This window comes from Gossypium arboreum, chromosome 8, assembly GCF_025698485.1.
Source record: "Gossypium arboreum isolate Shixiya-1 chromosome 8, ASM2569848v2, whole genome shotgun sequence".
Lineage (NCBI taxonomy): Eukaryota > Viridiplantae > Streptophyta > Magnoliopsida > Malvales > Malvaceae > Gossypium > Gossypium arboreum.
The window spans coordinates 119,446,857-119,518,945 of record NC_069077.1 but is presented as its reverse complement, the minus strand read 5'-3'; the positions used below and the strand labels follow the sequence as shown (position 1 = coordinate 119,518,945).

The 72,089-nt window shown below is 37.4% G+C and overlaps 1 non-coding gene across 1 annotated transcript; it reads left to right on the top strand.

Moving 5' to 3' along the window:
- Positions 1-50,717: 50,717 nt before the first annotated feature.
- Positions 50,718-50,824, top strand: LOC128279570 (small nucleolar RNA R71). Its single transcript, XR_008269772.1, has one exon. It is a non-coding gene; the product is annotated as a small nucleolar RNA R71 (small nucleolar RNA).
- Positions 50,825-72,089: the final 21,265 nt, after the last annotated feature.

The window sequence follows — 72,089 nt, the reverse complement described above, 5'->3', positions numbered from 1 at the left end:
CCGTAAACATGTGAAAAAAAAGGGGTGTGAAACATACCTTGCGTATGTGCTTGATAGCAAAGAGACAGAAAGGAAACTTGAATCGGTACCAGTGGTCTGTGAGTATTCAGATGTTTTTCCTGAGGAGTTACCGGGATTGTCACCAATTCGAGAAGTGGAATTCGGCATCGAAGTTGTACCGGGTACGACGCCGATCTCAATAGCCCCGTATCGTATGGCATTAACGGAGTTAAAGGAATTGAAGGTTCAATTGCAAGAATTGACGGATAGAGGTTTCGCTCGACCGAGTTTTTCTCCATGGGGCGCACCAGTATTGTTTGTGTAAAAGAAGGACGGAACCATGAGGTTGTGCATCGACTATCGTCAACTCAATAAAGTGACAATAAAGAATAAATATCTGTTGCCACGAATTGACGATTTGTTTGATCAATTAAAGGGAGCCTCAGTGTTTTCAAAGATAGATTTGAGATCGGGGTACTATCAGTTGAGGGTCCGAGAATCGGACATACCCAAAACCGCTTTTAGAACGAGGTACGGTCACTACGAATTCTTGGTGATGCCGTTTGGGCTCACTAATGCCCCTGCGGTGTTTATGGATTTAATGAATAGAATTTTCAGGCCATACTTGGATCGGTTCGTAGTTGTATTTATCGATGACATTTTGGTCTATTCGAGAGATGAAACCGAACATGCTGAACACCTGAGGCTAGTGTTGCAAATCTTACGAGATAAGCAGTTATACGCAAAGTTCAGTAAATGTGAATTTTGGTTGAAAGAGGTTAGCTTTTTGGGGCACGTGGTGTCCGCATCGGGTGTCAGGGTGGACCCGAACAAAATTTCGACCATAGTCGATTGGAAACCACCAAGGAATGTTACCGAAGTTAGGAGCTTTTTGGGGCTTGCCGAATATTATCGACGATTTGTGAAAGGTTTTTCGGTGATAGCTGCACCGATGACAAAACTACTTCAAAAAGATGTTAAGTTCGAGTGGTCGGAACGCTGTCAAGAAAGTTTCGATCAACTAAAGACCTGTTTAACCGAGGCCCCGGTACTAGTACAGCCGGAGTTCGGTAAAGAGTTTGTCATATACAGTGACGCATCCTTGCTTGGGTTAGGTTGTGTGTTGATGCAAGAAGGTCGAGTTGTGGCTTACGCGTCGAGACAACTAAAGCCGCATGAGAGAAACTATCCGACCCATGACCTTGAACTAGCAGCCATAGTGTTCGCCTTGAAGATATGGCGGCATTACTTGTTTGGGGAAAGGTGTCACATTTATTCGCACCACAAGAGTCTAAAATATTTGATGACTCGAGAGATTTAAACCTGCGACAAAGACGTTGGCTTGAGTTGTTGAAAGACTATGAACTCATCATTGATTATCACCCGGGAAAGGCCAACGTGGTGGCCGATGCCTTAAGTCGCAAGGCACTGTTTGCTTTGAGAGTGATGGATGCTCATCTATCCGTTTCACCCGATGAGGTGCTAGTAGTCGAATTAGAGACCAAACCGTTATTGATTCATCAAGTACTCGAATCTCAGAAGGTCGACGCCGAATTGGTCGCTAAGCGAGCCGAATGTGTTTCGAATGAGGAATTGAAATTTCAGATTGATGACAATGATTGCTTGACATTCAAGGGTCGATTATGTATTCCAAGGAATTCGGAACTTGTTTCGATGATTTTGAACGAGGCTCACAGTAGTCGAATGTCAGTCCACCCGGGGTAGTACTAAAATGTACAATGACCTGAAACGTCAATTTTGGTGGCCCGGTATGAAACGGGACATTTCAGAATTTGTTTCAAAGTGTTTGATATGTCAACAAGTGAAAGCGGAACATCAAGTGCCATCGGGATTACTTCAGCCAATCATGATACCCGAATGGAAATGGGATCGAGTAACAATGGACTTTTGTCCAGGTTACCATTGACTCGAAATAAGAAAGACTCGGTTTGGGTCATTGTTGATAAATTGACCAAGTCTGCTCATTTTATCCCTGTCCGCCCGGATTTTTCGCTCGATAAATTGGCAGAATTATACATCTCCCAAATTGTTCGATTGCATGGGGTACCTATTTCTATCGTGTCGGATAGAGACCCAAGATTTACATCGCGGTTTTGTATGAAATTACAAGAGGCTTTGGGTACCAAGCTGTATTTTTACACTGCTTTTCATCCCCAAACCGATGGTCAATCCGAACGGATAATTCAAATACTCGAGGATATGTTGAGATGTTGCATCCTTGAGTTTAGTGGTTCATGGGAACGGTAATTACCTTTGATTGAATTCGCTTACAACAATAGTTTTCAATCAAGTATTAAGATGGCGCCTTACGAGGCTTTATACGGTCGTAAATGCCGTACCCCATTATTCTGGACTGAACTTAGTGAAAGTAAAGTCTTCGGGGTTGATTTGATTAAGGATGCCAAGCAGAAAGTTCGAGTAATTCGTAAAGGTTTGAAAGCTGCTTCGGATCGCCAAAAGTCGTATGCGGATTTGAAAAGAAAAGACATGGAATATCAGGTTGGAGACAAGGTATTTCTCAAAGTCTCACCCTAGAAGAAGGTGCTTAAATTTTGCCGTAAGGGCAAATTGAGTTCGAGATTCATCGGTCCGTATGAAGTATCCGAACGAGTTGGGCCAGTAGCGTACCGATTAATTTTACCCCCTGAGCTCAAAAAGATTTACAACGTTTTCCAAGTCTCGATGCTTCGACGATATAGATCCGACCCGTCGCACGTAATCACTCCATCTGAGATTGAGATTCAGCCTAATTTGAGTTATGAAGAAGAGCCGGTTCGCATTTTGATGTGTGAAGTAAAAGAGTTGCGAAATAAGAAAATTCCATTAGTGAAGGTGTTGTGGCATAAACACAGAATTGAAGAAGCCACTTGGGAACCCGAGAACTCTATGAAAGAGCGATACCCAAACCTATTTACCGGTAAGATTTTCGGGGACGAAAATTTCTTAAGTGGGAGAGAGTTGTGACATCCCTAAAGTGACCCTAGTCGGAAAGCGGTTTGGGACCGCTAAACCGAATCACTAAATCATTTGAGTATGATAGTTACTTGTCTAAATATGTGAAAATGCATGTGAATTTTTAATTCTTTGATTTAGTTAATTTGAATGTGAATTGAAAGAAAAAGGGCTCATGTGAAAGGATTCAATTATATGTGGCTAATTTTAAGAGGTTAATAAAGGAATGAAGTAAAATAAATGGAGTTGCATGTCAAATAATCCATTTGACAAGGATAGTGGCCGCCATGACAAAATTATGGGCAAGGAAACATGTTTCCAACATGTTATGTTAGTGGGGTATGTAGGAAACAATAGAATAAAAACTAGCATTAAAGAAATGAACAAAAAAAATGAGCATGGATGCCCCCATTGTGTCGTAGCTAGAGAGAAAGAAGAAGAAAAGGTTTTGTTCACCCTTTTACCTTGCCATTGCCATGAGTGAGGGAGAGAAAGGGAAGGAATGCTCATCTTTCTTCTTCTTCATTGCCAAATTGAGAAAGGAAAGATTTAAAAAGAAACCAAGGCATTCGCCATAGCTATTTCAATGGAAAGGTATGCATTGTGATTTTTGTTTACTAATTGATATTGAGATTAAGTTGATAAGTGTATAGTCTAGCTAACCCATAACAAAACTCATGGATTCATGGTTGGGAGACAAGAATGATAGTTGCCGTATGTATGGGCATATATGCACTTTGGAAAGGACATTTTGGTGTCATTTGAGTTCCTTTATGAATGTATGTGCATGAGTATTCGGTCATGTTATTGTTTCATGTTGAAAATGTTTAATGCTTAAGGTGTTGTATAATTTTACTTGTGAATGAACTTGAGAACATCTAAATTATTAGTTGGAGGTGCCGAATGTGGTCTTGGATGAATTTTAAAGAACAAAGAAATTTTGGGTGACTAGAGGTCAAGGACATTCGCCAAAGGCTTGTGTGCTAGCAAAGTCGGCCTAGATGTGGTAAATGTTAAGTGTTAAATGCAATGGGAATGCTAGATTAATGTTGCACATTCGGCTATAGTTAGGCATGTTGATGATCTCATTTAGACAATTAGACATAAAAGGGTGGTAATGAGGTTGAAAATTTGTTGAATGGCTGGTTGGGAAATGAATGAAACATTCGCCATATGGGGTATAAATGGGCATAGGTGTTAAATACCTTGTATTGGAAATTTGGATGAATAAGTAGCAATAAATTAAGATGAGATTGAGTAAATTTTAGCTTAGTTGTGTTAAGTATTCGGCAATAATCATAATGATGTATATGAATGCCGTATGTTTGTGTTTGATGGAGAGGTAAATTGTTTGATTTAGCTCAAGAGCAAAGGGGAACTAAATCGGACAAAGGAAAGGAGAAAGCAAACGAGTAGCCGATTTGGAACCGTTCTACCCAAAACTAGGTAAGTCATTAAGCATATATTTGGTGTTGATGTAAATTGACCATAATATATACGCAATTGTGTTTAAATGAGTTGATGTGTAAATGAAAATGTATGTGTATGGAATGATGCCATTGTTGAATGTATAAAGGCAGCAACATGCATAAGGTATTGGTCTCGGCACTAAGTGTGCGGGTATAAATGGACACGGTGACAAGATTAGCACTAAGTGTGCGGGTTTAAAATTGTACAGCACTAAGTGTGCGAATGAAAATATATAGCACTAAGTGTGCGAGCTGAAAATATATAGCACTAAGTGTGCGAGCTGAAAATTATATAGCACTAAGTGTGCGAGCTGAAAATATATAGCACTAAGTGTGCGGATTCACTATATGCTCTTGCGTTACAATTGGCACTGAGTGTGCGACATTATCGAGTTAATCCGGACAGCGGATCGGGTAAGTACCTTGAGCTCATGGCGAATAGGCACTATGGTCATGCTCGGGTTGAGCTTGGTAAGCTTTAAATCTATGTGATGATTACAATTGTATGATTGTGGTGAAAATGAGTTGGTGTATAAAAATGACTCAAATATCTTATTGAATAGAATATGAAATGTGAATGTATGACTTGGTACGAGATTGAACCGAAAGGTCTAAGGAACTATGGTATAGTTCGATATGGATGGAACAATTAGCCTTGTTTCATTGTTTCACTTTGTGATGAATTTAGCTAATGGATAATTGTAAAGTACTTATGACTTACTGAGTTATAAACTCACTCGGTGTTTTCTTGTCACCCTTTTAGGTCTCTTGGACTCGTATTGTTTGCGTGCGCTCGAACCGTCGTTGAAGTTATCACACCGGCTGGAAACCTTTTGGTATTGTCTTCGTAGTTGAACTAGGAGAACAATTGGCATGTATAGGCTATTATGTTTTGTTGAATAGTGGGTTGTAAACTTTAAGCCATGTGAAAATGGCCTATGTGGTCGTCGAGTGGGATGCTAGAACCTATAGCCACGAGTCTTAGAAACTTTAATTTTGATAAGGTGGCCATAAATTGTGTCATGTATGATGGATGATTAGTAAGGCCAAGGAAAGATTCAGTGAGATGAGATTGAAAAATCACTAAAAATAGTAGAAGTAGAATTAAATAGTGAATAAATTATGAAATTTAACCTTGATGAATCTATTTTTATATGGATGAAACGAAACGACCATATGAGCAGTATACTGAGAGATATTAGAGTTCTCGTGAGACAGGGCCAGAACGGTTTCTGGGTCCCCTGTCGCGACTTTGAAAATTTACTATAAATTATCCAGAAATAATTAGAAGTCATGCCTTATATGTGAAGATTCCATTTTGAGTCTAGTTTCTTTAGAAATAAACGGCACCAGTATTAAAGCCCTGTACAGAGAGATATTCAAGTTGTAACGCGCGAAGGTCAGTGTAGTCGACCCCTGTAACATGGGTGACTTTAACTAATAAACTGTACCAATTTGCCCTACCAAAAATTCTAGAAATAAATCCAGGGATGGATATATGAGTCCAGTTTCAGGGAAAATTTACAGAACTGATTTTCGAGTTCTGGAACTCGAGATATGATTTTTTTAAGGTAACAGTGACGCAGTTAGCCAGCCTGCCTGGAACAGAAATTAATTATTTCCAAGAGAGAAATAAGGGAAGTAAGCCCGGTAACACCTTGTGGTCAAATCCGGTGACGGTCACGGGTTTGGGGTGTTACACGTACTCCCCGGGTGAATTGACATTCGGCTACAATGAGCTTCGTTCAGAATCATCAAAATAAGTTCTGAATTTCTTGGAACACACAAACGACTTCTGAACCTCAAACAATCGTCATCATCAATTTGGAACTCTGATTCCATATTCGAAACGCATTCAGCCCGTTTTGCAACCAATTCATCATCGGCTTTCTAAGCTTCACGAATTTAGTGAATCAACAATGGTTTGGCCTTTAATTCTGCTACTAACACATTGTCGGATAGAATAGACAGGTGTACATTCATCGCTCGTAAAGCAAACAGTGATTTATGACTTAAAGCATCCGCAACCACATTAGCCTTTCCCGGGTGATAGTCAATGACAAGCTCATCATATTTTAACAACTCGAGCCAATGTCTTTGTCGCAGATTCAAGTCTCTTTGAGTCATCAAATATTTGAGACTTTTGTGATCCGAATATACATGACACTTCTCACCAAATAAGTAATGTCGCCATATTTTCAAAGCGAATACGATGGCAGCTAGTTCGAGATCATTGGTTGGATAATTTTTCTCATGTGGCTTCAATTGTCTCGACGCATAAGCTACAACTCGACCTTCTTGCATCAATACACAATCCAACCCAAGTAAGGATGCGTCACTATAAATGACAAACTCTTTGCCTGATTCAGGCTGCACTAGCACTAGAGCTTCAGTCAAGTAAGTTTTTAGTTGATCGAAACTTTTCTGACATTTTTCTGACCATTCGAACTTAACATCTTTCTCAAGTAGCCGTCATTGGTGTGGCTATCATCGAGAAACCCTTTACAAACCGTCTGTAGTAACCGCAAGTCCCAAAAGCTCCGAACCTCGTAATATTTCTGGGGCTTCCAGTTAAGTATGGCTAAAATTTTGCTCGGATTAACTCGAATATCCGATGCAGATACCACATGTCCCAAAAAGCTAACTTTTCTCAACCGAACTCACATTTATTGAACTTAGCATATAACCGCTTATCCCGTAAAACTCCGCAACACTAACCCTGGTGTTCAAAGATGATCGGTTTCGTTTCTCAAATAGACCAAAATATCATCAATAAACATAACTACAAACCGATCCAAAAACGATCCGAAGATCCGATTCATCAAATCCATAAATACCGCTAGGCCATTAGTGAGCCCAAACGGCATCACTAAGAACTCGTAGTGACCGTATCTCGCTCGAAAGCGCTTTGGGTATATCCGAATCCCAAATTCAAGAATCGATAATAACCCGATCTCAAATCTATCTTTGAAAACACCGAGGCTCCTTTTAGTTGATCAAACAAATCATCAATACGCGTAACGGATATTTATTCTTTATTGTCACTTTATTCACCGACGATAGTCGATGCACAACCTCATGGTTCCGTCCTTCTTTTCACAAACAATACTAGTGCACCCAAGGTGAAAAACTCGGTCGAGCAAAACCTCTATCCGTCAACTCTTGCAACTGAGTTTTCAGTTCTTTTAATTCCGTTGGTGCCATACGATACGGAGCTATCGAAATCGGTGTAGTCCCAGGTACAAGTTCGATACCAAACTCTACCTCTCGAACAGGTGGTAACCCCAGTAATTCTTGGGGAAAAACATCCGGATATTCACAAACCACTAGTACCGATTCAAGTTTCTTTCTTGATTTTTCATTATCAAGCACGTATGCAAGATACGCTTCACACCCCTTTCTCACATATTTTTGAGCTAACGTCAAGGATATTATTGTTGGCAATCCATTCAAGACAGTAGACTCAACTCGGATTATCTCATTATTTGCACACCTCAAATCAATAGTCTTGCTTTTGCAATTCACAACCGCATCATGCACGGTCAACCAATCCAAACCGAGAATAACATCAAATTCATCGCATCAAGTCCGTCGAAAAACGGGAACCTCGAATTACTAAGGGACATTTCTTACACACCTTATCAACAAGCACACAATGACCCAAGGGATTCGACACTCTGATAACGAACTCAGTAGACTCAACAGGTAAAGTCTTACTGGATGCTAAAGTCTCACATATATAAGAATGAGTAGAACCAGGGTCAATCAATGCAATCACATTAGTATCAAAGAGAGTGAATGTACCGGTAATAACATTAGGCGAAGAAGCATCCTCGCGTGCACGTATAACATAAGCCCTGGCAGGAGCACGAGCCTCAGATCTGGTGGTAAAATCTCTAGATCCTCTCTGACCGCCACTAGCATTCCCCGCATTTTTAGATGGTCTACCTTGAGCAGTAGTAGCACGCGGTTTCCCACTCTGATTTACATTCTGTTCAGACAATCTCGGGCAATCTTTAATAAAGTGGTCAACTGATCCTCACTTGTAACAGGAGCGGTCATGGAATCTACAACTCCCCAAATGCCATTTACCACAATACTGGCACTCTGTTCTACCTCGACGATCATTTCCAACACTGGCGACCAAAGTAACTCGTGTACTCACAGGGGGTCAATCACGGTCTCGTCTAGAAAAGCCCGACGTGTCTCTAGATCGGCCTAAATCATCTCTAAATTTCTTCGATGACTGTTGAAAGGGCTTTCCCGAAGCTCTCTTACGAAACTCCTTTGCTCCCATATCAGCTTTTCTTTTCTCCTTACTGAGCTCTTCGGCTTTGCAAGCTCGCTCGACAAGTACCACAAATTCTCTGATTTCTAAAATGCGAACATTCAGCTTTATATCATCGTTCAGTCCATCTTCGAAATGTTTACACATCACAGCTTCTGAAGAAATGCATTCTCGCGCGTACCGGCTAAGCCTTACAAACTTTTGTTCATAATCAGTAACCGACATGGAACCTTGTTTAAGTTCAAGAAATTCTTTTCGTTTTTGATCAATGAATCTCTGGCTGATATACTTTTTTCGAAACTCGGTTTGGAAAAACTCCCAAGTTACTTGCTCTCTGGGCACAACAGAAATCAACGTATTCCACCAATAGTATGCAGAATCACGTAGCAAGGAGATCGTACACTTTAGGCATTCATCGGGTGTGCAAGATAGTTCATCAAGTACCGAATAGTGTTGTCCAACCAAAATTCAGCTTGCTCAAGATCGTCATTGTCTGTAGCTTTAAATTCAGTAGCCCCGTGTTTTTGGATTCTACCAACTGGGGCTTATTTAACCTTATCTGTCGGTTACGAGGTATCGCAGTGCAGGGTTGTATTAGTCGAAATGGGGTTGTGGAACAGTAGTATTAGTTCGAATGTATTGGTTGAACCAATCATTCATTACGCTATAAAAGCCTGTCTAGCTTCGTCATTCGATTACTAGCAATAGGTTGAGAGTCCACCGGCGCTGTCCTTGTCGGGAGCAGGCGCTACACTCTCAAGATCATCAGCTACCGCTCGGTTGGGATCGGGATCCATTACTATAAACAAACACATTTTTAACTGTCAGAAATCACCACACTATCAAATAGACACACAATGGCATGTATAGCTAGACCAGAACGTATTACGGTAGTCCTAGAATAGACTAAATCATAGCTCTAATACCAATGAAATTGTAACGCCCTGCACCCGAGACCGTTGCCGGAGTCGAACACGAGGTGTTAACGAACTTAATTCATTTATTTACACATTTTAAAATTTCCAGACAAGCTGGGTAACTGCATCACTGTCACCTTAAAAATCATATCTCAAGTTCCAAAACTCAAAATCTGATTCCGTAAATTTTTCCTGAAACTAGATTCATATATCCATCTACAGATTGTTTTCTAGAATTTTTGGTTTGGCCAATTAGTACAGTTTATTAGTTAAAGTCTCCCCTGTTTCAGGGTTCGACTACTCTGACCTTCATGCATTACGACTTAGATATCTCCCTGTACCGGGCTTCAATACATATGACGTTTGTTTCTAATGAAGCTGGACTCAAAAAGGAATCTGTACATATAAAGTATGACTTATAATTATTTCTGGCTAATTTATGGTAAATTTCCAAAGTCAGAACAGGGGATCCAGTAACCGTTCTGGCCCTGTTTCACGAAAACTTAAACATCTCATAAAATACGGCTCATATGGTCGTTTTGCTTCTTCCATAAGAAAGTAGACTCATCAAGGTTCGATTACATAATTTATTCATTATTTAATTACATTCCTAATATTTTTAGTGAATTTTCAAACTCACATCACTGCTGCTGTCAGCATCTATTTTAAGGTAAATTTCACCTATTTCATAGTTTCCATGATTCAACTAGCCATTTGACATACATAGCACCAAATATGATCGTGATTAACCATTCCAATGGCTAATCATTGCCAAGCATTTCCACACCTCTCAATAACCATATATATACAAAATGATTTTAATACTATGCTCAAAATATTTAAGCCATTTTCGCATGGCTATCTGAATATAAACACATTACCAAAGGTACTTGATTAACAACAAAGGTTAGTCCTATACATGCCATTATCAACGTTTAACTAAAAGAGTACCAAAAGGGTTTAGATAGTGTGGACGACTTGACTTCGACAATCCCGAGTCCGATAGTGACGAACAAAATCTATAAAACAGAGAATTAAAGAAATGAATAAGCATTTAATGCTTAGTAAGTTTTGAGTAACGAAATTATTTACTGGCTAAAGTATAGCGTTCATATGACTAAATGAATAATTTCATATATGCACATTCTCAAAATCATAATTTCTTCACGCTTCAACCAATATATTCATACACAGGGTATCAAACCTAACTAGAGGCCGGAAGCTCGTTAATCAATTGAGCGAGTACTATTTGAAAGGAATCAACCTTTCCGATGCATATACGAAACATACCTTATCGTTTGTACTTTATGAGCGTATTAATTGAAATTATTACAGCAAGATCGCTCGCTTCCAAACCCAAGTATCTTCGGGATTTAGCCGGATATAGCAACTCGCACAAATGCCTTCAGGTCTTACCCCGGATATAGTCACTAGCATGAATGCCTTCGAGACTTAGCCCGAATATAGTCACTAGCACAAATGCCTTAGGGACTTAGCCCGGGTATAGCAACTACTCGCACAAATGCCTTCGGGACTTAGCCCGGGTATAGCAACTACTCGCACAAATGCCTTCGGGACTTAGCCCGGATATCATCCGAATAATCAAGCACATATACCAATAAATCATGACACATCCATATTTCATTATCATAACTAGAATTCAAACACAAGACGCTTATCAACCATTACCATTTTCGGCTCAATAGCCACATACAAAGAGCATGATTTTGATTTGCTTTATAACATGATCTCTATACACATTCGGCTACCCGTCATAGGTATAAACTAATCACCTCAATATACAATTCAAGTAGAATCATTATATCACCATTTATTTGTTATGCTTATATGTCATGACTTAATCAAATCATAAACTAAGTTTCATTACTCGAAAACTTACCTCGGATATTGTCAAACGATTTCAACGGCTATTCGATCACTTTTTCCTTTCCCTTATCCAACTTTGATCCTCTAAGCTCTTGAGCTAAATCAAACAATTTACTTCCCAATCAAACACAATCACATGGCATCCATATACATTTTAGAACCATTCTTAACATATTTACTACTCATTTACAAACAAAATACTCATATCACATTTATAAAACTACAAGCCAAATATACCTATGTGTGACCATCCCAATTTAATCGGTTTCTTGTTTTATGCACTACCACATATTCACACACATATATATATATTATGCCATTTACTCATAAACCCCATTATGCCGAATATTCATCAACCAATAGTCACACACACTACTTATGAACAAAAATTTATCCACCTTAGCCTATAGTTCATTCGGCCATTCATCACTCAACCAAACAAAATTTCATAGCAAACTCCTATGACCAAGTACACACATATACTTACATCCCAATACTCATAACATTCAAAATCACATTTTAAGTAAATTACCTTAAACAATGCCGAATCCTTAAGTGATTAAACATCAAATTTTTACTCAATTCCCAAACATATAAACAACATTTATTCATGACATCAAGCATCTTCATTTCGGCTATTACACATATATACACTAGCAATCAAATACTAACATTTGCACTTCACCTTAATAGCTAGCTTAGCAAACCTTAATTTAACATATAATTGTTCATAACATAGTTAAAGCATCCTCTCCATTCCATCAATTCAAAACACATACATTGCCCAATAATATCCAAAATCATATTCGGCCTTAGTACTCAACTTGCTAGCCGATTTTTCTCCATCTAGCAACTAATGCACATATGTGCTCATTTGTTAGACTCTACTTCACCTAACTACCAATTTTTTCTTTTCATCCAAATAACATGAACAACAACCATTTCTTGAACATTTTCTCTTAACCGATTACTCATGTTACCAACAAGATTCAAAATTTGGACATGGGCTAAGCAAGGAGCTTAATGACTAACTCAATAAAAATGCTAGAAATCCAAGAATCATCCTTGAACTTACCTTGATTTAGCTAACCACCATAGCTGAATTTTTCCAAGCTTGTTCTCTCCTAGTCACGGCAATGAGGAGCAAAGATGAAAACTTTGGTTTCTCCTCCCATTTACCACATGTTTTATTATTCTTAATTCCTTATTTTATTTTGTAAACTAATAATGCTAATAGAAAATACATATTATCATCAATGACCCATACCATGGCCGGCCACTACTTATTATAAATGGAAATTTGACATGCAAACCCATCATTTTTATAACATGCATTAATAGGTCCTTATAGATTAACCTATCACCTTTTAAAAGTGTCACACATAAGTCCTATTAATTAAATTCACATGCAATCGACTAAATCGAAGCTTAAAACTTTCACACATTCATATTCACATATTTTACACAATAAATATCATATTCAAATACTTCGGTGACTCGGTTTAGTGGTCCCGAAACCACTTTCCGACTAGGGTCAATTTAGGGCTGTCACATACGGGGTGTTACTAAACTTAATTCATTAATTAAACAGCTCAAATAATTTATTTTTAATATTTCCAGACAAGCTGGCCAACTGCGTCATAGTCGCTTAAAAATTCATATCTCGAGTTCTGAAACTCAAAATTAAGATCTGTAAATTTTCCTTGAAACTAGAGTCATATATCTATCTACTGAATGTTTTCTAGAATTTGTTTTCAGGTCAATTAGTACAGTTTATTAGTTAAAGTCTCCCCTGTTTCAGGGTTCGACTACTCTGACCACTGTGTGTTACGAATCAGATATCTCCATGTACAGAATTTAGATGATTATTCTGTTTGTTTCTCATAAAACTAGACTCAATAAGGAATATGTAAATATAAATTAAACTTCTAATTATTTGTTTATAATTTTTGGTGAATTTTTAAATTCAAAATAGGGGATTTAGAGACCATTATGACCCTATTCCACAAAAAACTTAAATATCTCATAAAATATAACTCATTTACCTGTTTTGTTCCATTCATATAAAAATAGACTCATCAAGCTTCAATTTCATAACTTATTCATCATTTAATTACATTTCTAATATTTTTAGTGATTTTTCAAATTGACATCACTGCTGCTATATGACTCTATTTTATGGCCAATTTTACCATTCCAAAGATTTTTATGGTTTAGTTAAGACATAAAGCATACATGTTATCATATATAAACTTGATTAACCATTACAATAGATAATCATTTACAAACCCTTTTCTTACCAAACCATAACCATATCATATGATCATTTATACAAAGTGTGTATATTGCTATACATGCCTCACTCATAACATACAAGCCATTTTACCAATTTAGGTCTTCGGATAGTGTGAGCGAGCCTTCGACCTATCCCGATTCTCAAGATGGCTTGTCAAAACTACAATGAAGGAAAAAGAGGGAGTAACCATAAATGCTTAGTAAGTTCACATGCAAATAACAAGTAACATAATCATGCCATTCAACATAAACATTGTTTGCATAAACAACAACAAGACATTCATGTTACATTTGTATTAAATTAAACCTCATCCTATTTTCTTATGTTTTATGACATGCTGATCATTTTTCCCTTCTATGGAAACATCAAATTCACACTCTAACATGTACTTATGACTATTAGGTATTTTTACCGATTAAGCCCTTTTACTCGTTTTCACTTAAAACCGAGTAGCACAAGTTGTCTAACATAATTTAAAACCTCATATTCTATCATAAAACACCAAAATACACAAATTTGACCTATGGGTATTTTTCCAAATATGAATCCTAGGTTGACTTATTGTTAGCATAAGATAAATCGAACTACTGGGATTCCAAAAATGTAAAGAACATTAAAAACGGGGCTTGGAATCACTTTCTATGGAGCTTGGAAGCTTGAAACAAACCCTAGCTATAGAGAACCCTTTAAATTTTGGCCTAATGAAGAAGATGGACAAAAAGTGGCTTTTAATTTTGTTTTTAATTCATTTTAATAACTAAATGACCAAAATTCCCTTAATTAAAAACTATGGTGTTTTATCTTCCTTTAGGTATTTTACAACTTTTGCAATTTAGTCCTAAATATCAAATTGGACCCTCTATCGATAAAATTTCTAAACGAAATTTTCACACAATTATGCAATCATGCCACAGACCTTAAAATGATAATAAAATAAATTTTTCTATCTCGGATTTGTGGTCACAAAACCACTATTCTGATTAGGCCCTAATTTGGGATATTACAGAATGTATGCATATAATTGGGAAATAAACATAATTGAATGAAATAGTAGATTAAATCAAATATATTCTTCAACCATTAACAAAAATAAAAGTTTGATAATGTAATCTCAACCTTATGAGACTTAGCTCATGGGTTGGCAAATAGAATTCAAGTTCAAAATAACACCCAACATTATTTTGATCAAATTAATTCACAGGAGAACAAATTAAGAAATAATGGAAGAACTTAGAAAGATGGTTGTCACCAAGTCAATCCACAATCCAACAACACAGTGTCTTATTGTGCGTGAAAGGGACTGCCTTTAATTTCCTCCTTTTGTCTCAACTCAGCCGCTACCCTCTATTATTCCCTTCGAATCTCCACACCCTTTAGGGTTTCCTTATTTGGCTTTTTATAAGCTTTTCTTCCTAAGGTAACTCTAGTAGCCCACGATATCTTCTCCTCTTTTTAGGTAGATTTTTCTGGTACAAGTATCGTTGGCCTGAAACTGGTATGTGTTGAGTGTTGACTAAATCATCTTCCTAAAATTACCATGGCATTCGTGTTGGCAAACTGTCCAACCTTTTGCCCCAGCAAACCTTCACTCATTTATTTCTTTCTCCACATCTTGCACCTGCCAAACCACCAAACACAACCCTTTCACATGCAGTTAAAAGTACCTAACATTTAAACACAGTCCAAGCTCCTAATGCAATGATAAAAGTTCCAATGAAATGTCCAAAAATGCAACTAAATGTACCAAGTACAAGCAATTAGCTAGGTCTAAAGGCATGAAATATAACTATTTTCAAGATTTATCACACCTCCAAACCCGAGTTATTGCTTGTCCTCAAGCAAAATATGCATGAGTGCTTGAATGCAAAAATATTGCCAGCGCATATACCTATATTGTACTGTCAATATATTCAAAGATCAATATATACATTAGTTCTCAGCAATCTTTTTAAAAAACTTGTTCGAGTTCCAAAGGTTCAGTTTAACAAAGGTAATGCAAAAAATTGCTCCCTAAAACCAAAATTTCCTAAGTACCATGTATTTCCTGGCTGTAGGAAATATTTTCTAATTTACTTAGTTCATTTGTTACCTAAACTCAAGTTACTCATGCTCTAAGCATACTTGAAATGTATAAACCATTATATTTGTGTTTTTTCTTTCTTCTCTTTTTTATCATTAGAAAATTAGTATATTAGAGGATTTAGCATGTCACAAAATTCTTTGACTTGATAATCACAATGGAGCATATACTAAATTACCTAGTACTAAATCATGTCACAATTTAAATAGAAATCACTCTTGAAGCTAAGGCTTTTGACTTAGAAGATGGATGGAGCAAACAACTACCTCTTTAGCTACTCATCCTGTTACTACAACGGGGTGCCCCTAATTTATTTACTTCCTATTACACACTCTTACTTAAAGTCACCTTTCTAGTCAACAACACAATGGAGCAAACAAAGTGGTGCTAACTTGCTCATCAATTCTAAGCATTGGAGTGCCTATTGTCTTTTATTTAATAATGTTGAGACAATATGATTGAATTTATATTTAAAATCCCCTAAGTTCATTAGAAGATACTCACTATAATCAGGAAAAAAATTGAGTATAGGACATCTCATTTTTAGAAATTGATTTTCATCCTAAGCTAAATTCACCTAATCCTCTATCACATGTTCTAGGTGTATTGAAGAATCTAAGCTCATCATCAAACATTGTAAGTACAAATTGTACTCTTCATAGGCAAACAGTACTTAATAGTTACATTGTAATGGCACAATAGATTTAACTATACTAAAATGACTATACTAAAATGATCATACATAATAAATATAAAATGCAACCTAAATGTACAACACACCCCCAAACCTAAAGGATGCATTGTCCTTAATGTATGTCCATATATATAAGAGAACAATCAAAAGGGAAATTTGTACAACAAATGCCATAGCAAAAGAAATGAAATGTAAGATGCATGAAAGAAATAGAAAACTTAGCTGGCTTGGACTAGCATGTAGATACTTCAGTCTAACGAGTGGATTTTTAGGCACTGACTTTATACAACCATTTCCCCTTCTTGGGGTTCATTTTTTCCCCCTCCTTATCGATTTTTGTGAGCTTATCGACTGAACAATAAATGTCACGATCCTATGCAGTTACAAAAGCTGGTGGCGAAAGTGGAATAGGGTCCTTACCTTTGGTGGTGGCACTAATGGCAGTGTCATCATTTTCTTCTTCTTCATCCTTCTCAATATTTAGGGATTGCATCTTTTTGGGCTTTTCAGTAGTAAGTTGAGTAGGCTCCTTTGCAGCAGTTTAAATGGGCTTGTAACACCCTAAAAATTTTGGTTATGTTCTGTTTAAATATGATACAACCGTGTATCTACTTTAATGGTTAAGTGTTTTGGGTGTGTGTGAAAGGTCCAAAGTTCAAGCCATGCCTTTGGCAAAATTTTGGAATTTTTATGAATAACCACACCCTTGTTCAGTAAGCTTTTAGTTGATTGTTTGTAAAAATATATCAGAATAGGCCTGCTGGCCTGGTGGTTAAGTGGAGTGTGGATATGTTGGAGGTCTTGTGTTCGAGTCTTAGCGTAAGTAAGGGTTTCTCTTTGCGGCCTGCATCAGTTAGGAGTTTAAAGTGGACAGGATTCTGAGTGGTTAAGTGTAGTAGGGATATGGGGAGAAAAATAAGGGACTGAGGAGTTGTTGAGATACCCTAGGTTGCAAATTTCGGCTCTTCCCTCCCACTCTCCCAATTTTTTTGACATTTTCCCCTTCTATTCTTTTGTGTTCCCTACTAAATATCTCTCTCATTCTTTTTTTGCTACCGAACCTTCGCTAAATTTTAGTCTTTCTACCTTGTTTTCCTCCCAATCCACCTTCTCCTATAATCCAGTTATTTTTTCAAACTCCGCACACTTTTTTCTGTAATAGTAAGTGATTTTAGCATTCTGTTAATTTGACTTTTAAGGTATTGATTGGAGTCTTGTGAAAACTCTTTTGGGCAGCTGTGAATCAAGAAGAAAGGGGTTCTATTCGTACAAAACCGTAATCAGAATCGTTGGGGCTGTAGAGTAAGTTTTATTTTAGTTGTGAGTTCCGTAGGTTCGTGCTTCACTATGTATTAAAATAGTTTCATAGTGTTAATTTGACGATTTTTAGGTTCTAGAGTGTTCGTGGTTACTTTAACATCGAATCGAAACCAAGTGTGTACCTGAATCATTGAAAACAAGTCTCGACAAAAAGCCAAAAAAAGCCTACCATCGGTGCCACACGGTGTATGATAGCCCGTGTGGTAGGCCATATGACTGAACTTAGGCATGTAAATGACGAGCCAGGCCATGCACGCATGACACAGCCGTGTGATCATCGACGAGGCTGTGTACGAGACACAGGCTCTACCAATTGGGTCGTGTGGGCCACATAAGTGTGTGGCCCTATACGGGTAAACCACACAGGCGTGTGGGATATTTGGGCCAGGCCGTGTGATCTATACGGCCAAGGCCATTTTGGCCTATGTGGGCCCACATGAGTAAGCCACATAGGTGTGTGAGCCTATTTTCCTGAAATAGTTCTGTAAGGTTGCATGGGTCGCCCAAGTCGATTGTGGCATACTAAAGGGTCAGTAAGTATTATCTGGACCCCTAACGTGTTATCTATTGTATGATATCTATACTAAGTCTGATAATACTGAATTGATTGTGTGAATTATTATTGCATATTAACATGCCATTCATTGTATGTTACATTGCATTAGGGTGGGTTAATGATTAATTGGAGGAAGTGTCTAAAAAGGCTCTTAAGCTTGTTATCTGGCAGCTCAGCTGCAAATATCAGTTTATGTGCCGTGTTTCAGTACAGCATGGTGTGTAGGGATGAGTGAGTCAATTTTATCCCCACATGGTGTGTAGGGTTGGATGGAGATGGAGTGTAGAGGCTGGTGGGTAGGATCCTAATATTCCGTAGAGCATCTATATCTAATTGGGCTAAACCCCTAATTTATAGCTGATTTTATATTTAGATGGGCTGAGGCCAAACTGATTCTGTAAAGGGCTCTGGCCCCAAACTTTTTATTTCTGACTTCTGATGATTATTCTGTATGTTTTCTATGGGATTACACATTGAGTTTGTGAAATCTCACCATTTTCTGTTTAATCCTTGCAGGTAATCCCTAATCTTGTCTCGATGGTGACCACACGTAAAATTTTTAGTCTGGCTTTCCATTTTCTTCTAGTTTTATTACTTATTTGGGGGGTTTTTGATGTAATTTTAGACTTGGACTGTTTGGTTTTAATTCAAATATTTTTATGGTTTTTATGATTATTTAAACTACAACTCATCAAAACTCGGTTTTTTTAATAACTAAGGTTTTCGTAAATAAAAATGGTTTTCTCTAAAATAGAATGTTTCTGAAGCTTCCACGTAAAAGAGATACGATTTAATCACAAAAAAGACCATGTATTTCTACTGGTGGTAAAACAAAGATTAAGTAACTGGAACGATTTTAACTCGTCAAATTCGATTTCAAACTCCATATCATGTGACATCGCCAGATTCTGCCATAAAGTCTAGGCCAATTTTGGGGTGTTACATTTAGTGGTATCAGAGCTAGGTTCAAGACTCGAGAGCCAGGTTCAAGACTCGACTGTGAATTTTGGATTCCAAAATTGGTTTTTAAAGAAATTATTTCCAAATATTTTCAAATATTCTAGTTGGGTGTGTGGTTCACAGAGTCTCCGGCGCCGATCTTGTGAGTTTTTTAAAATTTATACTGTTTATTTCACAATACTGTAGGTAGTATATTCTGAAACTACTATAGATAGTAAACCATACTAAAAACACTCTAGTCAGTGTATACTGAAAATTGTAGTAAGATTGCGATTTACGAAAAATCACTTTGAATTATTGAAACTTTTCATAAAACATCTGTTAATATATACTAAAATTGTAACTGATTCAAAAAATTCGTAATACAGATAAATCCAACTAGATATAAGTGCATGAGGTATCTGTAGAAGGGGTACTAGAGGCTGATGTAGAGGCCATATAGGGGCTCGAGTTGAGTCCTCGTCGTTTGGCAGCATGCTGAATCTAGATACGAGTGAGATGCCGATTTCACCTGTTACAAAGACTAGGTCTCATGATTGCATAGCTGGGGAAGACGCATTGTCTCAGGCTATGCTGAGGATTTTGGAGAGGGTCACTAGACCCCATACTAGATCTGAGGGCTGTGGGTCAGTTACGGAACGATTCAGGTCTAATGGGGTTGAGCTATTTAGGGGTGTCACTGGAGTCTTCCCTAACGTGGCCGAGTACTAGATGGAGGCCACCAAAACAATCATGGATGACTTGGATTTTACCCCTGAGCAGAAGCTGAAGGGCGTTGTTTCCTTACTTCGCGATGAAGCATACCAATGGTGGTTAACTATAAAGGAGGGCACTCAACGTGAACGACTGACATGGGATTTCTATAAGTCTGCTTTTTGAGATAAGTATGTGGGTGCTAGTTACATTGGTGCTAAGAGACGTGAGTTTCAATTTCTGAATCTCACGTAATGGGACCGTTCAGTGGCCGAGTATGAGGCCGAGTTTCTGAGATTGAGCGCTACGTGCGAGGCATGGTGGCGACTGAATATGAACGCTGTGTCCATTTCAAGGATGAACTCAGAGACAGCTTGCGAGCTCTAATAGCTCCGCAGAGGGAGTGTGAATTTACTATTTTGGTCAAAAAGGTTAAGATTGCTGAGGATGTTAAGCCTACCGAGTGCCAGAACAGGGATCCTAAGAGGGGTAAGAACAAGAAGGATTCAGAGCCCTCGAGTTCGGTGATGAGGCCTAAAAAAAAGGCCAGACCTGATGGGCCAGTCAGAGTTGGGGGCCCCTGTTGCACCTACTAGGTTTTTCCTTGTCGGTATTATGGTAGACGCCATCCGGGCGAATGTTGGATGACTACTGGGGAGTGTTTGAAATGTGGGTCTACTGAGCATCATGTTAGAGAGTGTGCTCATGACTTCTAATTATTTCGGTTAATTTATGGTAAATTTCCAAAGTCGAGCAGGGATCCAATGCTGTTCGCCCCTGTTTCACTAAAACTTAAACATCTCATAAAATACGGCTCATATGGTCGTTTCGCTTCTTCCATATGAAAATAGACTCATCAAGGTTCGATTACATAATTTATTCATTATTTAATTACATTCCTACTATTTTTAGTGAATTTTCAAACTCACATCACTTCTTCTTTGTCAAGATCTATTTTAAGGAAATTTCACCTATTCCATAGTTTCCATGATTCAACTAGCCATTGGACATAGATAGCACCAAATATGATCGTGATTAACCATTCCAATGGCTAATCATTGCCAAGCATTTCCACACCTCTCAATAACCATATATATACAAAATGATTTTAATACTATGCTCAAAATATTTAAGCCATTTTCGCATGATCCGAATATATACACATCACCAAAGGTACTTGATTAACAACAAAGGTTAGTCCTATACATGCCATTATCAACGTTTAACTAAAAGAGTACCAAAAGGGCTTAGATAGTGTGGACGGCTTCGACTTCGGCAATCCCGAGTCCGACAGCTGACGAACAAAATCTATAAAACAGAGAATTAAAGAAATGGAATAAGCATTTAATGCTTAGTAAGTTTTGAGTAATGAAATTAGTTACGACTAAAGTATAACGTTCATATGGCTAAATGAATAATTTCATATATGCATATTCTCAAAATCATACTTACTCCACGCTTCAATCAATATATTCATACACAAGGTATCAAACCTAACTAAAGGCTGAAAGTTCGTTAATCAATTGAGCGAATACTATTTAATTGGAATCGACTTTTCTGAAGCATATATGAAACATACCTTATCGTTTGGATTTTATGAGCGTATTAATTGAAATTATTACAGCAAGGTCGCTCACTTCCAAACCCAAGTACCTTCGGGATTTAGCCAGATATAGCAACTCGCACAAATGCCTTCAGGTCTTAGCCCGGATATAGTCACTAGCACAAATGCCTTCGGGACTTAGCCCGGATATAGTCACTAGCACAAATTCCTTCGGGACTTAGCCCAGATATCATTCGAATAATCATGCACAAATATCAATAAATCATGACACATCCATATTTCATTTTCATTACTAAAGCTTAAACACAAGACACTTATCAAACCTTACCAATTTCGGCTCAATAGCCACATACAAAGAGCATGATTTTGATTGGCTTTATAACATGATCTCTATACACATTCGGCTACCCGTCATAGGTATAAACTAATCACCTCAATATATAATTCAAGTAGAATCATTATATCACTGTTTATTTGTTATGCTTATATGTCATGACTTAATCAAATCATAAACTAAGTTTCATTACTCGAAGACTTACCTCGGATGTTGTTGAATGATTTAACGGCTATTCGATCACTTTTTCCTTTCCTTATCCAACTTTGATCCTCTAGGATCTTGAGCTAAATCAAACAATTTACTTCCCAAATTAAACATAGTCATACGACATCCATATACATTTTATACTAGCGAAATGTACCATCACGATATACTTTACTCAAATAATTTACCTTGGCGAACATGTATAATGTTTTGTAGCTTAATAAATTTAACATACACTATGTATTTATAATATTTGTGCAGCCAATTATCCATGGTCATACACACACACAATCAAAATAAATACCAAAATTTTCATATCCTTTATGCCCTAAGCCGAATACACTTGTCATGTTCACCTACATTTTCAAGTACAACATTCTCATATTCGGCATTAGTATCAAGCATAATAGCCAATTCTTCCCACCTTGAATCTATGCATCTATTTAATCATAGTTTGTTCAAGCACTCATACAACAAGATACATCCAATTTAACAAGAAACAAAACCTTATTTCTCCATAGCTACTATGGCCGAAAGTTCTAGGCATCTCAATACTGAAATTTTTAACATGGGTTGCCTAAAGAACTTGGTGATGAGTTCAAATTAATCTAACATTTCAAGCAACTTAACAGATCCATATAACTAAAAATTCTAAGTTTAAACACAATACAACATTTTAGCACCATGGCCGAATACTTCATGAAGTTGTCAAGACCCATCCTTTTCAAATTCTCACACACACTCACATCCAATCCTTTTTATTAAGCACTCAAACTCAATCATCTTCATGCCTCATCACCACAACATCAAACACCAACCAAAAAGACAACACCCATGGCCGAGTATCATCTCCATCAAATAGCAAAAAGAATTTAAACCATGGGTTAGGTAGAATTCAAACTAACATCTAAAAATATGCATGAACTTCATGGAATAACATCAAACATACCTCTTCCTAAACATCAACCAGCTGAACATGAAGCAAGAGAATCCTCTTCTTTTTCCTTCCTCAAGTCACGGCAATGGGGGAGCATGGATGTGACAACTTTGTTTTCATCACCCCTCCCTTTTCATTACTTTATTACTAACCTTTTATTTTATTATTTCTAACATAAAACATTAACACAAAATGTTTATAATATGCTTTAACCCATAGCATGGCCGGCCACCATCTTGATTTTTTGGTTAATTTGACATGCAAACCCATCATTTTTATAACATGCATTAATAGTTCCTTATAGATTAACCTATCACATTTCAAAAGTGTCACACATAAGTCCTATTAACTAAATTCACATGCAATCGACTAAATCGAAGCTTAAAACTTTCACATATTCATATTCACATATTTTAGACAATAAATATCATATTCAAATACTTCGCTAACTCGGTTTAGTGGTCCCGAAACCACTTTTCGAATATGGTCAATTTAGGGCTGTCACAACAGGTACGTTTTAAATTTTTGATGTACCTTACTTCGCACTGATAAACATAGGTTCTACACACTCTTACATTGCTAGCATTGTGTCAAAAACTTTGGGGATTTCGGTTGAGAATACACCTAGTTAGGTGACTGTTGTGAGTCCTTTGGGGCAAACTATCTGAGTTAGTAGGCTGTATAGAGATGTCCCATTAGAGGTTCAAGGGACAATAATTTTGGCTGATTTGATGGAGCTTCCGTTTAGGGAGTTTGACTTGATTCTGGGGATGGATTGGTTGGTCAAGCACCGAGTGAGTCTGGACTATGCGTCTAAGAGGGTTGTTTTGAGAACTGAGGGGGATGATGACGTAGTTGTGATTGGGAAATGTCAAAATTTTCTAAGTAATGTGATTTATGTGTTGATGGGAAAAAAGTTGGTTCAGAAAGGGTATGAGGCATATCTAACTTATGTGAGTGTTTCTGATTCTGGGGATTCTTCGGTGAAAGACATCAGAACTGTTAGGGATTTTATGGATGTCTTCCGTAAAGAACTATCGGGTTTGCCTGTGAACCGAGAAGTGGAATTTGTGATTGAGCTCATGTCAGGTACATCTTCGGTGTCCATCGCCCCCTACCAAATGGCACCGAAGGATCTTACGGAGCTTAAGGCTTAGATTCAGGAATTGTTGGATCATGGGTTCATACGTCCTAATGAATCTCCATGGGGAGTACCTATTTTGTTTGTTAAAAAGAAATATGGGACTATGAGGATGTGCATTGATTATCGACAGTTGAACAAGCTAACGATCAAGAATAAGTACCCACTTCCGAGGATAGATGATTTGTTTGACCAATTTCGAGGAGCTTTAATATTCTCTATGATTGATCTCCGATTAGGGTATCACCAATTGAAAGTTAAGGAGGTTGATGTGCATAAGATGGTGTTTTGGACTCGTTATGGTCATTACGAGTTCCTAGTAATGCCATTTAGTAATGCCATTTGGACTGACTAATGCACCGGTAGCTTTTATGGATCTGATGAATCGAGTGTTCCAGCCCTATCTAGATTGGTTCGTGGTGGTATTTATTGACGACATACTGGTGTATTCGAAGACCGAGGATGAGCACGATGAACATCTCAGGGTGGTTCTATAGATTCTGCGTGAGAAACAACTATACACTAAGTTTAGTAAATGTGAGTTCTGGTTAGGTGAAGCAACGTTTTTTGGCCATGTGGTTTCTGCAGAGGGGATTAGATTTGATCCTAAAAGATTGAGCCTGTTTTGGATTGGAAGCAGCCTAAGACAATATCTGAGATCCATAGTTTTCTGGGATTGGTAGGGTATTATCGGTGCTTTGTAGAAGGGTTCTCCTTGATCACAGTTCTGTTGACTAAGCTTCTACGGAAGGGAGTTTCTTCTGTGTGACTGATTCACAGCAAGAGAGCTTTGAGAAGCTCAAGACTGTATTGACTTAGGCTCCTATTCTAATACAACCTGAGCTCGGTAAAGACTTCGTGGTATATAGTGATGTGTCGCATGTGGGTCTAGGTTGCATTCTGATGCAAGACGGTAAGGTGGTTGCTTATGCATCTCGTCAACTGAAGATGCATGAGGCAAACTATCCTACACATGATTTGGAATTAGCTGCGGTAGTCTTCGCTTTAAAAATCTGGAGGCACTACCTATACGGTGAGAAGTGTACTATCTACACTGATCATAAGAGGCTCAAGTATCTCCTCACCTAGAAGGAGTTGAATCTTAGGTAGCATAGATGGGTGGAGCTGCTTAAAGATTATGATTGTACCATTGAGTACCATCTAAGCAAGGCCAATGTGGTGGCCGACGCATTAAGCCGTAGGGCTTTGACTGATCTGAGAGCGATGTTCGCTCGACTTAGCCGATTCGATGATGGGAGTCTGTTGACTGAACTTCAGGTTAAACCAACATGGATTGAGTAGATTCGAGGTAAAAAGTTGGGGGATAAGTCTCTTAAGCTGCGTTTTTGTCAAGTTGAAAATGGTGATACTATGGATTTTGAGATAAACAGTGATGGGGTACTTTGTTTCCTTGGTCGGATCTGTGTACCAAATGATGATGATTTGAGATTGTCAATTCTAAGAGAGGCACATAATAGTCCCTATGCTATGCATCCCGGCAGGAATAAGATGTACTGAGATCTTCGAGAGTTATACTAGTGGTCAGGGTTGAAGTGCGAGCTTACTGACTTCGTTGCTCGCTGTTTGACTTGTCAGCAGGTTAAGGCTAAGCATTGGTTACCTTCAGGGTTGCTGCAACTAGTTAAGATTCCGTTATGGAAATGAGAGCGAGTAACGATGGACTTTGTTAGTGGGTTACCTCTAACACCCACTAAGAAGGATTTTGTCTGGTCATCGTAGATTGATTGACCAAATCTGCTCACTTCATCTCAGTTAGGATAGACTTTTATTTGCAAAAGTTAGCTAAACTCTACATTTCCGAAATAGTGAGACTTCATGGGGTACTAGTCTCGGTCATCTCTAATAGGGATCCTTGTTTCACGTCTCGGTGCTGGAAGAAACTGCATGAGGCTCTGGGTTCAAGAATAAACTTCAGTATTACTTTCCTTCCTCAGACAGATGGTCAGTCAGAGAGGGTGATTCAGATGCTGGAGGATATGTTGAAGAGCTGTGTGATTGACTTTTGAGGCAGTTGGGAGGATTATCTGTCATTAGTCAAGTTTGCCTATAATAATAGCTTCCATCTAGCATCCAGATGGCACCTTATGAGGCGCTGTATGGTCGTGTCACTCTCCCTTATGTCGTACTGAGTTGGGTTAGCAACATGTTCTGAGTCCTGAATTGGTTTTTGAGACAGAGGAAAAGGTTAGATTGATTCAAGATCATTTGAAAGCGGCTTTTGATAGGCAGAAGTCCTATGCAGATCTGAAGAGGAAGGATATAGAGTATTCTGTGGGGGATTTCATATTTCTCAAAGTCTCGCCATGGAAGAAGGTTCTGAGGTTTGGCCGTAAGGGCAAGTTGAGCCCTAGATTTATTGTGCCTTACTGAATTCTGAGACATGTGGGACCTGCCACTTATCAGTTGGAGCTATCTCCAGAATTAGATCGCATTCATGATGTATTCCATGTCTCTATGTTGAGACGCTACCACTCTGATCCTATTCATGTTGTTCCTGTTGAGGAAATTAAGGTTAAGCCAGACTTGACCTTCGAGGAGGAGCCAGTCCAGATTCTGGATCGTGACGTTAAGGTTCTATGGAGAAAATCTATTCCACTGGTTAAGGTTCTATGGCGTAATCATAACACTGAAGAGGCTATGTGGGAGCCTGAGGATGCGATGCGTCAACAGTAACCTCATTTGTTTTGATCGGGTAAAAATTTGAGACCGAAATTTTCTTTTAGGGGTAGAGTTGTCACACCCTAAAAATTTTGGTTATGTTCTATTTAAATATGATACAACTGTGTATCTACTTTAGTGGTTAAGTGTTTTGGGTGTGTTCAAGCCATGCCTTTGGCAAAATTTAGAATTTTCCTGAATAAAGCCACACTTTTGATCAGTAGGCTTTTAGTTGATTGTTTGTAAAAATATATTAGAATGGGCCTGCTAAGTGGAGTGTAGATATGTTAGAGGTCTTGTGTTCGAGTCTCCGCGTAAGCAAGGGTTTCTTTTCACTGCGTGCATCGGTTAGGAGTTTAAAGTGGATAGGATTCTGAGTGGTTGAGTGTAGTGGGGATATGGGGAGAAAAATAAGGGATTGGGGAGTTGTTGAAATACCCTAGGTTGCAAATTTTGGCTCTTCCCTCCCACTGTCTTAATTTTTTCTAACATTTTCCTCTTCTGTTCTTCTATGTTCCCTGCTAAATATCTCTCTCTTTCTCTTTTTACTGCTGAACCTTCACTGTATTTCAGTCTTTCTGTCTTATTTTCCTCTCAATCCACCTTCTCTTTTAATCCCGCAACTTTTCCGGAGTCTGTACATTTTTCTTCGATAATAGTAAGTGATTTTAGCATTCTGTTAATTTGATTTTTAAGGTATTGATTGGAGTCTTGTGAAAACTATTTTGGCAACCGTGAATCAGAAAGAAATTGGTTCTCTTCGCACGGAACCGTAATCAGAATCGTTGGGGCTGTAGAGTAAGTGTTATTTTAGTTGTGGGTTCGTAGGTTCGTGCTTAACTGTGTATTGAAACAATTTCTAAGCGTTAATTTGATGATTTTTAAGTTTTAGAGTGTTCGTGGTTGCTTTAACATCGAATCAAAACCAAGTGTGTGCCAGAAACACTAAAAATGAGTCTTGGCGAAAAGTCAAAAAAGCCTAATGTTGGCGCCACACGGGCGTGTGGTAGCCCATGTGGCAGGCCATGTGACTGAAAACAGGAGTGTGAATGATGAGCCCGGTTGTGCTTGCATGACACAGCCATGTGCGAGACACAGACTCGACCAATTGGGCTATATGGGCCACACGGGCGTGTGAGATTTTTGGGCCAGGCCATGTGATCCACATGAGCAAGGCCATTTTGGGTAGTGTGGGCTACTCAGGCGTGTGGACCCATACGGGTAAGCCATATGGGCGTGTGAGCCCATTTTTTCGAAACGGTTCTGTAATGTTGCACATGTCACCCAAGTTGACTGTGACCTACTGTAGGGTTGGTAATCATTATCTGGACCCGTAAACGTGTGATTTGTTGTGTGATATCAATACTAAGTCTGATAATACTAAACCAATTGTGTGAATGATTATTGCATATTAGCATGCCATTCATTGTATGTTACATTGCATTGGGGTGGGTTAATGATTTATTGTAGGAAGTGTCTGAAAGACTCTTAAGCCTGTTATCTAGAAGCTCAGTTGCAAATATCCGTTTATGTACTGTGTTTCAGTACAACATGGTGTGTAGGGATGGGTAGCCCAATTTTACCCACATGGTGTGTAGTGTTGGATGAAGATAGTGTATAGAGACTGGCAGGTAGGATTCTGATATTTTGTTCTGCATCTGTATCTGATTGGGCTAAAGTCCTAATTTATATCTGATTCTGTATCTGGATGGGCTAAGGCCCAAACTGATTCTGTAAGGGGCTCTTGCCCCAGACTGTTTATTTCTGACTTCTGATGATTATTCTGTATATTTTCTATGGGGATTACACACTGAGTTTGCGAAAACTCACCCTTTTCTGTTTAATCCGTGTAGGTAATCCCCAGTCTTGACGAACCAGTGTAGCAGAGGACTCGATGATGACCACACGTAAAATTTTAGATTGACTTTCCATTTACTTCCAATTTTATTACTTATTTGGGGTTTTTTTATGTAATTTTAGTGTAACAGCCCAATTTTGGGCCTTGTCAGAACAGTGGTTTCGGAACCATTAACCCAAGGTCAGAGAAATTATTTTTAATATTATTTTATGTGTTATAACATGTTTATATGAATGCATGAAAATTTTGGTGAAATGATTTTAGCGATTGCATGCTCAATTGCGAAAGATGACTAAATTGCATAAAGGGAAAAAGTTTTATTTTTCTAGCAAATGGTGTTAAATAACTAGAGAATCATAATTAGGGTTCTTAAAAGGGAAAATAGAACCATTTTAATAAGGGTGGCCAGCCATAGAGACAAATAGGAGTAGAAAAGTCAAAATTAGGTGAAGTTAGTAACATAATTTTGACTAGAAATAAAACAAAAAGAAAGGGGTGTCATGTTTTTCATCTCTTGTCTATACCACCGAAAATATCAGCCATTTTAGGGGTTTTGGAGCTTCAAAATTTCAGACACTCTTTACCCTTATAAGTAAGTTATTTTGATGGCCTTTCTTAATAATTTTTGTACTTTTGAGACCCTTGTAGTATAATCTAACTAATGAGGGCACTATTTTGCAAAATGGTTGAAAGTCTAGGGTTTTTCCATGAGAGAGTTCATGTTGTTTGCCAAATTTTTATGGAAGAAAATGAATCATGGTTGTTAAACAAACAACTTTTGTGAAGTAGTTATCATGAAAACCCTAAGGACCATTTTTGCATAAGTTATAAATTATGTGGTAAATGTGTGAAATGATGGAAATTGTGGGTTGCTTCTAGTATATAAAGAATTCAACTAGGCTTGTTTAGTGAGAAAATTTGATAAAAATCGATTTACGAGCCTAGGGATAAAATTGTAATTTTGTAAAAGTCTAGGGGCAAAATGGTTATTTTACCAAAATATGATTTATGAAATGCATTGATTAATATGATGATTAAATTAGTGATTTTTTATCATTTTAGATCAAGAAATACAAAATCTAGGCTGATATTTTCGGTATGATGACTAAATTCAACTAGTCGCCCATTTTTTATATATTGAGGTAAGTTGTACGTAAGTAAGGAAACTTTATCATTATTATGTGTTGAATGATTAATTTTGTGTAATATGGTTGAAATTGCTTATGAATAATGCATGATGAAATTCAGTGTAGTAAAGTCCCGATTGAACCTAGGAATAGAATGGATATACATGCTATGACATTTGGGTGATATGTGTGCCAGTGTAAAACCATGTCTGGGACATGGCGTCGGCCACGATGTGAGAGCCAGTGTAAGACTATGTTTGGAACATGGCATCGGCGATGTTGTGAGAGCTAGTGTAAGACCATGTGTGGGACATGGCATCAGCATTGATATGTGCGACAGTGTAAGACGATGTCTAGGACATGGCATCGGCCACAACATGAGAGCCAATGTAAGACCATGTTGGAATATGGCATCGGCATTGAGACGAGAGCTAGTGTAAGACCATGTCTGGGACATGGCATCGGCCTCGACATGTAAGCTAGTGTAAGACCATGTTTGGAACATGGCATCAGTAATTCACCCTCTTGTGTAAAGCTTTTCAGATATCCTTTAGTATTCCAAATGGTTTCACAAGTTTTTTTTTTAAAAGCTTATGACAATGATATGGAATGATATAATCATATTGTGAGTGGTACAGGTCCTTATTCAAAACTCATGAGATATAAGTCTAGTTATGTTCCCTTGATGGCAAGAATAATGTGAGTAAGTCCCAGCTATGAAAATGATCTTGGTACGATATGGAAATCTTTACTTTATACTTGTGACATATATCCAAGCATGTAGTGATATTTACCCATGTTCACTCAAGAATGTTGTGTTGATTTATAATATGCATGGTTGATGTTGTTACTTATTTATATACAACTTACTAAGCTTTATGTTTACTCCCTCTCATTTCCATCTTATAGTGCCGCCAAGCTAGTATCAGGGATCCAGGGACGTTGGAGGCATCGATCACACTATCACCTGAAGCTTTTGGTATAGCTAGTTTAAATGTTCTTATTGTGGCATGTATAGGGACTTGAATCTTTTGTTTAGTGTCTTGTTAGTTTAGCCACAAGTGTTGGCTCTTATGATGGATGTGAGATTTATTTTGTATAGGCCATTAATGTTGGCTAGTATTGATTATTATTAAATGCATTTGATCATTATTTCTCATGGTTGTGATTGATTTGGTTATATGTGTTATACTTGGATTGGTTTTGTTGATATTTTGTAGCTCAGTGCAAAAAAAGGTGGCAAAAAGGCTTGATAAATAGTCTTATTTTTGTCCACACGGGCAGACACACAGACGTGTGTCTAGGTAATGTATGACACACGGTCTGCCCCATGGGCGTGTAGTCCAGCCATGTGTTCCCTGCACCTAAATTTCACAAGTCAGTATGCATGGTAGTAAACACATGGGTAAACGCATAGCCGTGTGTATCAGCCGTGTAGAGGACACAGCCTAACACATGAGCGTGTGCCTTGGTTGTGTGCCCTTAAGGGGTTGCTAACGTCAGAAATAGAATGTCAAGGTTTTTTCAAACGGGTGTGTCATGGCCGTGTGGGAGACACGGGACATAGACATGGGCGTGTGCCAAGTTGTGTGAAAACCCTTGTAGGTTCGGATCAAAAAATAAATTCGCACGGGATAGGGACACGGGCATGTCCCTATATGCTCAGGCCGTGTGAGCCACACGGGCCTTCAAAATGCCCATGTTAAGATAGCACACGGGCGTGTGCCCTTGTCTGCTTGAAATTTTACAAAGTTTTCTAGAGTGCACAGGTTAGTCTCCAAAGTGTTCTCGAGGCCTCGCAGGCCCGTAGTAGGGACATTAAAGTATTGTGAAAAGTTTTAAATTGGGATGAAACTTCATAACTAGGAAATGTATGATTGTATGTGTTTAAGTCTAATAACACCTCGTATTCCTGTTCCGGCGTCAAACTCGGGTAAGGGGTGTTACATTTGGACTTGGATTGTTTGGTTTTAATTCAGAATTTTTTTATGGTTTTTATGATTATTTAAACTACAACTCATCAAAACTCAGTTTTTCTAAAAACTAAGGTTTTCATAAATAAAAATGATTTTTCCTAAAATAGAATGTTTTTGAAGGTTTCGCATAAAAGAGATACGTTTTAATCACAGCAAAGACCATGTATTTATACTCCATGGAAAAACAAAGATTAAGTAACTGGAATGGTTTTAACTCGTCAAATCTGATTTCAAACTCTATATCATGTGACATCGCCAGATTTGGCCATAACGTCTAGGCCGGGTTTGGGGTGTTGCAGGACTCCTCGACAACATCAGAAAATGGGGGAAAGTGACAGGAAAGTCAATAAAGTCTGACATTGGCTTTGTATAATTCTTTTGTAGGGATCTCCTGAGAGTCAAATCCCTACTCCTCACATAGGCTCAATATTGAGCTTGCTGCTACTAGACCTGGACCATCTCTTTAGCCAAGTGAAATCGTTGAATTTAAAAAAAGGGACATCTTCTGCTCTAACTGCTTTAAGGAGTGCAATATTTGTTGTTAGAAGGAGCTACGAGAAATTGGAAGTTTTGCTGTGGGAGAATGCACAGCAGTGGAAGTGGTGGTCTGACTATGCTTAGTTGCCTTGGCAGTATCAGTGCCTTAAATCTTGGCAAAGATGGTCCTGGACAGTCCACCCTTGTTAGGGCTGATATCCTCATCTTTATTGAGAGGGACTCGGACTGTTCGATATAGAGTAGTAATAAGTGAGGGAAAGTTTAAGCTACCAGCATTCTTCTCAGCACACCGATGTACTTTCTGAAAAAGAAGCCTACCGTCATTAATTCTTATCCCTTTTATGATGGAATGCAGTAAAAGCATTCTCTCTTTTGAAACAATTGTATTGTGTGGAGACGACATAAGACGACTCCATAGCAAATGATACCATATTTTCCCAATAGGCTTCAACAAAGCCCTTTGAACAGTATAACACTCTTGATTGGAAATACTCCATTGTTTTCCTTCGATACATAAATTATCCAATACTTGGGCTAAACCCTCAGCAGTGTTACTGTTAGCCAAATGGTGTGTTCATCTCAAACACATGCAAGACCAAACTATGCATTAATATGATCTTCATCCATAGGAACGAAAGTGGCCCTTACGTAGATAAAAGAGGAATCTGGAGAATTGACATGGGCATAAAATTCTCAAAGAATTTTCCATAAAACATCTTTAGGGTGCAAACGTACAACATTCCACCCATGCTTTTCTACAATGGAGGACTTATATTCATCGTATCCCATGTATGGTTCATCTTTAAACAAGAACCCTTGCTCAAAACAGAAAGGGTACTTCGCGAAGTTGTTATTGCATCTCGTTGTTGTGACACTGTTAAAGAATGTCTTTGGCTGAGCAGCACTAGCCCTTGATGGTGTAGTAGTTTGGAGATAGTTTTGATACGAGCCATTGGAGAAGACTAGAAGAAATCCTAGAGAATGTAGTGGAATAAAAGACAAGGTAGATTGAAGAGAAAGAGTAATAAAAATGAAAACTTTAGGAGAAACTTAAGAGACGTGAGCAGTTGAGAAGAGGAAAATAAAGGAGGTAGTGATGACAGTTCATCAGAAGTGAAACATGCTATGGGAGCTGCATGACGTGGAGGAGAAAAGAAAGGAATAAGGAAGATTTTGGGGGGGGATCTGAAATGCCCTAATCCTTAAACAAAAAATTTAACTTCTCTTCCATGGGCTTGCCAAGTAACAAAATTGTCCTAGCTAAATAAAAAAAAAACAAATCTCTCCCCTTGGACTTATCTACCCGGTTATCCTCACATTATCCATTTACCCAGTTTGTCGCAATGCTATGGTAAACTCCTTTTAATATCACAACTTCTTAGTTCACATTCTTTATTCTATCTCTAGAAATCACAAGAAACTATTCAAACATAATAAATAAAAAATGTAAACAGTATTAAACAAGTATTAAAAATAAAATTAAAGTAAAACAAGTAAGAAAAAGAGAGATAAAAGAATTGTTATCTCAAACATCTCGAAGGTCAATGGAGTGCTTATCTCAATTTGCATGGGCACCCTAGTAGTGCTTTAAGCATTAGCCATTAACCTTAAATGTAACCCCCGTTCTTAAGTCTTCGATATTAACACCTCCATGATGATACACTTGAGCTAATTTAAAAGGACCTGACCAATGAGATTTTAATTTATCAGGGAACAATTTGAGCCTAGAGTTGAATAACAATACTTGTTATCCTGCTTCAAATTGCTGCAGCATGATTATTTTATTATGTCAATACTTGGTCTTTTCCTTGTACAACTTAGCATTCTCATATGCTTGTGCTCAGAACTCCTCCATTTCATTCAATTCTAACAACCTTTTATGGCCAGCAATAACCCAATCCATGTTCAACTTCTTAATAACCCAAAATGCTTTGTGGTCAAGTTCAATAGAAAGGTGACATAGCTTGCCATAAACAAGCTTAAAAGGTGACATCCTTAACGGTGTTTTGTACGCGATATGATATGCCCACAAAGCTTTATCCAATCTGATAGACCAATCCCTATGAGTAGGATTCACCACTTTTTTAAAAAAAAATTAATTTCTCTATTAGAAATTTCAGCTTGTCCATTTGTTTGGCGGTGATATTATGTGGCAATCTTAACCCCATACCGATGTAAAGAATTAGTTACAACTTGCAGTCAAAATGAGACCCCTTGTCACTAATAATGGCTCTAGGTGTACCAAATCTTGTAAAAATATTCTTGTGTAAAAACTTCATTATTGACCTTTCATCATTAGTAGGAAGGGCAACAACCTCAACCCACATAGAGACATAGTCCACTGCTAACAGTATGTACAATTTTCCCAATGACGGTGGAAAGGGACCCATAAAGTCTATTCCCCATACATCAAACAACTCAATCTCCAATATAATTTGCAATGACATTTTGTGTCTTCTAGATATATTTCCTGTTCTCTGATAATGGTCACATGACTGATAGAATTCATGAGCATCATTGAACAGACTTGGCTAATAAAATCCTGACTAAAGTACTTTGGGAACAATTCTCATCCCTCCAAAATGTCCTCCATACTGAGCTAGATGAAAATGCTAGAAAATGCTATAAATTTTGAAATGAAGGACACATTTCCTAATTACTTGATCAGCACAATGTTTAAACAATAAAGGTTCATCCCAATAATAGTGCTTGGCATCATGAAAAAATTTTCGTCTTCTTTGACTGTTAAGATCGGGTGGCAACACACTACTCATTAAATAGTTCACTATGTTGGCATACCAAGGTAATGCCATGTCAACTAGTAGCTATTTGTTTGGAAATTCATCTTTAATAAGTATGTCATGATCACTTTTACTTCCAAATTCTAACCTCGACAAGTGATCAGGCACTTGATTCTTAGTCCTTTTTCGGTATCTACTTTTCAAGTCAAACTCCTACAACAAAAGTATCAACCTAATCAACCTTTGCTTAGCATCTTTCTTGCACATTAGATACTTAATAGTAGAATAATCAGTGTAGACTATGACCTTTATATCGATTAGATAAGAATGAAATTTATCGAACGCGAACACCACGGCCAATAACTTCTTTTTCGTGCTAGTGTAACTAAGGTGCGATTCTAATAAGTTTTACTAGCATAATATATTACACGTAGTATTTTGTCTTTCCTTTGCCCTAACATGGCTCCCACAACATAACCACTGGAGTCACACATGAGGTCAAAAGGTAGTGTCCATTCTAGAGCTACTACAGTTGGTGTTGTTATAAGTTTTTCTTTAACTCTCAAAAGTTACCAAACAATGTTCATCAAAATTGAAAGGTCTATTTTGCTCTAACAAAGTGCACAAGGGTTTAGATATCCTTGAAAAATCCTTTATGAACCTTCTATAAAAACCTACATGACCTAAAAAACTTTTAATACACTAGACATTAGTGGGAGGTGGCAATTTTTCTCACTTTAATTTTTGCTCTATGCACTTCAATTCCTCTCTGTGATATCCTATCCCCCAGGACAATTCCTTCATGAACCATGATGTGACATTTTTTCCCAATTTAAAACAAGATTTATTTTTTCACAACGGCACAGAAATAATTCCAGATTTTTCAAACAATCTTTAAAATCATTCCCGAACACAGAAAAATCGTCTATGAAGACTTTAAGAAAATTTCCCACCATGTTAGAGAATATAGCCATCATATAACATTGAAAAGTTGTCGGGGCATTACATAACCTGAACAACATTTGTCTGAACGCAAAAGTACCATATGGAAATATAAAAGTTGTATTCTCTTGGTCATTGTGAGCTATGACAATCTGATTATATCCTGAATAACCATCCAAAAAATAGTAGAAAGCTTTTCCAACTAATCTATCCAACATATGGTTAATGAATGGTAGGGGAAAATAGTCATTCCTAGTTGCCTTGTTAAGCTTACAGTAATCCATACATACTCTCTATCCTGTGATAGTGCAAGTTGGTATGAGCTCATTTTTTTTATTACTTACCATTGTGACACCTCTTTTTTTAGGTATACATTGTACAGGACTCTGCCATGAGCTGTTTGAAATCGGGTAAATAAAACCAGCATCAAGCCACTTGATAATCTCTTTCTTGAAAACTTCTTTCATGCTCAGATTCAGTCTTTGCTGCTGTTCAATAGAATTGCTAGGGCAATCCTCTAACAAAATTTTATGCATGCAGAATGCAGGGCTAATTTCTTTTATATCAATCAGGGTCTATCCCAATACCTTTTTAAATTGTCGAAGAATGTCTAAAAACCTTGCCTTTTGCTCGAGTGTCAGCTCTGCAAAAATTACAAACGACAAGGTACTATTATCACCCAAGTAAGCATATTTTAAATCTTTCGGCAAAGGTTTTAACTCTAATGTAGAGGGTTCCTCTATAGAAGGTTTAAGACGATTGAAGGATCGATTTGATAAGTCCAAGGACTCAAACTTCTTCCCTGGACTATCCGCTATCTGCTTGGCTTCCATAAATTCATCAAATTTCCCAAAACTTATTGTATCACTGTAATATCCCGAATTAGGGCCTAATCGGAATAGTAGTTTTGTGACCACAAATCCGAGATAAAAATAATTATTTTATAATTATTTTGAGGTTTATGATATGATTGCATGATTGTGTGAAAATTTCGTGATGAAATTCGATGCATAAAGTGCTTAAGTTGAGATTAGGGACTAAATCGAATAATTTGCAAAACTTGCATTCTATAAGTTTTTAGTATGAAATTGCTTTGGAATATTAATGAGGAGGTCTTAAATAGAAATTTTACCAATTTCTAAAATTTTGGACAAAAATGGGCTTGTACATGAAAATTTTTAAAGAAAGGTATTAAGGGTATTTTAGTCATTTTGTAATTAAAATTAATTAAAAGGGGAATTAAGCCCAAAATCTGTTCATCTTCATCAAGCCTTGGCCAAACCTTACCTCTCTCCATAGCTAGGGTTTCTTCAACTTCCAAGCTTCATAGTAAGTGATTTCAAGCCCCGTTTTTAATGATTTTTATGTTTTTGAAATCCCAGTAGCACGATTTAGCTTATGCTAGCAATAAGTCAACCTAGGGTTCATATTTTGTAACACCCCGAACCCGAGACCGTCGCCGGTGTCGGACACGAGGGGTTAACAAGCCAAAACCACTTATGGCACCGACCAATTCGACGTTCCCAGGCAAGCTGGAAAACTGCGTCGCTGTCGCCTTAAAAAGCATATCTCGAGTTTCACAATTCGGAAACTGATTCCATAAATTTTCCCTGAATTTAGACTCATATATCCATTCATGGATTTATTTATAGAATTTTTGGTCGGGCCAATTGGTACAGTTTATTAGTTAAAGTCACCCATGTTACAGGGGTCGACAACATTGACCTTCGCACGTTACAACTTGAATATCTCTCTGTACAGGGTTTCAATACTGATGCCGTTTGTTTCTAATGAAACTAGACTCAAAAAGGAATCTGTATATATAAGGCATGACTTCTAATTCATTCTGGATAATTTATGGCAAATTTTCAAAGTCGCGACAGGGGACCCAGAAACCGTTCTGGCCCTGTCTCACGAGAACTTTAATATCTCTCGGTATACTGATCATATGATCGTTTCGTTACTTTCATATGAAAATAGACTCGTCAAGGTTCGATCATATAATTTATTCACTATTTAACACCATTCCTACAAATTTTTTTGATTTTTCACATCCACGTCACTGCAGCTGCCAGCCTCTGTTTTTAAGGTAGGCTTTACCTATATTGTAGTTCCCATGGACCAATTGTAGTCTAGTCATACTTAGGTCCACATATGATCATATTTAGCCATTCCAATGGCTGATCATGTGACCAACTCTCTCATTCCAAACCATAATCACATCATGAAACCAAATATAATTACAAACCACATATGGTCAAATTCCATACTCCACTTTTACGAACCATTTTCGCATGGCCGCACACATATACATCACAAAGTACTTAAAAACAACCGAGGGTAGTCCTATACATGCCATATCCAAAACTCAACTAAAGGAGTACCAAAAGGGCTTTGATAGTGTGGTTGACTTCAACTTCTATGATCCCGAATCCGATCGCTAACGAGCAAAATCTATAAACAGAGAAACAAAGAAACGGAGTAAGCAATTTATGCTTAGTAAGTTTCGAGCCATAATATACACACAACCAAAGCATAGCATTCAAGTAGCTAAACAATAATTCATATGTACAATTTCTCAATGACATGCTTACTTCACAATCCCAACTCTTATATTCATACACAAATAACGGCCTAGTTAATGCCGATAGCTCATTTATCATTAGAGCGAATATTTGTACGCATTTACTCATAGTGTGCAAAGCATACACAAAACATACCTTGTTGGGAATTTCACAAATGCAATAACTGAAAATTTTCCAGCAGCTTATAAATTTCAAATCACATACCTTCGGAGTTTATCCGGATATAGCTACTCGTTCAAAACACCTTCGGGACATAGCCCGGTTATGGTAACCCTTTACAAATGCCTTCGGGACTTAACCGGATATCACAACTCGCACAATTGCCTTCGGGCTTAGCCCGGATATCATAGCTCGCACAATTGCCTTCGGGCTTAGCCCGGATATCACAATTCGCACAATTGCCTTCGGGCTTAGCCCGGATATCACAATTCGCACATTCATACACATCTTTGTTTAAATTTCATAACAAACTTTTATGCACAATTTACTTAATCAAGAATATCATTTCGGCTCAATGGCCACATACAAAGGCACAATTTCGATTGCTTATTACTTCGTTCAATCGAATCAAAATCTAAGTTTCGATACTCGAAAACTTACCTCGGATGTTGTCGAATGATTCCGATGGCTATTCGACTACTTTTTCCTTCCCTTTATCGGATTTGGTCCCTCTTTGCTCTTGAACTTAATTTAACAATTAAATTGATTCAATCATTTGAGTATCAAAAAGAGGAACTCAAGGCACTTAGCCCACATATATTCACTAGACATTAAAGTCACATAAGTACGGAATTCATGAATCGACTCAACACACAAAGCCTTCAACATGCTTACTCATGGCCGAACAACACAACCTCTTAGGCACTCATTCATGGTCGATTATGCATGTTGATGTTGAGGCCAATTACGTGTTTAATACCACACATGAATGGCACACATTTTACTAGCTAATGCTTTACATATTGTAGCTCAATACACATCTATCATTTACTTCATAATCAAAACATAATCACATGAAAATACATACTTTGAGGTAGTATATATGTCATACCAATACATCATGTGCAAACATGTATAGACATGTAGGTGCAAGGCCGAATCTCAAGGGGTTCATACCCATCCAAACACAAATTTTTACCAATCAAGTAACAAGCATAAATCATGCTCATGAATGCACCATGGCCGAATACATCACAACCATACCCTTTCAACTTCGGTCATGGTTAAACAAAGAATTCAATGTCCTACTCAAGAATACTAAAAAGAAATTTCAAGAGTAGTCAATCCATCATTACATGCATCATCAACAAGCTTCACATTTAGCATGCAATGGCTTTACCACAATATCAACCTTGGCCAAATACCATTTTCATGGCATAACAAGGATTTGAACCATGGCTAACATGCACATCAAGTTAGCAACCAAAACAAGCATGAATCTCATGACACAACCTCAAACATACCTTAATCTTGATGCAAGTATAGCCAAATCTCCTTCTAGTTCTCTTCTAAACCAAGCATGAAGAAAAATCCTTCCTTTTCCTTAGTATTTTCGGCCAAAGAAGAGAAAAATGGATGAACAAAATTTTTTTCTTTCTTTCTCTACAACTCACGGCAACAAAGGGGGGCATCCACACTCTTTTTTTTTTGTTCATTATTTCCCCTTTTTTCTCCATTTCTTTATTCTTTCTAACATGATCCATTAACTAGACATGTTTGGAACATGTTCCTTTGCCCATGCTCTTTATTTTATTATTTCTAACATCCACCATTAACAAAACATGTTCAAGACATGTTTTCTTTAGCCATCTTCATTACCATGGCGGCCACTTCCTATAGTTGGCTAAATTGACATGCAAATCCTCATGTCTTTACTTCATGCATTATTTGGCCACTTAAAATTCACCTATCACATTTTCAAGTCCTAACACATGGGTCCTTTCTTATGAATTAGCACCTAATTAATAAAATCAAGGCACGAAATATTTACGCATACAAATTCCACATACAATAAGCACAGAATATAACACCTAATTATTCTTGTGACTCGGTTTTGTGGTCCCGAAACCACTCTCCGGCTAGGGTCACGTTAGGGGTGTCACAACTCTCCCCCACTTAAGAGATTTTCGTCCCTGAAAATCTTACCGGTAAATAGGTTTGGGTATCGCTCTTTCATAGAGCTCTTGGGTTCCCAAGTAGCTTCTTCCATCCCGTGTTTGAGCCATAACACTTTTACTAACGGAACCCTTTTGTTTCGCAACTCCTTCACTTCACGAGCTAGGATACGAATCGGTTTTTCTTCATAACTCATATCGGATTGAATTTCAACCTCTGATGGACTAATTACGTGCGATGGATCAGATCTATAGCGTCGAAGCATCGAAACATGAAAGACATCGTGAATCTTTTCGAGTTCAGGGGGCAAAAATCAAATGATATGCAACTGGACCGACTCGAATACCCGATGCAGATACCACATGCCCCAAGAAGCTAACCTCTCTTAACCAAAACTCACACTTGCTGAACTTAGCATATAATTGCTTATCCCGTAAAATTTGCAGCACTAACCTCAGGTGTTCAGCATGTTCGGTCTCATTTCTTGAATAGACCAAGATGTCATCAATGAACACGACTACGAACCGATCCAAATATGGTCCGAAGATCCGATTCATCAAATCCATTTTCGAGAACACTGAGGCTCCCTTCAGTTGATCGAACAAATCATCGCTTCTGTGATAGCGGATATTTGTTCTTTATCGTCGCTTTATTAAGTCGACGATAGTCGATGCACAGCCTTATGGTTCCACCCTTCTTTTTCACAAACAACACTGGCGCACCCCAAGGTGAAAAACTCGGACGAGCAAAACCTCTATCCACCAATTCTTGCAACTGAGCTTTCAACTCCTTTAATTCCGTTGGTGCCATACGATACGGAGCTATCGAAATTGGAGTGGTACCAGTACCAATTCGATGCCAAACTCTATTTCTGAGCAGGTGGTAAACCCGGCAATTCTTGGTGGAAAACATCCGGTATTCACAAACCACCGCACAGATTCGGGTTTCTTTTCTGACTCCTTGTCATTGAGCACATACGCAAGGTACGCTTCGCACCCTTTTCATACATATTTCTAGGCCAACATTGCTGATATTACAGCTGGCAACCCCTTTAAGTCCGTAGACTCAACCCGAATTATCTCGTTATTCGCACCTCAAATCGATAGTCTTGCTTTTGCAATTTACAACCGCATCATGCATGGTCAACCAATCCAAACCAAGAATAACGTCGAATTAAATCGAACAGCAAAAGCATCAAGTCCACCGGAAAACAAGAACCTCGGAATACTAGGGACTTTTCTTACACACTTTGTTGACAAGCACGTAATGACCCAAGGGTTTGACACCGAATTACAAACTCGATGACTCAATAGGCAAAGTCTTATTGGATGCTAAGGTTTCACATATATAAGAATGAGTAGAACCGGGGTCAATCAAAGCAATCACATTAGTATCGAAAAGAGTGAAAGTACCGGTAATGACATCCGGTGAGGCAGCATCCTCGCGTCTTGGCGTATGGCATAAGTCCTAGCAGAGCACGAGCCTCGGGTCTTGTTGTAGCATCTCTCGACCCTCTCTCGACCGCCACTAGCATTGCCGTATTTGGATGGCCTACTTGACGTTGGTAGCACCGGGTTTCCACTCGACTTACATTTTGTTCAAGCAACCTCGGGCAATCCTTGATAAAGTGGTCGACCGATCCACACTTATAGCGAGAGCGATCACGGAACCTCTGACTCCCGAATGCCATTTGCCACAATGCTGACACTCCATTCGGTTTCGACGATCATTCCCAACACTGGCGATCGAAGTGACTCGCGTGTCCATAGGGGTGGTCGATCGCGGTCTCGTCTAGAAAAGGCCGAAATGTCTCTAGACCGGCCTAAGCCATCTCTAAATTTCTTTGATGACTGTGGGAAGGGCTTCCCCGAAGACCTCTTACGAAACTCCCTTGCTCCCACTTCAGCTTTTCTTTTCTCCATCTTGAGCTCCTCGGCTTTGCACGCCGCTCGACAAGAGCCACAAACTCTCGGATTTCAAAATGCCAACATACACTTATATCATCGTTCGGTCCATCTTGAAGCATTTACACATCACGACTTTCGAAGAAATGCACTCAGCAGCGTCATCGGCTAAGCCTCACAAATTTTCGTTCGTGAGTCGATGTAACCGACATGGAACCTTGCTTAAGATCAAAGAATTCCTTTCGTTTCTGATCCAAAAATCTCTGACTGATATACTTCTTTCGGAACTCGGTTAGAAAGAACTCCCAAGTTTCTTGCTCTCTAGGCACAACAGAAGTCAGAGTACTCCACCCATAGTAGGCGGAATCGCGTAGCAAGGAGATGGTACACTTTAAGCACTCATCGGGTGTACAAGATAGCTCATCGAGCACCCGGATAGTGTTGTCCAACCAAAATTCAGCTTGCTCGGCATCGTCGCTATCCGTAGCTTTGAATTCAGTGGCCCCATGTTTACGAATTCTATCGACTGGGGGCTTACTTGACCTTATTTGGTCAGTTACCGGAGGTATTGTAGGTGCGGGGGTTGCATTAGTCGGGAATGGAGGTTGTGGAACAGCCGTATTAGTTCGAATGTATTGGTTGAACCAATCATTCATCACGCTATAAAAGGCTTGCCTAGCCTCATCATTCGGATTGCTGGCCATAGGTTGAGAGTCCGCCGGAACTGTCCCTTGCGCGGGAGCAGGCGCCACACTCTCCACATCATCAGCTATTGCTCGGTTGGGATCGGGATCCATTGCTATAATCAAACACAAATTCAGAATGTCAGAAATCACCACACTATCAATTATCACTTAATGGCATGTATAGCTAGACCCAAAACATATCACGGTAGTCCTAGAATCGACTAAACCATAGCTCTGATACCAATAAAATTGTAACACCCCGAACCCGAGACCGTCGCCGGTGTCGGACACGAGGGGTTAACAAGCCAAAACCACTTATGGCACCGACCAATTCGACGTTCCCAGGCAAGCTGGAAAACTGCGTTGCTGTCGCCTTAAAAAGCATATCTCGAGTTTCACAATTCGGAAACTGATTCCGTAAATTTTCCCTGAATTTAGACTCATATATCCATTCATGGATTTATTTCTATAATTTTTCGTCAGGCCAATTCGTACAGTTTATTAGTTAAAGTCACCCATGTTACAGGGGTCGACTACATTGACCTTCGCGCGTTACAACTTGAATATCTCTCTGTACAGGGTTTCAATACTGATGCCGTTTGTTTCTAATGAAACTAGACTCAAAAAGGAATCTGTATATATAAGGAAGGACTTCTAATTCATTCTGGATAATTTATGGCAAATTTTCAAAGTCACGACAGGGGACCCAGAAACCGTTCTGGCCCTGTCTCACGAGAACTTTAATATCTCTCGGTATACTGATCATATGATCGTTTCGTTACTTTCATATGAAAATAGACTCATCAAGGTTCGATCAAATAATTTATTCACTATTTAACACCATTCCTACAAAGTTTTGTGATTTTTCACATCCACGTCACTGCAGCTGGCAGCCTCTGTTTTTAAGGTAGGCTTTACCTATATTGTAGTTCCCATGGACCAACTATAGTCTAGTCATACTTAGGTCCACATATGATCATATTTAGCCATTCCAATGGCTGATAATGTGACCAACTCTCTCATTCCAAACCATAATCACATCATGAAACCAAATATAATTACAAACCACATATGGTCAAATTCCATACTCCACTTTTACGAACCATTTTCGCATGGCCGCACACATATACATCACAAAGTACTTAAAACAACCGAGGTAGTCCTATACATGCCATATCCAAAACTCAACTAAAGGAGTACCAAAAAGGGCTTTGATAGTGTGGTTGACTTCAACTTCTATGATCCCGAATCCGATCGCTAACGAGCAAAATCTATAAACAAAGAAACAAAGAAACGGAGTAAGCAATTTATGCTTAGTAAGTTTCGAGCCATAATATACACACAACCAAAGCATAGCATTCAAGTAGCTAAACAATAATTCATATGTACAATTTCTCAATGACATGCTTACTTCACAATCCCAACTCTTATATTCATACACAAATAACGGCCTAGTTAATGCCGATAGCTCATTTATCATTAGAGCGAATATTCGTACGCATTTACTCATAGTGTGCAAAGCACACACAAAACATACCTTGTTGGGAATTTCACAAATGCAATAACTGAAAATTTTCCAGCAGCTTATAAATTTCAAATCACATACCTTCGGAGTTTATCCGGATATAGCTACTCGTTCAAAACACCTTCGGGACATAGCCCGGTTATGGTAACCCGCACAAATGCCTTCGGGACTTAACCCGGATATCACAACTCGCACAATTGCCTTCGGGCTTAGCCCGGATATCATAGCTCGCACAATTGCCTTCGGGCTTAGCCCGGATATCACAATTCGCACAATTGCCTTGGGCTTAGCCCGATATCACAATCGCACATTCATACACATCTTTGTTTAAATTTCATAACAAACTTTTATGCACAATTTACTTAATCAAGAATATCATTTCGGCTCAATGGCCACATACAAGGGCACAATTTCGATTGCTTATTACTTCGTTCAATCGAATCAAAATCTAAGTTTCGATACTCGAAAACTTACCTCGGATGTTGTCGAATGATTCCGATGGCTATTCGACTACTTTTTCCTTCCCTTTATCGGATTTGGTCCCTCTTTGCTCTTGAGCTTAATTTAACAATTAAATTGATTCAATCATTTGAGTATCAAAAAGAGGAACTCAAGGCACTTAGCCCACATATATTCACTAGACATTAAAGTCACATAAGTACGGAATTCATGAATCGACTCAACACACAAAGCCTTCAACATGCTTACTCATGGCCGAACAACACAACCTCTTAGGCACTCATTCATGGTCGATTATGCATGTTGATGTTGAGGCCAATTACGTGTTTAATACCACACATGAATGGCACACATTTTACTAGCTAATGCTTTACATATTGTAGCTCAATACACATCTATCATTTACTTCATAATCAAAACATAATCACATGAAAATACATACTTTGAGGTAGTATATATGCCATACCAATACATCATGTGCAAACATGTATACACATATAGGTGCAAGGTCAATCTCAAGGGGTTCATACCCATCCAAACACAAATTTTTACCAATCAAGTAACAAGCATAAATCATGCTCATGAATGCACCATGGCCGAATACATCACAACCATACCCTTTCAACTTCGGTCATGGTTAAACAAAGAATTCAATGTCCTACTCAAGAATACTAAAAAGAAATTTCAAGAGTAGTCAATCCATCATTACATGCATCATCAACAAGCTTCACATTTAGCATGCAATGGCTTTAACACAATATCAACCTTGGCCAAATACCATTTTCATGGCATAACAAGGATTTGAACCATGGCTAACATGCACATCAAGTTAGCAACCAAAACAAGCATGAATCTCATGACACAACCTCAAACATACCTTAATCTTGATGCAAGTATAGCCAAATCTCCTTCTAGTTCTCTTCTAAACCAAGCATGAAGCAAAAATCCTTCCTTTTTCCTTAGTATTTTCGGCCAAAGAAGAGAAAAATGGATGAACAAAATTTTTTTTCTTTCTTTCTCTACAACTCACGGCAACAAAGGGGGGCATCCACACTCTTTTTTTTTTGTTCATTATTTCCCCTTTTTTCTCCATTTCTTTATTCTTTCTAACATGATCCATTAACTAGACATGTTTGGAACATGTTCCCTTTGCCCATGCTTTTTATTTTATTATTTCTAACATCCACCATTAACAAAACATGTTCAAGACATGTTTTCTTTAGCCCATCTTCATTACCATGGCCGGCCACTTCCTATAGTTGGCTAAATTGACATGCAAATCCCTCATGTCTTTACTTCATGCATTATTTGGCCACTTAAAAATTCACCTATCACATTTTCAAGTCCTAACACATGGGTCCTTTCTTATGAATTAGCACCTAATTAATAAAATCAAGGCACGAAATATTTACGCATACAAATTCCACATACAATAAGCACAGAATATAACACCTAATTATTCTTGTGACTCGGTTTTGTGGTCCCGAAACCACTCTTCGACTAGGGTCACGTTAGGGGTGTCACATATTTGAAAAATACCCATAGGTGAAATTTGTGTATTTTGGTGTTTTATGATAGAATATGAGGTTTTGAATTATGTTAGACAACTTGTGCTACCCGGTTTTAAGTGAAAACGAGTAAAAGGGCTTAATCGTTAAAAATACCTAATACTCATAAGTACATGTTAGAGTGTGAATTTGATGTTTCCATAGAAGGGAAAAATGAGGAAAATGTCATAAAAAATAAGAAAATAGGATGAGGATTAATTTACGAGCCTTGGGGCAAAAGTGTAAATATGTGAAAGTTTAGGGGCAAAATGGTAATTTTGCCAAAGTTCGTATTAGGGGCTATTTTGATGAATGTATGTATTAAATAAAATTAATTTGGTATTATAGATCAAGAGAAACAAGATTCAAGTCGAGATCGAGGGAAAAACAAAGTTTACGAGGAATAGGCTCGATTGCTAATATTTTGTATCGAGGTAAGTTCATGTGTAAATAAGGTAAAATAATTTTTATTTTAAGTGATTTAATGATATTTGTATGATATGATATTTATTATCATGAAATATTATGCTTTGTGAATTATTATTTGGTAATATGCAAATTATGTGAACAACTTGATAAGTATGAGATGTTAGCAAGTATCGGTTTTTACATTTCGAAGAAGGTGATCAAAATGTAAAATTGAGAAGAATCCCGTTTGGACCTTGGGAATAGATTAGGGTACAAGTTGCACGTCACTAGGATGGTTGAGTTTCGAACTCGTTGAGTTGAGTCCGAGTTCGTGAGATGTAACTGGGCATCCGAGCTCGTTGAGTTGAGTCCGAGTTCGTTTATGGGCGGGTTACATGGTAGCTTGACTACATAGATTTCAGAAGCTATTGAGCTTGTTTAGCTATGAGTATAGCACTTATGTGCACACTATCCGCGTATCCGAAATTATATTCTAATGTGTTCAACGGGAGAATCATAAGAGAATAGAGAGAGTACTTAAAACGAAAGTGATTCGATGAGGACTGTGTTGAAGAAGTGAAAATGAATAGGTATGAATTTAATCCTTGGTTGAGAATTTGGTAAGACAAAATTGTGGTAAGATAGTAAGTATTCTTATGACATTAGTGTCTTAATGATGTTTATGTTGGATTGCATGATCATGTTACTTGTTATTTACATGTGAACTTACTAAGCATTTATGCTTACTCCCTCCTTTTCACACATTGTAGTTTTGACAAGCCGGCTTGAGAATTAGGATAGGTCGAAGGCTCGTTCACACTATCTGAAGACCTAAATTGGTAAAATGGCTTGTATATTTTGAATGTGGCATGTATAGTACTATACTCACTTTGTGTAAATGATCTTATGATATGATTATGATTTGGTAAGAAAAGGGTTTGTAAATGATTAGCCATTAGAATGACCAATCTAAATCATATTTGATGTCATGTATATTTAAAATGCTATTCAATCCATGAAAATCTATAGTAAAGTAAAATTTGCTATAAAACAGAATATTGCCGCAGCAATGATGTGAATTTGAAAAATCACTAAAAATAGTAAGAAATGGAATTAAATGATGAATAAGTATGAAATCGAAGCTTGATGAGTCTATTTTCATATGGATGAAACAAAACAGGTAAATGAGTTACATTTTATGAGATATTTAAGTTTGGTGGAACAGGGTCAGAGTGACCTCTGAATCCCCTGTTCTGAATTTAAAAATCTACCATAAATTGTAAAAAAATAATTAGGAGTTTTAACTTACATTTATGAAATCCTTATTGAGTCTAGTTTTATGAGAAACAAACGGCATAATCATTAAAACTCTGTACAGAGAGATATCTAATTCGAAATACACAGGGGTCAGAGTAGTCGAACCCTATAACAGGGGAGATTTTAACTAATAAACTGTACTAATTGGTCTGACCAAAAATTCTATAAAATAGATAGATATATGAGTATAGTTTCAAGGAAAATTTACAGATCTTAATTTCTAGTTTCGAAACTCAAGATATGAATTTTTAAGCTACTGTGTTGCAGATTGACAGTTTATTGCGAAAGTTGGAATAATTGATTTAAAATTCTTTAAATGATAAATTAAGTGTAGTAACACCTCAAGCTCTACTCTGGTGACGGTCTCGAGCGTGAGGGCATTACAATCACTCTGCTTGAGTGGGTCTTCGCCACTGTCGAAATTGCTGTGGAAAAATCTAGTGAACTCCTCCACTGCTGTTTCTATCAACCCAATGGCATGACATTCAACATTAACATCAGCACATTTCAAAGCATTAAATACATTGAAGGTACCCTGCTTATCATTTACCCTCATGGTCAGCTCATCTTTCTGCACATCAATTAACATTCTGCCAGTAACAAGAAAAGGTCTTCCAAGACTAATTGACACATCTTGGTTAGCTTCACATTCTAAAGTAAGGAAATCCGCAGGAAAGATAAATTTATCTACTCTTACCAGCATATCTTCAATTTTACCTTCTTGATATGCGTAGGATTGATTAACCAATTGCAAAGTAACTATAGTAGGTCTTGCTTTTCCAATTCTGAGTTTTCTAAAAATAGAAATAGGCATTAGATTTATACTCACTCCTAGATTACATAATGCATTACCAACAATAATGGTTTCCATTTGAACATGGGATAGTAAAACTCCTTAGGTCCTTCAGTTTTAGAGGTAATTTATTTTTCAACACTATTGTGCACCCTTTAGTGAGAGCGACATTCTCAAATTCTCCCAATCTATATTTTTTGACAATATATCTTTCATAAATTTCATGTAATTGGGCATTTGCTCCAAAGTTTCAACTAGTGGTAGGTTGATGTGGAGTTGCTTCAATACATCCAAAAATCTTTTGAACTGAATATTCTACTTAGAATTGTGAAATCACTGAGGAAAATGTAGAATTGGTCATCCTTCAAGTTGATGATATTGTTTTTCCGTGACATTCTTGTTGACAAAATGATTTGATTCTACCACAACATTTTGCTGCTTACCCTTTTTAAGTTTAGTATGTTTTTTAGATGACTCTAAGATCTTTACATGGTTGTTATTTGAGTTATCCTCTCCTGCCATGGCATATTGGGAAACATCATCAAGTTGAGTTCCACTTCTAAGAGTGATGGCCTTACACTATTCCTTCCCTTGTGATCTCAAATTCTCGGTATCACTTGGCAATTCTCCTTGTGGTCTCAAATTCAAAGCATTCACTATTTGGCCCACTTGATTCTTAAGAGCTCAGAGAGATGCAGCCTGACTCTGAATTACAGCATCATTCTTGGATATATATTCCTCCAACAAGGCTTCAATAAATGACGATGATGATGATGAAGCTAATGCCTGACCCAGCTAGACATTTTGCTTAGGCATAGGATGATTATAACCAGGCGGTGTACTATTGGCATTCTGTCTTGAGCATTGTCAAAATTCCCCACACCTTGATTATTCCAACTAAAGTTTGGATGTTGCTTGCAACCTGGATTATACATGTTGGAATAGGGGTTATTGTTATAACACACGAAAGCTTGGTTGATTTCATATTCCAAATTGTAGTGGGCTTTCATTGTTTTGATCATATTAGCCAAAGAAGATACTTGTGTTGTTGACGAAGTGATTGCATCTAGCTCCATGGTACCAACAAATATTGATAATCATTGTTGGCAATCTTCTCCCAAATTTCATATGCTTCATTATAAGATTTATCCAACAAAGTATCATTAGTAGAAGCATCAACTACCATTCTCGTTTGTACATTCAACCCATTATAGTATATCTCCATTTGAGTCCAGTGTTGAAATCCATGTATCAGACACTTTCGAATTAAGTCTTTCAATCGTTCCCAAGCTTCATATAGTGTTTCATCCTCTGACTAACGAAAAGATGTGATGCCATTTCTAAGCTTGGCATTCATATTTGAGGGATTATACCATAGCAAAAATCTTTGGCAAAGATCATTCCATGACGTCACTGTTCCTGACGGCAAAGCATTTAGCCATGCTCTTGCATGATCTCTTAAAGAATATGGGAACAATTTAAGTCACAAAGTGTCTTCAAGAACACCCTATTATCTAAACGAGTTACAGAACTCTAGAAAAAGTCTTAAATGCAGTCTTGGATTTTCAGTGTGTAATCCACTAAACTATAACATCTAAAATATTATCAGTTTTAGCTTAAATTACTGAGCCTATATTTATGTTCTGACTATCCCTGGATTTAGGTAATCCAAAATTGGCACAACATGCTCTTGGATTGGTTTGTCTCAGTCATCTATCACCCTACAAATAGGAGGATTAATATCTTAACCATTCAGATTATCATTGAAACCAAGATCATTCCCATTCTTAGCCCTTTTTCATAGTTTTTTCCACCTTCTTTGTAAATTTCTTTCGATCTTTAGGTCAAAAGGATACTCTTTGTTAGTAGGAATGCCTCTTCTTATGCACTAATGGAAAACCTATAGAAATTAAAAAAAATTAAGTTAAATAAAATTGATGGAATTACGTAAAATAACAAAACCAAATTTCACCAAATTGCTGATCCTTGGCAATAGCGCTAAAAAAGTTGTTGCGTTTGAAATGGTATGCGAATTGTGCAAGTATACATGTCGAATCAAGAAATAAAGTGATAAGTGAGATCGTCTCCATAGGGATCAGATTAGGTATAAAAGTGGTCAAGTTATTATAATGAATTGTGATTAATGTTATGGCAAAACTAAGAATCTCTAAGTTTATTAAAAGAAACCTACTATAGACCAATTACAATAGGAGTTAGGGTATTCTATTTTTAGTGGTCAATTTTCAAGAAACTATCCTAAGCTAAAATCACCTAATCCACTACACAATTTTCTACAGCTATTGAAGAATTAATCTCCTCATTAAACATTACAAACAAATATATACTCATCACAATCTAAACAGTCCTTGGAAATCATGTGTCATGGCAGAATGAATGAAAAAATGAACAAAAATACTAGCATGAACATACTTAACTAAATATCTAATGCATTCTACATGCACAACACATCCCCAAACCTAAGGAATACATTGTCCTTAATGCATGAACGGATAAGAATCATAAAGGCAAAAACATATATATATATATAAAATGATATGACAAAAATTATGAATGCATGATGCAATACAATAAAAAGACAAACAAATGCAGAAAAAATTGATTAAATGCTAGGAGCTAAGTTTTCATTACTACTTTAATTTCTGTGCGTAGATTTGAGTGTAGCATGCTTGTAGCACAACTTTTGTTTCAACCCATTGGTGGCACTTCCTCCTCCTCATCACTAGATTTGCTAAGATTATCAATAAGCTTATTGACCTCTCGATCTTGTCTAGACACAATCGATGGAGGTGGGACATTAGCAGTGATATCCATTGCTGGCGCAGGAGTTGGAGTTGCTTTTACTTCTTCCTCATTATCAGTCTCAATATTGATTGATTCAGTATTATCTTCTTCCATAGGTTCTTCTTCTTCTTGCCTTTCAGTAGCAGGATGTGTGGGGATAGAATCTGTCGCACCGGCCTCTGTTTCACCTTCCCCTTCCTCTTTATCTACATGTAATTCCTTAGGATAGTTAGGAAATACAGACATAGGATTGGTGAAATTCTTTTGAAAGGACCTCTTTATGATAGCATCTCTCCTTTCCACATAGGCCCAAAATATAACCATTTGTTCTTGTGCCTGTGCCAGGTCTATAGCAATCCGCAGTTGTTGAGTCTCAAATAGATTGAGCCGCTTGTGTAACTTCTCGAAGGAGTTGAACACTTGCTACTCAAAGATGCCATTAGTAGTAGAGGGTGGTGCTGTGTCACAAGTGGGGGTAGAAGAGGCAGTGGCAGAACTAGGAGGTTGGTGCTGTGATAAATTATTCCCTGAAATCTTCACAACAATATGCTTTGTAATGGCCCTTTGTTTGGGGTAAAATCTTCATTGGCTTAGACAAAGACATTCACAAGCTGGCATAGCGCGGTGATGAGAGAGGAAAAATGTAACACCCTAATACCCGTGTCCAATATTAATTTAAGTAATTACAACAATAACAGCATGTTTCCATGAGTAACTTCTATAGTATGCACATACTAAAACAATGGTAAAAATTGTAAGGTGTTTTTTCTCCTCTTGATCGAATATACATACATAATGTATCTCGAATGCTTAACATGTTAGTTCAAGCATAACATAATCACACTCATATCACAATATGAACTCATATGTCAAGTTGATTTCACTTCAAGATATATATTTAAACCATTATCACATCCATACATAGAACTTTAGCCAAATTCGCATGACCTTATATATACAATACTATCAAAATAGCAAACCTCCCAAAATATTATTCTATACATTCCATAATGTTTATTTGAGTTTTAAACAAAGGTACCAAAAAGGGGTTGTCAAAAGATGCGATGACTTCGTAAGGGATCCAAGCTTTCCTCGACAAGATGATCTATACAAAACCAATAAACACACCAAGTGAGTTATTAACTCAATAGGTCCTAAGAAATTTTAAAAAGAATGTAATGATCCAATTATCTTAACAAAAATTAAAGTTTCAATCTAATATTAGCTGAATTCAAACAGGATATCATAAGGAAATCTTATGTCACATGTGTACATTATGAATTTGGTACATACTTACCCGAATTCACTATGTACTCCTACACTATTTAATCGCAAATTAAAAAGACCATGGTCAATATCATATGCATATTGTTGGCGTATATATATATAAATGACAAACAAGGTTCAATTAATCAAATAAAGCACAAACCAAGCCGCTCCATCTATAAATCAAATCTCCAATCCATTTAGATTCATTTATCACTAATTTATATCTTTGTTAAATTATATACTAATTGAGCCGATTACCTTTCTCTTCTTACTCTCTTCCCAAGCATTATCTATTAATATACAGATTTAGATCAAGTCCCATGTCTAATATCCATGCGCATTTCATTATTCCCAGTTTAAAGTTTAAAACTTTTTCATTTGCACAAGCAATTCTCTACGATCGATATCGCACACTTAGTGCTCAATTTAAAGGTCCGCACCCATAGTGCTCTTACTCATTTGCACACATAGTGCCACGTTTCCTCGCACACATAGTGCTATGTAATCTCGCACACATAGTGCCACGTAGTTTTTGCACACATAGTGCCTGTGACAGCCCTAAATTGACCCTAGTCGGAAAGTGGTTTCGGGACCACTAAACCGAGTCATAAAAATAATTAACCGTCATAATTGATGCTCATTATATGTGCATATGCATGTGTGAAAATTTCATGTTTGGATTTTGTTAATTGTAAGTGAATTTTATCAAATAGGACTTATGTGAGAAAATTTAGAAATGTGCTAGGCAAATGTAAGGTGGCCTATTAATACATGTGGGAAAGTGTTTGTCCTTGCATGTCAAATTAGCCAAAATGAAGCATGATGGCCGGCCATGCTATGGGTGGAAACATGTCTCCAACATGTTAGGCTAGTGATGTATGTAGGAAACAATAAAATAGAAAGCTAGTATTAAAGAAATGGAAAAAAAGAAAATGTTGACAACAAAAAATAATGTGTGGATGCCCCATTGCCGTGACTAAGCAAAGAAAGAAAAAAATTGTTGCTCATCCTTGGGTTGTCTTGGCCGAATAGAAGAAAGGGAAGAAGGGGGAAGAGCTTGAGAAAAAAAAATCGGCTATGGTGGTTGCTAGACTAAGGTATGTTTGATGATATTCCATGCATGCATGCATCTTTTAGTTGTTAGTTTAAGTTCTACCTAGCCCATGGTTTGAATTTTTACTATTGATGGGGATGATATTCGGCCATGGGTGTTGTCTTTCTTGGATGGTGTTTTGATGTTGTGGTGATGAGGCATGAAGATGATTGAGCTTGAGTGTTTAATAAAAGGATTGGATGTGAGAGTGTGTGAGGAGTAGAAATGATGGGTCTTAGCAACTTCATGAAGGTTCGCCATGGTGCTTGAATATTGTACTTGTGTTTAACCCTTGGATTAATAAGTTATATGGTTAGAGTAGGTGTGGGTAACCGAATATGAGAGCATGAATAGATGAAGAGTTTGGTAAATTGATATGTGGTAAATGTTAAGTGTAAAAATGCAATGGAAATGATAGAATAATGTTGCACATTCGGCTATAGTAGGCATGTTGATGATCTTATTTAGACAATTAGACATAAAAGGGTGGTAATGAGGTTGGAATTGTTGAATGGCTAGTTGGGTAATGAATGAAGCATTCGGCCATATGAAAAGAAAATGGGTCAAGTGTTCATGAGATGAGATTTTGTGTTTAGGTGAATTAATGATGATAGTATAGTTGATGTCATGTATATATGTATGCATATTCGGCCATCAAATTAATAGCATAGGTGATGTCGAGTCTAAGCTTTAGCACATTCGGCTATGTAAGTATGCCCATTTATGATATTACCTTTGATTGTATAAAATCGACTAAAATGGGTAGTTAGTAAGGGTGGTTACCTAATATACGAATATGTATATGTGTATGTGTAATTGGATTATTGATAGTATGGTGATTTCATAAGGTTATTAGCCGAATAGCTCAAAAGCATAAGGTAGAAAGATATGCAATTTGCTATGTGTCTCCTATGCTATGAAATCATTAATATTTTGATATAAATATTTAGCAAGATGGTTAAACTAGTTAATTTATTGATTAAGCTCAAGAAGCTAAAGGTGGAGAATCAAGCAAAGGCAAAGGAAAGAACATCGAGTAGCCGAGTTGGAACCATTTTACCCAATACAAGGTAAGTCATTAAGCATATATTTGGTATTGACTTAAATGATCTTAATATCTATGCAATTGTGTTTAATGAGATGATATGTATGTGTATGGAATGATGACATTATTGAATGTAAAAAGGTAGTGAAATGTGTAGAGTGTTTGGTCTCGGCACTAAGTGTGCGGGCAATAAGTGGGCGCGGTGACAAGATTGGCACTAAGTGTGCAAGCTTGAAATATATGGCACTAAGTGTGCGAACTTAAATTATATGGCACTATGTGTGCGAGCTTAAATCACATGGCACTAAGTGTGCGAAATCGATTATTAAGCACTATGTGTGCGAACTTAATGTATATATCTCCGATCGATTATTCACATGGAGGTTGTGACTTTATCGAGTTGATCATGGACAACGGAAAGAGTAAGTACCTTGAGCTCATGGTGAATAGGCTCTATGTTCACGCTCGGGGTTGAGCTTGGTAAGTTTTGTACCTATGTGATGATTACAATTGCGGTCACGTAAATAAGGTATTGTGGAATAGATGAAAGTTCATTATTTTCATGATTGTAGCGAAAATGAGATGATGTATGGAAATGCCACAATTATCCTATTGAATAGTATATGAAATGTCATTGGGTGAATTGGTATGAGATTGAACCGAAGGGTCTAAGGGACCATGGTGTAGTTCGGTATGGATGGAGTATATAGCCCCGTTTCATTGTTTCATTTTGTGATAATTTTGGTTGTGAAATGCTTATGACTTACTGAGTTATATACTCACTCGGTGTTTGCTTGTCACCTATTTTAGGTCTCTTGGACTCATCTCTTTTTGTGTGCTCGGAACCGTCATCGAAGTTATCACACCGGCGAGCAATCTTTGGTATTGTCTTCTTAGTCGATCTAGGAGAACATTTGGCATGTATAGGCTCTTTTGTTTTGTTGAATTTTGGGTTGTAAACTTTAAGCCATGCGAAAATGGCCTATGTGGTCGGTTGAGTGTGGTTCTAAAACCTATAGTCACGAGTCTTAGAAATCTTAATTTTGATAAGGTGGCCATAATTTGTGTTATGTATGATGAATTATAGCTTGGCCATGGAAGAATTCTAAAATAGTCATTGTTTGCTTTAGTAACAGATGCTGACAGCAGCAGTGATGTGAGATTGAAAAATCACTAAAAATAGTAGGAATGGAATTAAATAGTGAATAAATTATGTAATTGAACCTTGATGAACCTACTTTCATATGAAAGAAACGAAATGGTCATATGAGTCGGATTTTAAGAGATATTCAAGATTTCGCGAAACAGGGCCAGAACGGTTTCTGGATCCCCTGTTCTGACTTTGAAAATTCACTATAAATTAACCAGAGGGAATTAGAAGTTATGCTCTACATTTACAGATTTCTTTGTGAGTTTATTTTCATTAGAAACAAACGGCATAAGTGTTGGAGCCCTGTACTGGAAGATATCTAAGTCGTAACGCGAAAAGGTCAGTGTAGTCGAACCCTGAAACAGGGGAGATTTTAACTAATAAACTGTACTAATTGGCTTGACCAAAAATTCTAGAAAAAAATGTGTAGATGGAATTGTGAGTCTAGTTTCAGGAAAAATTTACGGAACTGATTTTCGAGTTCTGGAACTCGAGATATGATTTTTAAGGTGACAGTGATGCAGTTAGCCAGCTTGTCTGGAAATGTTAAAATGGTCTGTGTGACAAGTGAGATTTAGTCTGTGAACCCCTCGTGTCCGACTCCGGCGACGGTATCGGGAACGGGGTGTTACAATTTTATTGGTATCAGAGCCATGGTTTAGTCGGTTCTAGGACTACCATGGCACGTACGAGTCTAGCTATACATGCCTTAATGTTAACGTTTAAATGTGTGATGAGTTCTGACGGTTAAAATTTTTGTTTTGATTAGTAAATGGATCCCGGCGTAGAGAGAACCTTGGCGGATGACGTTGAAAGTGTAGCGGCTGCTCTTGCACAAGGGATGCCGCCTGTTGAACCTCAGTCATCTGCGAATAATCAAGGTGAGGGGGCTAAACAAGCCTTCTTTACCATGATGAATGAGTGGGTCGCGCAATATGCCCGAACCAATCCGGCTGTCCAACAATTCCCGAATTTGAATAATCCACCCCAAGAGCCCGTAATGCCATCAGTTACTGATCCTGTGAGGATGAGTAAGCCACCTGTAGACTTGATTAGGAAGCGCGGGGCTGAGGAGTTCAGGGCCATAGTTACTGATGATGCCGAAAGGGCCGAGTTCTGGCTTGATAACACCATTCGGGTGTTTGATGAACTGTCATGCACACCCGATGAATGTCTAAAGTGTGCTATATCCTTGTTGTGGGACTCAGCCTACTATTGGTGGAAGACCTTGATTTCCATAGTCCCAAACGAACGAGTTACTTGGGATTTCTTTCAAACAGAATTTCGAAAGAAGTATATTAGTCAACGGTTCATCGATCAAAAACGTAAGGAATTCTTGGAACTCAAGCAAGGCCGTATGACAGTATCTGAATACGAACATGAGTTCGTAAGACTCAGTCGGTATGCCCGGGAGTGTGTGGCCGATGAGGTTGCTATGTACAAAAGATTTGAAGAAGGATTGAATGAAGATTTAAAGCTACTGGTAGGTATTTTGGAGATAAAGGAGTTCGTAACACTAGTCGAAATAGCCTGCAAGGTGGAAGAACTTGGAAAGGAGAAGAAGAAGGCTAAATTTGAAGCTAGAGATTATCGTAAAAGATCGACGAGTAAAGCTCCGTTCTCGGCTGTAAAGAAGTTCAGGGAGGACACTAGTAAGTCGAGGGCCACTGCGGGAATTTCCATCAAAGCCCGACCATCGACGGACTCTCGAGCTACTTCGGTAGCTAGTGTGGGCAATAATCGTCAAGAGAAACCGGAATGCCCCCAATGTGGAAGACGACACCTAGGTGAATGTTGGGGTAAGTCTACTAACAGGGCCTGTTACGGATGCGGTTCAAAGGACCACTTCATTAGAGATTGCACGGAGCTTGATGAGAAGAATAAGATGCAAGGTGCAAGACCTAGTGGAGTGACAACTAGAGGTAGACCCCCGAGAATTTTAGGAGGTAAGGGTGGTAGTCAGAGAGGGGCCTTTGATACGGTTGTTCAAGCCGAGACCCGTACTCCTGCTAGAGCATACGCCATTCGCGTACGAGAGGAGGCATCCTCCCCTGACGTTATCACTGGTACTTTCACTCTCTTTGATACTAGTGTGATTGCATTGATTGACCCTGGCTCTACTCATTCATATGTATGTGAAACCTTAGCATCCAGTAAGACTCTACCTGTTGAGTCTACTGAGTTCGTAATTCGGGTGTCAAACCCTTTGGGTCAATACGTACTTGTTGATAAAGTGTGCAAGAGATGCCCCCTAATAATTCGAGAATCTTGTTTTCTGGCCGATCTGATGCTTTTGCCGTTTGATGAATTTGATGTTATTCTTGGAATGGATTGGCTCACCGTACATGAGGCAGTGGTGAATTGCAAAAAGAAAACCATTGATTTGAGGAGTGCGAATAATGAGATAGTCCGAGTTGAGTCTACCGATTTAAACGGAGTGCCAGCGATAATATCTTCAATGACCGCTCAAAGACATGTGAGAAAGGGGTGCGAAGCATACCTTGCGTATGTACTTGATGACAAAGAGTTAGAAAAGAAACCCAAATCTGTGCCGGTGGTTTGTGAATACCCGGACGTTTTTCCCGAAGAATTACCGGGTTTACCACCCGTCCGGGAGGTAGAGTTTGGCATCGAGCTTGTACTTGGGACTACACCAATTTCGATAGCTCCGTATCGTATGGCACCAACGGAATTAAAGGAATTGAAAGCTCAGTTGCAAGAGTTGACGGATAGAGGTTTCGCCCGACCAAGTTTCTCACCTTGGGGCGCACCTGTATTGTTTGTGAAAAAGAAGGACGGAACCATGAGGTTGTGCATCGACTATCGTCAACTCAATAAAGTGACAATAAAGAATAAATATCCGTTACCGCATATTGAGGATTTGTTTGATCAACTGAAAGGAGCCTCAGTGTTTTCAAAGATAGATTTGAGATCGGGTTATTACCAGTTGCGAATCCGAGATTCGGATGTACCCAAAACTGCTTTCAGAACGAGGTACGGTCATTACGAATTCTTAGTGATGCCGTTTGGGCTCACTAATTCCCCTGCGGTATTTATGGATTTAATGAATTGAATTTTCAGGCCATACTTGGATCGGTTCGTAGTTGTGTTTATCGATGACATTTTGGTCTATTCGAGAGATGAAACTGAACACGCTAAACACCTGAGACTAGTGTTGCAAATTTTACGAGATAAGCAGTTATACGCAAAGTTCAGTAAATGTGAATTTTGGTTGAGAGAGGTTAGCTTTTTGGGGCACGTGGTGTCCGCATCGGGTGTCAGAGTGGACCCGAACAAAATTTTGGCCATAGTCGATTGGAAACCTCCAAGGAATATTACCGAAGTTAGGAGCTTTTTGGGGCTCGCCGGATACTATCGACGGTTTGTAAAGGGTTTTTCGATGATAGCTGCACCATTGACAAAACTACTTCAAAAAGATGTTAAGTTCGAGTGGTCGGAACGCTGTCAAGAAAGTTTCGATCGACTAAAAACCTGTTTAACCAAGGCCCTAGTGGTAGTACAGCCGGAGTCCGGCAAAGAGTTTGTCATTTACAGTGACGCATCCTTGCTTGGGCTAGGTTGTGTGTTAATGCAAGAAGGTCGAGTTGTGGCTTACGCGTGAGACAATTAAAGCCGCATGAGAGAAACTATCCGACCCATGACCTTGAATTAGCAGCCATAGTGTTTGCCTTAAAAATATGGCGACATTACTTGTTTGGAGAAAGGTGTCATATTTATTCGGACCACAAGAGTCTTAAATATTTGATGACTCAAAGAGATCTAAATCTGCGACAAAGACGTTGGCTTGAGTTGTTGAAAGACTATGAACTTGTCATTGATTATCACCAGGGAAAGGCCAACGTGGTGGCCGATGCTTTAAGTCGTAAAGCACTGTTTGCTTTGAGAGCGATGGATGCTCGCCTATCCGTTTCACCCGATGAGGTGCTAGTAGTTGAATTAGAGGCCAAACCATTATTGATTCGTCAAATACTTGAATCCCAAAAAGTCGACGCTGAATTGGTCGCTAAACGGGCTGAATGTGTTTCGAATGAAGAATCGGAATTTCAGATTGACGACAATGACTGCTTGACGTTCAAGGGTCGATTATGTATTCCAAGAAATTCGGAACTCGTTTCGATGATTTTGGACAAGGCTTATAGTAGTCGAATGTCAGTCCACCCGGGTAGCACTAAAATGTACAATGACCTGAAACGCCAATTTTGGTGGCCCAGTATGAAACGAGACATTTCTGAATTTGTTTCAAAGTGTTTGATATGTAAACAAGTAAAAGCGGAACATCAAGTGCCATCGGGATTACTTCAGCCAATCATGATACCTGAATGGAAATGGGATCGAGTGACGATGGATTTTGTATCTGAATTGCTAGTGTCGGCAAGTAAGAAAGATGCGATTTGGGTTGTTGTTGATAGTCTAACCAAATCTGCTCATTTTATCCCTGTCCGCACGGATTTTTCGCTTGATAAATTGGCAGAATTATACGTCTCCCAAATTGTTCGATTGCATGGGGTACCTACTTCTATCGTGTCGGATAGAGACCCAAGATTTACATCGCGATTTTGGAAGAAATTGCAAGAGGCTTTGGGTACCAAGCTGCATTTTAGCACTGCTTTTCATCCCCAAACCGATGGTCAATCCGAACGGATAATTCAAATACTCGAGGATATGTTGAGATGTTGCATCCTTGAGTTTAGTGGTTCATGGGAACGGTATTTACCTTTGATTGAATTTGTTTACAAAAATAGTTTTCAATCAAGTATTAAGATGGCACCTTACGAGGCTTTATACGGTCGTAAATGTCGTACCCCATTATTCTGGACTGAACTTAGTGAAAGTAAAATCTTCGGGGTTGATTTGATTAAGGATGCCGAGTAGAAAGTTCGAGTAATTCGTGAAAGTTTGAAAGCTGCTTCGGATCGCCAAAAGTCGTATGCGGATTTGAAAAGAAAAGACATTGAATATCAGGTTGGAGACAAGGTATTTCTCAAATTTCACCCTGGAAGAATGTGCTTAGATTTGGCCGTAAGGGCAAATTGAGTCCGAGGTTCATCGGTCCGTATGAAGTATCCGAACGAGTTGGGCCAGTAGCGTACCGATAAATTTTACCCCCTGAGCTTGAAAAGATCCACAACGTTTTCCATGTCTCGATGCTTCAACGATATAGGTCCGACCCGTCACACGTAATCACTCCATCTGAGGTCGAGATTCAGCCTAATTTGAGTTATGAAGAAGAGCCGGTTCGCATTCTGATGCGTGAAGTAAAAGAGTTGCGCAATAAGAAAATCCCATTAGTGAAGGTGTTGTGGCATAAACACGGAATTGAAAAAGCCACTTGGGAACTTGAGGACTCTATGAAAGAGCGATACCCGAGCCTATTTACCGGTAAGATTTTCGGGACGAAAATTTCTTAAGTGGGGGAGAGTTGTGACAGCCCTAAATTGACCCTAGTCGGAAAGTGGTTTCGGGACCACTAAACCGAGTCATAAAAATAATTAACCGTCATAATTGATGCTCATTATATGTACATATGCATGTGTGAAAATTTCATGTTTGGATTTTGTTAATTGTAAGTGAATTTTATCAAATAGGACTTATGTGAGAAAATTTAGAAATGTGCTAGGCAAATGTAAGGTGGCCTATTAATACATGTGGGAAAGTGTTTGTCCTTGCATGTCAAATTAGCCAAAATGAAGCATGATGGCCGGCCATGCTATGGGTGGAAACATGTCTCCAACATGTTAGGCTAGTGATGTATGTAGGAAACAATAAAATAAAAAGCTAGTATTAAAGAAATGGAAAAAAAAGAAAATGTTGACAACAAAAAAATAATGTGTGTGGATGCCCCCATTGCCGTGACTAAGCAAAGAAAGAAAAAAATTGTTGCTCATCCTTGGGTTGTCTTGGCCAAATAGAAGAAAGGGAAGAAGGGGGAAGAGCTTGAGAAAAAAAATCGGCTATGGTAGTTGCTAGACTAAGGTATGTTTGATGATATTCCATGCATGCATGCATCTTTTAGTTGTTAGTTTAAGTTCTACCTAGCCCATGGTTTGAATTTTTACTATTGATGGGGATGATATTCGGCCATGGGTGTTGTCTTTCTTGGATGGTGTTTTGATGTTGTGGTGATGAGGCATGAAGATGATTGAGCTTGAGTGTTTAATAAAAAGGATTGGATGTGAGAGTGTGTGAGGAGTAGAAATGATGGGTCTTAGCAACTTCATGAAGGTTCGGCCATGGTGCTTGAATATTGTACTTGTGTTTAACCCTAGGATTAATAAGTTATATGGTTAGAGTAGGTGTGGGTAACCGAATATGAGAGCATGAATAGATGAAGAGTTTGGTAAATTGATATGTGGTAAATGTTAAGTGTAAAAATGCAATGGAAATGATAGAATAATGTTGCACATTCGGCTATAGTAGGCATGTTGATGATCTTATTTAGACAATTAGACATAAAAGGGTGGTAATGAGGTTGGAATTGTTGAATGGCTAGTTGGGTAATGAATGAAGCATTCGGCCATATGAAAAGAAAATGGGTCAAGTGTTCATGAGATGAGATTTTGTGTTTAGGTGAATTAATGATGATAGTATAGTTGATGTCATGTATATATGTATGCATATTCGGCCATCAAATTAAGAGCATAGGTGATGTCGAGTCTAAGCTTTAGCACATTCGGCTATGTAAGTATGCCCATTTATGATATTACCTTTGATTGTATAAAATCGACTAAAATGGGTAGTTAGTAAGGGTGGTTACCTAATATACGAATATGTATATGTGTATGTGTAATTGGATTATTGATAGTATGGTGATTTCATAAGGTTATTAGCCGAATAGCTCAAAAGCATAAGGTAGAAAGATATGCAATTTGCTATGTGTTTCCTATGCTATGAAATCATTAATATTTTGATATAAATATTTAGCAAGACGGTTAAACTAGTTAATTTATTGATTAAGCTCAAGAAGCTAAAGGTGGAGAATCAAGCAAAGGCAAAGGAAAGAACATCGAGTAGCCGAGTTGGAACCATTTTACCCAATACAAGGTAAGTCATTAAGCATATATTTGGTATTGACTTAAATGATCTTAATATCTATGCAATTGTGTTTAATGAGATGATATGTATGTGTATGGAATGATGACATTATTGAATGTAAAAAGGTAGTGAAATGTGTAGAGTGTTTGGTCTCGGCACTAAGTGTGCGGGCAATAAGTGGGCGCGGTGACAAGATTGGCACTAAGTGTGCAAGCTTGAAATATATGGCACTAAGTGTGCGAACTTAAATTATATGGCACTATGTGTACGAGCTTAAATCACATGGCACTAAGTGTGCGAAATCGATTATTAAGCACTATGTGTGCGAACTTAATGTATATATCTCCGATCGATTATTCACATGGAGGTTGTGACTTTATCGAGTTGATCATGGACAACGGAAAGAGTAAGTACCTTGAGCTCATGGTGAATAGGCTCTATGTTCACGCTCGGGGTTGAGCTTGGTAAGTTTTGTACCTATGTGATGATTACAATTGCGGTCACGTAAATAAGGTATTGTGGAATAGATGAAAGTTCATTATTTTCATGATTGTAGCGAAAATGAGATGATGTATGGAAATGCCACAATTATCCTATTGAATAGTATATGAAATGTCATTGGGTGAATTGGTATGAGATTGAACCGAAGGGTCTAAGGGACCATGGTGTAGTTCGGTATGGATGGAGTATATAGCCCCGTTTCATTGTTTCATTTTGTGATAATTTTGGTTGTGAAATGCTTACGACTTACTGAGTTATATACTCACTCGGTGTTTGCTTGTCACCTATTTTAGGTCTCTCGGACTCGTCTCTTTTTGTGTGCTCGGAACCGTCATCGAAGTCATCACACCGGCGAGCAATCTTTGGTATTGTCTTCTTAGTCGATCTAGGAGAACATTTGGCATGTATAGGCTCTTTTGTTTTGTTGAATTTTGGGTTGTAAACTTTAAGCCATGCGAAAATGGCCTATGTGGTCGGTTGAGTGTGGTTCTAAAACCTATAGTCACGAGTCTTAGAAATCTTAATTTTGATAAGGTGGCCATAATTTGTGTTATGTATGATGAATTATAGCTTGGCCATGGAAGAATTATGAAATAGTCATTGTTTGCTTTAGTAACAGATGCTGACAGCAGCAGTGATGTGAGATTGAAAAATCACTAAAAATATTAGGAATGGAATTAAATAGTGAATAAATGATGTAATTGAACCTTGATGAACCTACTTTCATATGAAAGAAACGAAACGATCATATGAGTCGGATTTTAAGAGATATTCAAGATTTCACGAAACAGGGCTAGAACGGTTTCTGGATCCCCTGTTCCAACTTTGAAAATTCACTATAAATTAACCAGAGGGAATTAGAAGTTATACTCTACATTTAAAAATTTCTTTGTGAGTCTAGTTTCATTAGAAACAAACTTCATAAGTGTTGGAACCCTGTACTGGAAGATATCTAGTCGTAACGTGCAAAGGTCAGTGTAGCGAACCCTGAAACAGGGGAGACTTTAACTAATAAACTGTACTAATTTGCTTAACCAAAAATTCTAGAAAACAATGTGTAGATGAAATTATGAGTCTAGTTTCAGGAAAAATTTACAGAACTGATTTTCGGGTTCTGGAACTCGAGATATGATTTTTAAGGTGACAGTGACGCAGTTAGCCAGCTTGTCTGGAAATGTTAAAATGGTCTGTGTGACAAGTGAGATTTAGTCTATGAACCCCTCGTGTCCGACTCCGGCGACGGTATCGGGAACGGGGTGTTACAGTGCCACATAATCTAGCACACATAGTGCTGAAATTTCTTATCTATAGCTACCACAATGTCATAGATAGGTTGATAAATCTCACATTCGATTTTCACAAATTCATACATACCATGATTTCATGTCTAACCTATTTTATGTACAATATTGACCGAAACTTAAATTACTTAGGAACTTACCTTTTTAGTCGGATGAACAACTCAAATCAGCTACTCAACCGCTTTCGCTTTTCCTTTGGTTGAACTTGGCTCCCTTTGATCTTGAGCTCCAACTAAGCAAATAAAATAATTCAATCATCATAGCCCCAATTTATAATCATTCCTCATAAACACCCACACAGATTCGGTATTCCATCTAATATTAACCAAGCCATAACAATTTAAAGTTTAACCCTTAAACTTAATGCACATCCAAACATACTTCTCATCTATTCCATTTATTCGCTACATATACAAGATAATTTCGGCAAATTCACATTTCCAAAATTTTCAATACTAAATAATTTGTAAATTAATTAACTAAGTTCATTTTCGGTTGGTATCCGTTTAAATACTATCAAGCTCGTATACTTCTAATTTCATGAGTTCAACATCTTAATATCAATTGTAATCACTCAATAAATTTCTAATACATAAATTAAGCTACTTAAACAATCTAAATTTAAATTCGGCAAACACCATACCAAACTATTTTAATCAAATTCTCCATAGCACATAAACTAAAATATGCACCTTAAAACTTACTCAAATTTTTATTATGCCTTTCCCTTCTAAAACATAAAAATATAAGTTTTAATCCTTCTTCCATGTTTCGGTCAATTACTCAACTTACCTCTTAACATGAATTTTTGCATTACAACTTAGCAATCAAAACTCATCCGGCCTTAACAATGAACTGTTTCTCATACAAGGAAATAACAATTAAAAAGAACATTCCATTTAAACCCCATATGGCCGATTGCACAAAATATTACCCAACTACTTATTCAACAAGTTCAACCCCATTCTATCATCTACTTATTCAATACAACATGAAAACAACATCTAATTCTAACACTTTGATACACGGCTTAGTGCCTAAACCACCATAGAAGTTTAAATTTTCTTGACATTGCCAAAAGTGCATTCAAAATTAACTTAACATATAAAAATATTTAACCAACACTTCAAAACTTACCTCCTACTAGCAAAAGAAGATGCCGAATTGCCTTAGTGTAAATTTCCCTTTTTCTTTCCTTTTTGTTTCGGTTTTAGAAGAAGATGATGATGATGAACACTTTCTCTCTCATTCCTTTTCTTCTTTTATTCATCTTTTTCTTATTAATTCATTTTATTTAGAATATTTTAATCATTTGCTAACAAAATATTATAATTAATTAAACTTAGTGGAGGGGCATCATTACTTGGCCGGCCACTTATTGTATTTTGGGCATTTTGACATGCAAACCCAAGCTTTCACACTTTGTAGTTGTTTGGTCCTTACAATTTGCCTATCATATTTTCTAAGTTTCTCAACTAAGTCCTTTCAAGTAAAATTCACATTCATAAGACTAAATTAAAACATCAAATTTTCACACATGCATTATCACACATAGAAGATATGTAAATAAATTTTAAATGAATTTTATGACTCGATTTTGTGGTCCCGAAACCACATTCCGACTAGGGTCAAATTAGGGCTGTCACAGAAAAATAAGACTCCCTGCATTCTTCTCAGCATACCGATGGATTTCTTTAAATATGATTTTCCCATATTTATCTTCCTCCACTTTATGAGTTGAAAGAATTAGCGTGTCATAAAAAAGTGGTACCAAACCCTATAGTTGGGATTCAAAAAAGCCCTCTCCATGGTGTAATAGTCTTATTTTGATACTGTCCACTTAGTACCTACTATACACAAGTCTTGAAAAACCTAAGTCAGACCATCAGTCGTGATTGTAGCAACACTAGTCATGTTCATCTTGAACAACAGAAAGGTCGTACTATGCATTGATGGTATCTTCACCAAATGGCACCAATACTCCCCTCACAGGAATAAAAGCATTGTTAGGAAAAGTAAGGTGAGCATAGAACTCACGAACCACCTTGTCAAAACATCCTCTTGATGTAACCAGAAAATCTACCATTCATGCTAGATGCTTGGAGATATTGTGCGTATATTGATCTTCCACTGCTTAGTTGAAAAAAATACGTTGTGGTGTAGCAGATGTTTGTGGAGTAAAATGTCTAACCATTAGGAGAAGGTAGAGTAAATGGTAGATGAAAATGGTGAAAACTTGTAGGAGTAGAAGAAGCACAAGTAAGTTTGGAAAAAAAGAAAACCTAGGTTAATAGTAAAAGAAATTGAAACGATTAGGGTAAAAGAAAATTAAAATGACAGCAAAGTAATGGTGTGACGTGGGCAAGTGGATAAGTGGTAATGATGGCCTTACTGTGGTTGTGATGCCCCAAACTCGATCGGGATAGACCGGCCTAAATTCGAAGTTTTAACATTAGCCACCAAAACGACTCTCCAACTAACGATCACCCGACGCACACCCCAACCTTATAACACCTCATTTATGACTAATTAGCTGTCATTTATTAATCCAAAAGCAATTTTTAAACCATTTTTAAACTTTTTTTATGTATTTAAACCTAAGGGTATTTGGGTCATTTTACCACCTAAGGTTAAACTATCTCAATTTTATTTCTAAATATTTAACGACCTTCTTTTAGTCAAATTGTACAAGCCCAAAAAGTTTTAGCTTAATTCGAGTTCATTTACTATGTCTAATTCAAGTTTTATTATTAGGGACTAAATCGTAACTTTTACAAACTTTTAGTAAATTTTCCAAATTATAAATTAAGATTGTTTCTACCAAATATTAATAGTTACAAGTTTAATGCTAAAATATTATCAAGATTCCCTATCATTAAAGGCTTCAATTAATCTAATCAAGTTTTAGGACTAAATTATAAATTAAGCAAATTAGAATACTAGATTAAAAAACCAAAAATCAAACCCCCAAAAACCCACACTAATACGAGCAGCTCGGCCCAATTCAAAGGCCATAATAGAGATGGGCCTAGTTTCCCTCAAGGCCTAATCAAAATATCCAACTCCAAGTAGTTAAAGTCAAACCTTAACTTATTCGTTTAAGACTTTATCACAAAACAAATTTGAGAAGAAGAGTTGAAGCTTCAAGACGATGAATTTTGAAGCAATGATGAATTAGAAGGGATTAATTTTATTGATGGACCTAAACTATCAATCTATGATGGCAAGCCCATGTGGAGAATGTTAACAAGCTTAGGCATTTCACTTCAAGGACCTTAATCAATCCCACAACCTTAGGTGTTTCATATTGGGTTCAAGTTCTAGACTTAATTTTTATTATACATGAGCCCAATATTGTATTTATTATCTCTTATTATTATATTATTATTTTTTATTATGAATTTTTATAATTATTAAGTATTTTAAGCTACTAAGAGTTTTATGTAACACCCCTAACCCATATCCGACACTGGAATAGGGTTACGGAGCATTACCGGAAATTTCAAAACATTTTCAGATAATTCATGATATTTACTGTTCATAGTGAAACTGTCCACTTGAGTCATAGTCACTAAATTATTTATATCTTGAGCTACAGAATTCTAAATTAAGTTTTACTAATTTTCCCTAAAACTAGACTCACATATCTTCTTACCATAAAATTTTTAGAATTTTTAGATTATCCAATAAGTACAGTTTATTCTTCAAAGTTACCCCTGTTCTACTGCTTGACAGCTTCGACCTTTCTTTACTAAAAATTAATTATCTTCTCATACAAAATTTCGACGATGTTTCCATTTGTTTCTTTTGAAAATAGACTCATTAAGGATTTTAAGCATATAAATTTAAGCCCCTAATTATTTTTCTTCAATTTAGTATGATTTTCCAAATTAAGAATAGGAGAACCCGAAATCATTCTGACCTTATCTCACAAAAATTCAAATATCTCATAATATGAAATTATTTTGATTACACCATTTCTTCTATGTAAAACTAGTCCAATAGAATTTAATTTAATATTTTATTCAAAGTCTAAGTTGATTTTCACAATTTTTGGTTATTTTTCAAAGTTGGACTACTGTTGCTGTCCAAAACTGTTTTAGTGAAAAATGTTGATAACTAAGTTTATAACACATTCACTTCCTTTCAATTAAACCCTATACATGCCATATAAACCTTAAAATTCATAATAAAATTTACCAAAGTAATCTGGATAGTGTGCCCTAATGTGTTGATCTGATCCACTGATTTCACGTCAATCTACAAAGAACATTTAACACACAAGAGTAAGCTTATGAAAGCTTAGTAAGTTCATGGGCATAGAAAATAATTCTTACCGAAAATATTATAACAATTATACAATATCTAAATTCACTAACTCCTTCTGTCAATCACAAAATTAGTGATAAGTTCACTTGCTTGAATTCAATGTCACTTATTAACCAATTTTTAATCTATTGGGGCCCTTTATCATTTACCTTTCTTAATCAAATTAGAGAACAATTACAGAATTGAGTACGTCGTTATCACAATGCCATAGTAAAACTATGGTCTTGCACATATCACACACCGAAGCCATAGCCCAGCCATGGTCTTACACGAATCACATATCACACTGATGCCATATCCCAGATATGGTCTTACACAGAAGCACATATCACACCGATGCCATATCCCAGATATGGTCTTATACGGAAGCTCATATCACACCTTGCCAGGGTCCAACCATGGTCTTTTCCGTCAATTCGTCTTAGCCACTGAACGAAAGTACTCAAATCCATCGTTCTAACTAATTTGTACTTTTACTCAATTATTATTTTACAATTATCAACATTTTATAACGTTCATATACAATAATATACCATAATATTCATGAAATTTTCATAACAAAACATTGAATTTAGCCATATGAACTTACCTGGGCAAATTCGTAAAAGTCATATAAGTTCAGGGACTAATCGGCTATTTTTTCCATGATTCACTTCGAGTTCTTGATCTATAATTGTAAAATCATTCATTTATTAGCATTCATTTCAATTTTATTCTACTTCACAGTTTATACCCTTTAATTCCCAAAATTACACTTTTTCCCTAAACTTTACAATTTTTACAATTTAGTCCTTGCTCAATTAACCCATCAATTGAGCTAATTTTTCTCAATTAACACTTTATTTAATCATTCTAAGCTACTACAAAACCTTTGAAAATCATAATTTCAGCACCAAACCTTAATTCATAACTTTTTCACAATTAGGTCCTAAAATCAATTTCTATCAAAATTACTTAATAAAATCATCATATAATAAAATAAGAACTTCAATTCCATAATAATTCATCATAATCATACAGCACTTACTCATGGTAACTTTAAAAGTCACCCATAAAATCAAAAACTAATGAATTAGATAGTTGGACCTAATTGTAAAAGTCACAAAAACATAAAAATTACTAAGAAAAAGTAAAAATTGAACTCAAATATGTCAAAATATGAAAACCCATCAACTTCCAGACCTCCCATGGCGTTTTTTCTGAAGAAAAATGATGATATCTCTAGATTTTCCAAATTTGTCTTTATTTTATATGTTTAATTTACAAAATTTCCAATTTTGCCCTTGTTTCTCCTTGTCTTTTTGCTAATTTTCTTGTCCAAACTGTCCAGCCCATATAATTTGGGTCTAATTTCCTTTTAAATCCCTCCTTATTAGTCACTTAAGCTATTTAATCACTTTACCAAATTTTGCACTATTTTCAATTTAGTCCTTTTTAATTAATTGACTAACCAAACGTTAAAATTTTCTAACGAAACTTTAATACTAACTTAATAATACTCCATAAATATTTATTAAAATATTTATGGCTCGGTTTATGAATCTGAGGTCTCGATACCTTGTTTTCAACCCGATGAAATATTTTCATGCGAATAGAGATTTTGATGCAATGAGCTAATTAGGATAAGGAGGAAGAAGATACTATAGATCGATTTGCAAATGGGTTGAAAGAAAATATCACTAAGATTTTAGATCTTCAAACTTTTAATGATTTGGACGAAGCGGTTCAAAAATCTTGTACGATTGAAGAATGATTGATTCAAAAATCTAAGAATCATTCATGGAGTCGTGCATCTAATTGGAGTACATCGATCTCTACCTTTTAAGGCTCAAAATTTATTCCTCCACAAGTGAATCTTCTACCTCCATCTAAAGATGAACCTAAACGACTTAGTTGGAAAGATGGGGCGCCACCTAAAGGTACTTCTTCTATTGTATAGGTACCTTCTAGTACTTCTTCTAAACCTACTTCGAATTTTTCTCGTGATATTTAATGCTACAAATGTAATGGAAATGGACATTATGCTCGTGATTGTCCCAATAAAAGGGTAATGTTGATAAGTAATGATGG